Source organism: Bufo bufo, chromosome 3, assembly GCF_905171765.1.
Source record: "Bufo bufo chromosome 3, aBufBuf1.1, whole genome shotgun sequence".
Lineage (NCBI taxonomy): Eukaryota > Metazoa > Chordata > Amphibia > Anura > Bufonidae > Bufo > Bufo bufo.
Window position 1 is genome coordinate 664810225 of NC_053391.1, and position 72089 is coordinate 664882313.

The window sequence follows — 72089 nt, forward strand, 5'->3', positions numbered from 1 at the left end:
AAAACAAAGATTGCCAGAAGTCTCACTAAAGCTGTCTACATTACAGGTAGGAAAGGTGGTTTAAATGTTTGATAACTCAATTGCAGTAATACTGTCGTGTGCACACATGTCGTGTGCACACACAAACTGTAAATGTATAGCTTGTGGCTCCTGGCAGTCATACGTTATTTTTTTTGGGCTCTTTGTGTCTGTAAGGTTGGCCACCCCTGCTTTATACTGTGTGGTTATATCGATGATTGGTCTTACAGATAAACATTTCTTACAAGGCAGAAAACTTCTTGGTTTGTTTGTTTCTTTTGCTAGCAGAAGACAAAAATACAAGGTGGAACATTATGACACAGAATAAGTCATCCAAGTACGGAGGTTTTCGAAGGTCGAATGAGAAAATTAGATGTGCTCATTAACATGTATTAATTATTATAAGACAAGTTTCTTAATCAGTACATGCGGCATCAGCGAACAAATCTAATCATCTCGGAATATTAAACTGATGTGACAGCAGATCATCCTGTCATAATCCAAGAGGTCACATCGTTTTTGAACAATACAGACAAGGACACTAAGAGCTAAGCCATGTTCACGTCTCTGGCAAGGTGATCCATCTGCCTTATCTGGCACAACTAAAAACCGTTGCATTCATCGTTTTTGTCCTGCCGAAACCCAGCATTAAGCGTCCATGATCACCTCCGGATCCCTTTATAATCAATAGGGATCCGGTGGTGATCTGGAGAATCTGGCAATGCCAGGTCTGGTGAGCTCCGCTAGGCTATTCTCTGCCAGGACAGCCTGTTGGAAACATTTACCAGTGATGTGAACGTGGCCTAAATCACATCCATTGTTTCTTCCAGGTAACATTAGATTTCAGGAATTTTGAGAAATTGAGAAAATAAATTCTTATAAAATATAATACAATCTAACATGCCAGACAGATTCATTGATTGGATTGACATATTGTTGAAAAATGTGGTTGAGCATTTATTTGTTGACCCAATAAGTGATGGCTGGTTTAACCACCTCCGGACCGCCTAACGCAGGATCGCGTTCCGGAGGTGGCAGCCCTGCGCAGAGTCACGCATATATGCGTCATCTCGCGATGGGCGAGATTTCCTGTGAACGCGCGCACACAGGCGCGCGCGCTCACAGGAACGGAAGGTAAGAGAGTTGATCTCCAGCCTGCCAGCGGCGATCGTTCGCTGGCAGGCTGGAGATGTGTTTTTTTTAACCCCTAACAGGTATATTAGACGCTGTTTTGATAACAGCGTCTAATATACCTGCTACCTGGTCCTCTGGTGGTCCCCTTTGTTTGGATCGACCACCAGAGGACACAGGTAGCTCAGTAAAGTCCCACCAAGCACCACTACACTACACTACACCCCCCCCCCGTCACTTATTAACCCCTTATTAGCCCCTGATCACCCCTGATCACCCCATATAGACTCCCTGATCACCCCCCTGTCATTGATCACCCCCCTGTCATTGATTACCCCCCTGTAAAGCTCCATTCAGATGTCCGCATGATTTTTACGGATCCACTGATAGATGGATCGGATCCGCAAAACGCATCCGGACGTCTGAATGAAGCCTTACAGGGGCGTGATCAATGACTGTGGTTATCACCCCATATAGACTCCCTGATCACCCCCCCTGTCATTGATTACACCCCTGTCATTGATCAACCCCCTGTAAAGCTCCATTCAGATGTCCGCATGATTTTTACGGATGCACTGATAGATGGATCCGATCCGCAAAACGCATCCGGACGTCTGAATGAAGCCTTACAGGGGCGTGATCAATGACTGTGGTGATCACCCCATATAGACTCCCTGATCACCCCCCTGTAAAGCTCCATTCAGATGTCCGCATGATTTTTACGGATGCACTGATAGATGGATCCGATCCGCAAAACGCATCCGGACGTCTGAATGAAGCCTTACAGGGGCGTGATCAATGACTGTGGTGATCACCCCATATAGACTCCCTGATCACCCCCCTGTCATTGATCACCCCCCTGTAAAGCTCCATTCAGATGTCCGCATGATTTTTACGGATGCACTGATAGATGGATCCGATCCGCAAAACGCATCCGGACGTCTGAATGAAGCCTTACAGGGGCATGATCAATGACTGTGGTGATCACCCCATATAGACTCCCTGATCACCCCCCTGTCATTGATCACCCCCCTGTAAAGCTCCATTCAGATGTCCGCATGATTTTTACGGATCCACTGATAGATGGATCGGATCCGCAAAACGCATCCGGACGTCTGAATGAAGCCTTACAGGGGAGTGATCAATGACTGTGGTGATCACCCCATATAGACTCCCTGATCACCCCCCTGTCATTGATTACCCCCCTGTAAAGCTCCATTCAGATGTCCGCATGATTTTTACGGATGCACTGATAGATGGATCGGATCCGCAAAACGCATCCGGACGTCTGAATGAAGCCTTACAGGGGCGTGATCAATGACTGTGGTGATCACCCCATATAGACTCCCTGATCACCCCCCTGTCATTGATCAACCCCCCTGTCATTGATCACCCCCCCTGTCATTGATCACCCCCCTGTCATTGATCACCCCTCTGTAAGGCTCCATTCAGATATTTTTTTGGCCCAAGTTAGCAGAATTTTTTTTTTTTTTCTTACAAAGTCTCATATTCCACTAACTTGTGTCAAAAAATAAAATCTCACATGAACTCACCATACCCCTCACGGAATCCAAATGCGTAAAATTTTTTAGACATTTATATTCCAGACTTCTTCTCACGCTTTAGGGCCCCTAGAATGCCAGGGCAGTATAAATACCCCACATGTGACCCCATTTCGGAAAGAAGACACCCCCAGGTATTCCGTGAGGGGCATATTGAGTCCATGAAAGATTGAAATTTTTGTCCCAAGTTAGCGGAACGGGAGACTTTGTGAGAAAAAAATTAAAAATATCAATTTCCGCTAACTTGTGCCAAAAAAAAAAAATTTCTATGAACTCGCCATGCCCCTCATTGAATACCTTGGGGTGTCTTCTTTCCAAAATGGGGTCACATGTGGGGTATTTATACTGCTCTGGCATTCTAGGGGCCCCAAAGCGTGAGAAGAAGTCTGGTATCCAAATGTCTAAAAATGCCCTCCTAAAAGGAATTTGGGCACCTTTGCGCATCTAGGCTGCAAAAAAGTGTCACACATCTGGTATCGCCGTACTCAGGAGAAGTTGGGGAATGTGTTTTGGGGTGTCATTTTACATATACCCATGCTGGGTGAGAGAAATATCTTGGTCAAATGCCAACTTTGTATAAAAAAATGGGAAAAGTTGTCTTTTGCCAAGATATTTCTCTCACCCAGCATGGGTATATGTAAAATGACACCCCAAAACACATTCCCCAACTTCTCCTGAATACGGCGATACCACATGTGTGACACTTTTTTGCAGCCTAGGTGGGCAAAGGGGCCCATATTCCAAAGAGCACCTTTAGGATTTCACAGGTCATTTACCTACTTACCACACATTAGGGCCCCTGGAAAATGCCAGGGCAGTATAACTACCCCACAAGTGACCCCATTTTGGAAAGAAGACACCCCAAGGTATTCCGTGAGGGGCATGGCGAGTTCCTAGAATTTTTTATTTTTTGTCACAAGTTAGTGGAAAATGATGATTTTTTTTTTTTTTTTTTCATACAAAGTCTCATATTCCACTAACTTGTGACAAAAAATAAAAAGTTCCATGAACTCACTATGCCCATCAGCGAATACCTTGGGGTCTCTTCTTTCCAAAATGGGGTCACTTATGGGGTAGTTATACTGCCCTGGCATTCTAGGGGCCCAAATGTGTGGTAAGGAGTTTGAAATCAAATTCTGTAAAAAATGACCTGTGAAATCCGAAAGGTGCTCTTTTGAATATGGGCCCCTTTGCCCACCTAGGCTGCAAAAAAGTGTCACACATCTGGTATCTCCGTAATCGGGAGAAGTTGGGGAATGTGTTTTGGGGTGTCATTTTACATATACCCATGCTGGGTGAGAGAAATATCTTGGCAAAAGACAACTTTTCCCATTTTTTTATACAAAGTTGGCATTTGACCAAGATATTTATCTCACCCAGCATGGGTATATGTAAAAAGACACCCCAAAACACATTCCTCAACTTCTCCTGAATACAGAGATACCAGATGTGTGACACTTTTTTGCAGCCTAGGTGGGCAAAGGGGCCCACATTCCAAAGAGCACCTTTCGGATTTCACAGGTCATTTACCTACTTACCACACATTTGGGCCCCTAGAATGCCAGGGCAGTATAACTACCCCACAAGTGACCCCATTTTGGAAAGAAGAGACCCCAAGGTATTCGCTGATGGGCATAGTGAGTTCATGGAAGTTTTTATTTTTTGTCACAAGTTTGTGGAATATGAGACTTTGTATGAAAAAAAAAAAAAAAAAAAAAAATCATAATTTTCCGCTAACTTGTGACAAAAAATAAAAAGTTCTATGAACTCACTATGCCCATCAGTGAATACCTTAGTGTGTGTACTTTCAGAAATGGGGTCATTTGTGGGGTGTTTGTACTGTCTGGGCATTATAGAACCTCAGGAAACATGACAGGTGCTCAGAAAATCAGAGCTGCTTCAAAAAGCGGAAATTCACATTTTTGTACCATAGTTTGTAAACGCTATAACTTTTACCCAAACCATTTTTTTTTTACCCAAACATTTTTTTTTTATCAAAGACATGTAGAACTATAAATTTAGAGCAAAATTTCTATATGGATGTCGTTTTTTTTGCAAAATTTTACAACTGAAAGTGAAAAATGTCATTTTTTTGCAAAAAAATCGTTAAATTTCGATTAATAACAAAAAAAGTAAAAATGTCAGCAGCAATGAAATACCACCAAATGAAAGCTCTATTAGTGAGAAGAAAAGGAGGTAAAATTCATTTGGGTGGTAAGTTGCATGACCGAGCAATAAATGGTGAAAGTAGTGTAGGTCAGAAGTGTAAAAAGTGGCCTGGTCTTTCAGGGTGTTTAAGCACTGGGGGCTGAGGTGGTTAAGATCATCATATCCCCAGGAAGTGATGGGGGCTACATGCTGTTCTATTCTTCCTGTCATATTGTCATGTTCTAGAGTCACTAGAACCCCTGAACATTTCATAAGCGGGTAATCTCCAGTGTTCTCAGAACATACAAACAACAAAGAAAGCCAAAACTAATACTTTATTAAACAAGTACCATCAAAAAGCAACCAGCATAATCCTGGAGAAACAGGTAGAAAGCAGTGGCAGATGTAGAACCACTGTGCCAAGTGACCGGTGACCGGTTTGACTTAGGTCCAAACCCTAAGGCAATATTCCGGTGCTCCCAACCAGCAGTCCAGGCAAGAAACAAAACCAGTAGCACAGGCAAACAAACAGGAACACAAGCAAACATGCAACATACTGTAGAACACTGTTCAGACACACCAAGTAACCATAACACAGATGAGCCACATCATCAGGAACCCATGCGGAACTGGATACAAGGAGCATGGCGCTCACTGACAGACAGGACAAACTCAGAGACATACAGACATAGCCAGGACCCCGTGTGGATACGGATAGAGATGAGTGAATCGAATGCCATGAAGTGGCATTCGATCTGAATTTCAAGATAAATTCGATTCGCCTCGAAGTTGAATTTCCTCGTGCTTCGTGTCAGCGAATCGATTTAACCTGAAATAGTGTAAAAAACAAAAAAATTCAAACTTACCTCCTCCATTTGCTCGCGACAGGCCGCCAGCCTCCATCTTGATAGAAGATCTCGGCCTTAATCCTGTGCGTTGTGATGTAATCCCATGCGGCCGGCGTGATGATGTAAATTCGGGCCGTGCGAGATTTTGCTTCAGATCTTCAAGCCAGCCTGTCACGAGCAAATGGAGGCGGTAAGTTTGATTCAATTTTATTTAATTGTTAATTTTACACAGTTTTTACACTTAGATGCCGGGATCATGTATGAACGCGGCATCTGAGGGGTACAATGACGGGTGCAGCACTATAGCTGCTCCCTGTCATTGCACCTGTTACTTACAAAAAAATGCGCTTCATGACGAAGTAATTCGTCACGAAGCGAATTTTTTTGTAAAATTTGGCGAATCAGCCGAATCAAACTTTTCAATTATTCGCTCATTTCTAGATACGGATACAGGGAGCATGGCATAGACAGGCAGACCAGTGCGTACAGACAACATAGAAACATGTCTAGACCCCATGTGGAACTATGTGCATTGCGATCACAGACGGACATACAAAATACTGAGACAAAGAAACAAATTAGAAACTTCCAGACAGATTAAGATATGGTGACATTAATGAAATATCAGGCTGACAACACAAGTCAGGCTAGGATCACAAACACACTGGCATACCCCCCAACTGTCCCAGATCCTGCGGGACAGACCCGGATTTCAGTGGCTGTCCCGGTACAGGGAGGTATGTCCGGCTTTCTGGCAACTGTCCCTGCTTCCATAGGAAGCAGAGATATCTGCCTGTGATGATTAAGCAGAGAGTTGTCCGTCCGCTCTCTGCTCCATCATTCCTCCCCCTGTCTGCGCTCCACACTGCAGGTAACAGAAGTCACCTGATTAGTAAATAGAGTCCACCTGTGTGTAATTTACTCTCAGTACAAGTTCTGAGAAGGCCTCAGAGGTTTGTTAGTGACAATTAGTGATCAAACAGCATCATGAAAACCAAGAAACATGCCAGACAGGTCAGGGATAAAGTTGTGGAAACATGCAAAGCACTGCACATCACCCTGAACACACCATCCCCTCCGTGAAACATGGCAGCATCACGCTGTGGGATGCTTTTCTTCAGTAAGGACAGGAAAGCTGGTCAGAGTTAAAACGAAGATGGATGGAGCTAATTACAGGGCTATCCTGGAGGAAGACCTGGTAGATCAAACAGCATCATGAAAACCAAGGAGCATGCCAAACAGGTCAGGGATAAAGTTGTGGAGAAGTGTAAAGCATGATTAGGTTATACAAAAATATCTCAAGCTCTGAACATTTCATGGAGCACTGTTTAATCCATTATCTGAAAATGGATTGATTATGGCACAACTGCAAACCTATCATGACATGGCCGTCCACCTAAACTGATAGCCCAGGCAAGAAGAGCACTAATTAGAGAAGCAGCCAAGAGGCCCATGGTCACTCTGGAGCAGATACATAAATCCAGAACTCAGGTGGGAGAATCTGTCCACAGGACAACTATTAGTCGTGTATAGTGTTGAGCGCGAATATTCGAATATCGAATTTTTTTCGCGAATATCGGCACTTCGCTAATTCGCGAATATTTCGAATATAGTGATATAAATTCGATATTTCGAATATTTTTTTTTTTTTATTGTTATATTTTTTTCTTTCCCACTTCCCTAAAGTTGTTCTTACCTGTCCTTTGGATTCCTGGCTTCCTGGCTGCTCCAGTCAGTGCCCGTTGCCGCTTCTGCCGACTTCCGTGCTCATGGAGCGTCCCCATCACCATGGGAACGTCTCCATATACTAGAATGTGCTGTCGGATTTGAGAATTACGTGAAAAATCGCAATTCGATTATTTCAAGTTATAATAATCGAATTTCGATTTTAACTTAGCACTGCTATATTTAATTCTAGCTTAATATGGAATATAGCAGTGCTAAGTTAAAATCGAAATTCGATTATTATAACTTGAATTTTTTTTTATTTTTATTGTTATATTTTTTTCTTTCCCACTTCCCTAAAGTTGTTCTTACCTGTCCTTTGGATTCCTGGCTTCCTGGCTGCTCCAGTTAGTGCCCGTTGCCGCTTCTGCCGACTTCCGTGCTCATGGAACGTCCCCATCACCATGGGAACGTCTCCATATACTAGAATGTACTGTCGGATTTGAGAATTATTTCGATTATTTCAAGTTAAGGCTACTTTCACACTAGCGTTCGGAGCGGATCCGTCTGATGTTTCATCAGACGGATCCGCTCCTATAATGCAGACGTTCGCGTCCGTTCAGAACGGATGCGTCTGCATTAAAACTTAGAAAATTTTCTAAGTGTGAAAGTAGCCTGAGCGGATCCGTTCAGACTTTACATTGTAAGTCAATGGGGAACGGATCCGCTTGAAGATTGAGCCATATGGTGTCATCTTCAAGCGGATCCGCCCCCATTGACTTACATTGTAAGTCTGGACGGATCCTCTCGCCTCCGCACGGCCAGGCGGACACCCGAACGCTGCAAGCAGCGTTCAGGTGTCCGCTCACTGAGCGGAGCGGAGGCTGAACGCTGGCAGGCGGATGCATTCTCAGTGGATCCGCCTCCACTGAGAATGCATTGGGGCCAGACGGATGCGTTCGGGGCCGCTCGTGAGCCCCTTCAAACGGTGCGCACGAGCGGACACCCGAACGCTAGTGTGAAAGCAGCCTTACATTGTAAGTCTGGACGGATCCGTTTGCCTCCGCACGGCCAGGCGGACACCCGAACGCTGCAAGCTGCGTTCAGGTGTCGCCTGCGGAGCGGAGCGGAGGACAAACGGTGCCAGACTGATGCATTCTGAGCGGATCCGCCTCCACTCAGAATGCATTAGGGCTGGACGGATCCGTTCGGGGCCGCTTGTGAGAGCCTTCAAACGGAGCTCACAAGCGGAGCCCCGAACGCTAGTGTGAAAGTAGCCTTATAATAATCGAATTTAGATTTTAACTTAGCATTGCTATATTTAATTCTAGCCTAATATGGAATATAGCAGTGCTAAGTTAAAATCGAAATTCGATTATTATAACTTGAATTAATCGAATTGCGATTTCAACTTAGACCTGGTTTACTATGGTTGGCCTGGTAGAATTAGCGAATATGACGAATGTATTCGTCATATTCCACAAAACGAAGATAACGAAGTATTCTGCATCTTCGTTTTAGCTACCTATTCATCAACTTCGCTAAGTCTAGCAATCATATAGGAAAGTTTACTATAGAGACAGCTAAGTTTAATTCGCTATGCGATTATATGACTGCTTTTTAAAAAAAAAAAATAGAATAATTATAATACCTGATAATTATTATAATTATTCTATTTATAAAAAAGAAGCAAAGTAATATAATCGCATAGCGAATTAAACTTAGCTGTCTCTATAGTAAACTTTCCTATATGATTGCTAGAATTAGCGAAGTTGATGAATAGGTAGCTAAAACGAAGATGCAGAATACTTCGTTATCTTCGTTTTGTGGAATATGACGAATACATTCGTTATATTCGTTTTGTGGAATATGACGAATATATTCGTCATATTCGCTAATTCTACCAAGCCAACCATAGTAAACCAGGTCCAAGTTGAAATCGCAATTCGATTAATTCAAGTTATAATAATCGAATTTCGATTTTAACTTAGCACTGCTATATTCCATATTAGGCTAGAATTAAATATAGCAATGCTAAGTTAAAATCGAAATTCGATTATTATAACTTGAAATAATCGAATTGCGATTTTTCACGTAATTCTCAAATCCGACAGTACATTCTAGTATATGGAGATGTTCCCATGGTCGAATTTCGATTTTAACTTAGCACTGCTATATTTCATATTAAGCTAGAATTAACGAATATGGAATATAGCAGTGCTAAGTTAAAATCGAAATTCGATTATTATAACTTGAATTAATCGCATTGCTATTTCAATAGGAGAGTAGCCTTTAAGTTAAAATAGCAATATGCGATTATTTAAATCGCATATTAATCGCGATAACAAGAATAATGACGAATATTCGATTTCGACGAATTTTAAACGAATATTCTATCGAATATTCGCGAATTTCGTTGAAATCGAATATGGCACCTGCCGCTCATCACTAGTCGTGTACTCCACTAATTTGGCTTTTATGGAAGAGTGGCAAGAAAAAAGCCATTTTTGAATGCAAGCCATAAAAAGTTCCATTTGCTGTTTGCCACAAGCCATGTAGGGGAGACAGCAAACATGTGCAAGAAGGTGCTCTAGTCAGATGAGAACAGAGTTGAACTTTTTGGCCTAACTGCAAACCGCTATGTGTGGTGGAAAACTAACACTGCACATCACCCTGAACATTACATTCCCACCATGAAACGTGGTGGTGGCAGCATAACACTGTGGGATGCTTTTCTTCAGCAGGGACAGAGAAGCTAGTCAGAGTTGATGGGAAGAAGAATGGGGCTAAATACAGGGCAATCCTGGCGGAAAACCTGGAAGAGGATTCAAAAGACTTGAGACTGCGTCGGAGGTTCACCTGCTAGCAGGACAACGACCCTAAACATACAGCTAGAGCTACAATGGAATGATTTAGATCAAACCATAGTCATGTGTTATAATGGCCCAGCTGTAATTGCAGCGAAAGGTGATCCTACAAAGTATTGACTAAGGGGGACTGAATACAAATGTACAGCACAATTTCCAGATTTTTATTCATTAAAAACCCAAAACTATATATTGCTTTCTTTTCACTTTACACATACTTGCTACTTTGTGTTGGTCTATCACATAAAATTCCAATAAAATGCATTTAAGATTTAAGTTTGTAGGTGTAACGTGAACATTTTTTGAAAAGTTCAATGGGTATGAATACCTTTCAAAGCACTGCAAGTACTTATCTTCCTTAAAGGGCTTCTGTCACCCCCAAAACACAATAAATTTTTTTTGGGCTTGTTAAAATCCTTATTTAACGACTATTCCCAATATAGGGCTCTTACCTTTGTCTGTGGCTTTGTTTCCTTTCCTTGTCTTCTCTTTCGGTGACGTAATCGGCGCAGGTGCACTGAGGGAGTGCTGAGTAGGCGAGCCTCCTTCTCTCAGTGCGCCTGTGCGGATTTGAAATGCTGACAGGGCCAGCCGGAGGAGGAGAGCGCTCGCTGGCCCTGTCAATCAACAGGAGGAAGGGGCGTTTTTTTTCGGCGGCTACCAGCAAGTAGACGCCCTACTTGCTGGTAGTGAAGTGATTTGCATATTTTAAAAGATCGATTTTTAAGGAAACGAAGCCACAGACAAAGGTAAGAGCCCTATGTAGGGAATAGTCGTTCAATAAGGATTTTAACAAGCCCAAAATATTGTGTTTTGGGGGTGACAGAAGCCCTTTAACACGGATGTCATGGTTTCTATTCATGGTGTTGCGCAAGACCTGTTGTATGATACATCTAGATAGTGCATGATGGACCCGAATGCTATATTTTGAGGTCTATTCAGGTTACTTCAAGACTTTCATTGTCTTGATATTAACCGCCTCCGGACCGCCTAACGCAGGATTGCGTTCCGGCGGCGGTCGATTTATTCTTCCTTCACGCTTCGGCGCGTCATTTCGCGAGACGTGAGATTACGCGCATAGCCGGCCCTTGCATGCGCAGTGCGGGCCGGCAAAAGTTAAAGGAGGAGTTCGTCACCAGCCTGCCAGCCAATGATCATCGCTGGCAGGCTGGTGATTTTCAAAAAATCTAATCACAAGCCATTTAACACATTATATTTATAAATATAATGTGTTAAATGGCTTCTGTGCTCCTCTGCTGGTCCTTTTCGTCGGTTGGTTCCAGCAGAGAAGCAGACTGAACTGTAAGTACACAAAACACAACACATTTAGCCCCAGATCACCCCCATCACCCCAATTAACCCCTTGATCACCCCTGTCAATCACTAGTGAAAGGGAAAAAAGTGATCAGTGTAAACCTGTCACTTTTTTTTCCCACCAGTATTGACTGTTAGGTTTAGGATAGTTTAGGTACCTTTGGTAGGTAGTTAGCGTCGGTTAGCGGCCAGCCCACCGCACCGCAATCACTGATTCGCTGATTAGCGTATAGCTAATCAGCATTGGTACTTTTATAGTATCTGTAAGTGATCAGAACTGATCACAGTCAGATCTATAATAGTGTTAGTGTCACCTTAGCTCGCCCTCCACCCAAAACGCAGTGTTTGCCCGATTAGGCCTGATCGGTCGCTCACACGTGCGTTCACCCACGCCCGCCCCGCCGCAGTGACAAATTTTATTATATTTTTTTATCACTGCACAATCACTTCACAAGCGCTGCGGCGATAAAAAAATCAGTTTTGATATTTTTTATCAATCGCAGCGGCTTCCTGTACTTCGCTAGCCTCCCATTTGTAAGACAGGCTTGCTTTTTTTCTTGGGTAGTTTCAGGGAATACCCCTAAATTTAGTTGACCAAATGGCAAGGAAGGGGTATTCTTCTGAAGAGGCCTACAGGCTTCTGACCCAGTCGGATGAGGAAAGGGAACCCTCATCTGACGAATCCAGCGGGTCAGAATACGAACCTGTAGAAAGCAGTGGCAGTCTGACCCAAAGTTCGGACGATGAGGTTGAGGTCCCTGATACCACCAGGCGTACCCGGCCCCGTGTTGCTAGACCACAGGTTGCGCAGAATCCGCTTCAAGGGCAGCAGAGTGGGGCTGGCGCTGTCGGATTTCGTGGTGAGGCATACACCAGCAGCGCAGCCCATCCTGGACCTAGTACCAGCACTGCCGTAGAACATGGTGAAGTGGAGAGCACCAGAAGGGCAGTTGAAGCTGGTACGGTAGTTTCCCCGTCGCAGCCACCGCACAGACAGGCCCGTAGAGCCCCTAGAGTCCCTGAGGTGCTGGCAAACCCTGATTGGCAGCCCTCAACTTCAGCCGCACCAGTAATTCCCCCTTTCACCGCCCAGTCTGGAGTTCGGGTTGAGACAGCTCAGATCGGATTGGCACTGGGGTTTTTTGAGCTGTTCTTCACTGCGGAGCTCTTGGACTTAGACGTGGCAGAAACAAAACCGGTATGCCACTCAATTTATAGCCGCCAACCCGGGAAGCTTTTATGCCCAGTCTTTCCGGTGGAAACCAGTCCAAGTTTCCGAATTTAAAACTTTTCTGGGCCTTCTCCTCAACATGGGCCTGACAAAAAAGCATGAATTGCGGTCATATTGGTCCATGAACCCAATTCATCACATGCCCATGTTCTCTGCTGCCATGTCCAGGACACGATTTGAGACCATCCTGCGTTTCCTGCACTTTAGTGACAATAGCACCTCTCGTCCCAGAGGCCACCCAGCTTTTGACCGGCTCCACAAAATTCGGCCCCTCATAGACCACCTTAACACCAAATTTGCAGATTTGTATACCCATGAGCAAAACATCTGCATAGACGAGTCCCTAATACATTTGACCGGTATGGGGTCAAATTGTATAAGCTCTGTAAACGGGCCACAGGCTATACGCACAAATTTTGTGTCTATGAGGGTAAAGATCAGACCCTGGAGCCGGTCGGTTGCCCTGACTACCTGGGGAGCAGTGGGAAGTCAGTCTGGGACTTGGTGTCACCCTTATTTGGCAAGGGGTACCACCTTTATGTGGACAATTTCTACACAAGTGTGCCACTCTTCAGGCATTTGTTTCTAGAACAAATTGGCTGCTGTGGCACCGCGCGACCTAGTCGCCGGGGCTTCCCCCAATGGCTCGTTACCACCCGTCCTGCAAGGGGGGAGAGGGCTGCCTTGTGTAACGAAGAACTGCTCGCAGTGAAATGGAGAGACAAGCGTGACGTTTACATGCTCTCCTCCATTCACGCAGACACGACAATCTAAATTGAACGAGCAACCAATGTCATTGAAAAGCCCCTCTCGGTCCACGACTATAATTTGCTCATGGGAGGGGTGGACTTCAATGACCAGATGTTGGCTCCTTATTTAGTGTCCCGCCGCACCAGACGCTGGTATAAGAAGGTGTCTGTATATTTAATTAAATTGGCTATGTACTTCTCTAAAGTAAGGCTGGGAGAACAGGATCCTTCCTCAAATTTCTGGAAGAGATCATCGAGAACCTCATGTATCCAGGAGGTTCCGTGGCCCCAACCACCAGTGTAGTGAGCCGTCTACACGAGCGACATTTCCCCAGTGTCGTTGCTGGTACCTCAATCCAAGCGCCACCCCGAAAAAGATGTTGTGTCTGTAGCAGGAGTGGAATAAGGCGTGACACCCGCTATTTCTGTCCTGACTGCCCTGACCACCCTGCCCTATGCTTAGGGGAGTGTTTCCGGAAGTACCACACACAGGTACACTATTAGCATAGGGATTGCGTGACACAGGACAGGCACACAGGGGTCTTAGGGCCCTTTCACTCACAGCTGCTGCAAACCTCTCCTTTCATCTGGGACAAAGTGCATAATGTACTTCGCCACATCTCTGGGCGATTTGCGCTTTGCACATTGTCCCGTGGGGAAGTAGAGGTTTGTCCTAAAAAAATCACAGGTAAGCAAAAAAGTTAATGTTCCAAAAGTTCAATAAAGTTTATAAAAGTTAATGTTCTGTTTCAAATGTTATATAAAGTTAATGTTAATAAATTGATTGCGTTGCGGCCTGTTTTTTTTGTTTTGTTTTGTTTTTTTACCTGCTAGGTGGACCAACCGATGAACCAGCTGCAGCACTGATGTGCATTCTGACAGAAGCATTGCGCTGCTGTCAGATTACACAAAAGTCGGTGTATGCGGCGCTGCCGAGATTTCTCCTCTGCAGTAAAAAAGATACGTTTGCCGAGGCTTATGAGCTGAGGGGCGGTGTTCATATGCATTGGCAAACACTTTGTATATAAAAAAAATATATAAAAAAATTCCGGCAATGATTTATTCATCCACATCGATTGATGTGAATGGAGAAATCGGGTTTGCCAGGGCATACGGGCTGAGTGGGTTTGGATGTTGGGCGGAGCTCCTATGTCCTGGCAGACGCCTTTCCCCTCCTTTTTTTTTTTTTGACTGAGATTTTTTCATCCACATTGATTGATGCGAATGAAGAAATCTGTGCCGTTCATTTTTTCTTTCAGTCCAGAGGCTGAACGGAAAAAAAAAATCTCATTACCCGTATGCTCAATATAAGGAGAATAGCAGAAACTCCTAATGCTGGCCATACATGTAATGATTGCGGAGACCCTCAAATGCCAGGGCAGTACAAACACCCCACAAATGACCCCATTTTGGAAAGAAGACACCCCAAGGTATTCGCTGAGGGGCATATTGAGTCCATGAAAGATTGAACTTTTTGTCCCAAGTTAGCGGAAAGGGAGACTTTGTGAGAAAAAAACAAAAAAAAATCAATGTCCGCTAACTTGTGCCAAAAAAAAAAAATCTTCTATGAACTCGCCATGCCCCTCACGGAATACCTTGGGGTGTCTTCTTTCCAAAATGGGGTCACATGTGGGGTATTTATACTGCCCTGGCATTTTAGGGGCCCTAAAGCGTGAGAAGAAGTCTGGAATCCAAATGTCTAAAAATGCCCTCCTAAAAGGTACTCCTTGGAATCTGGGCCCCTTTGCGCACCTAGGCTGCAAAAAAGTGTCACACATGTGGTATCGCCGTACTCAGGAGAAGTTGGGCAATGTGTTTTGGGGTGTCTTTTTACATCTACCCATGCTGGGTGAGAGAAATATCTCTGTAAATTGACAACTTTGTATAAAAAAAATGGGAAAAGTTGTCTTTTACAGAGATATTTCTCTCACCCAGTATGGGTATATGTAAAATTGCACCCCAAAGCACATTGCCCTACTTCTTCTGAGTACGGCGATACCACATGTGTGACACTTTTTTGCAGCCTAGGTGCGCAAAGGAGCCCAAATTCTAAAGAGCACATTTAGGATTTTACAGGGCATTTTTTACGCATTTGGATTCCAAACTACTTCTCACGCTTTAGGTCCCCTAAAGTGCCAGGGCAGTATAAATACCCCACAAGTGACCCCATTTTGGAAAGAAGACACCCCAAGGTATTTCAGCAAGACCTGACATAGGTGGTCCCAATGAGTCTTGAAATCAGGAGAAAAAATCTAAATGTCATCTAGATACACCAGTACAAATTTCCCCATTAAATGATAAAAAATGCTGTTCACAAAATGTTGGAAGACGGCCGGAGCATTCATCAAACCAAAGGGCAAAACCAAATTCTCTAAATGACCCTCAGGGGTATTGAAGGCCGTCTTCCATTCGTCCCCTTCACTGACTAGGTTATATGCCCCTCTTAAATCCAACTTAGAAAAAACTTTAGCCCCAACAATCTGGTTAAACAGGTCAGAGATCAGAGGAAGCGGATAAGGGTCACGAATCGTGATACGGTTCAGCTCCCTGAAATCCAGACAAGGTCTTAAAGAAGCATCTTTTTTCTTAACAAAAAAAACAAACAGCGGCAACAGGTGACTTCGAGGGTCGGATGTGTCCCTTTCTCAGACTCTCAGAGATATATTTACGCATAGCGACCCTTTCAGGTTGGGAGAGATTGTATAGTCGTGATTTTGGCAGCTTGGCGCCTGGGATGAGATTAATAGGGCAGCCGTACTCCCGGTGCGGGGGCAACTCCTGGTCACCACTCTCGGAAAACACATCCGAAAATTCAGAGAGAAAAGATGGCACAGTCTTGGTAGAAACCTCTGAAAGAGATGCTGTGAAGCAATTCTCTCTGCAAAACTCACTCCAACCATTTATTTGCCTTGCTTGCCAATCAATGGTGGGGTTATGTTTAGTGAGCCAGGGTAGCCCCAACACTAGAGGAGTAGGTAATCCGCTTAAGACGAAACATGACATATCCTCAACTTGAGCGTCACCCACAGTCAAACGGATATTGTGAACTATGCCCTTTAACGATCTTTGAGAAAGTGGAGCGGAATCGATAGCAAAAACAGGTCTATCCTTTTCCAAAGTGCATACCTGGAAACCATGCGTTGTTGCAAATTGATTATCAATGAGATTGACAGCTGCTCCACTATCTACAAAAATCTCACAATGTTCTTGCTGTCTAGCGCCACCCTGGCAGGTAGGAGAAAACGGGAACTACAAGCAAACTGCAAACCTTCAATTTCCACATCAACTTTGCCAATAGTAGCAAATGGAAAGGTTTTAGAGTTATTTTTTTGTTTTGTTTTGTTTTGTTTTTATTACCCTCAGAAAACTTCATGAATCTCCTAGAGGTGCAAACATTAACGATTTATACCCCCACAACAGAAACAAACCCTCCTCTGAGAGCTGAATCCTCTACTATCAGAGGCAAGCAAACCCAGCTGCATGGCCTCCTCCTCAGAGGGGATTGAGACAGACTGAGACCCCTGCGCACTGAATGAGACAGCCCCACTGTCCTTGGGCTGAATATGACAGGAAAGAGTAGTCTCCTCTCTCTCTCTAAGACGCCTGTCAATACGAACAGCTAGAGACATGGCTGACTCTAACGACGCTGGTCTCTCATGAAAAGCGAATGCATCTTTCAATCTTTCCAAAAGACCATGGCAAAATTGACTTCGGAATGCAGCATCAGTCCAACCAGTATCAGCTGCCCATCTCCGAAATTCAGAACAATATATCTCTGCGGAGTGTTTACCCTGGCATAAAAAATGCAGTTTAGATTCAGCCAGAACAATACAATCCGGGTCATCATATATCTGCCCCAGGGCTACAAAAAATTCATCCACCGATCGGAGGGGCCGTGCCCCCACCGGAAGCGAAAAGGCCCAAGACTGAGCGTTATCTCTGAGCAGCGAGATGATGATCCCCACCCTCTGCTCCTCATCACCAGAGTAATGGGGAAGTAGGCGAAAATGGACTTTGCAAGCCTCTCTAAAGCAAACAAAATTCTCACTACCCCCGGAGAACATATCCGGAAGCGAGATCTTAGGCTCGGAACAAACTCCATGAACGCAAGCAGAACCGGTCACCTAAAACTGAGACACAGTTTTACGGAGATCTGCTACCTCCAGTTAAAGACCCTGCATGCGGTCAATCAAGGCTGAAACCGGATCCATGCTTAAGACGGTAATGGCGGTTTATAATGTCACGGATGAAGTTGCAGATAGCTGGAAGTTATGAATAAACGTCCGACTGGCAAGATCCCAAACTAAGGAGCATATAGGTGACCACTATAAAACCCTAAGAGCTAACCCTGACTGCTAAGCACATACAAGGGTCTCAAAGGTAGACCATTGTATACCCCAGTACCTAAGACTTTGTGACACCTGAAAACCCTATAATAGTGAGGGGACACGACCACCGGCTCCCTGCACTTCATACGGAGGGAGTCAGGGTCACCTAGAATCAAGCCAGCAAGGAAACACAATACATGAAAGGATTTATCTGAACAAGCAGCAGCAGAAGACTCCAGCAGTGAACACTTCAATCCAGGAAGTAGTATAAACCGCAAAGTGAGGCAGTATGGGAGGGAATATAAAGGAAAGAGGATTAGTCTAAATAGGTGACACCTGGGAGAAGAAAATGAGATGAGAAAGTGAAACCAAAACAAAGAACATCATGCAAGAGGTAGAGAAGGACGTTTGTCAGACCTTCTCACAGAAGTGGCGGTGACAGCTGCTGTCTAGGTGAGTAGGTGAGAATCAGATCAGTATGTACCTGGTCGGCAACTGTGAGGAGGGCTTGGGTAGCCCTTCTAGGCATTGGCCCAGCAGGAAATTTCCCTGTAGGGTCTATGGCCAATCCGCCACTCGAGAGGGCTCCCTCTGCTCTCTGATCAGAGCCCCCATGGCGAAATCACAGGTCTCCAATCAGTAGCTATGACATGAAGGCTCCCAGACCTGTCATAGCAAGCTGTCTGGGATGCAGAGCCCAAGGCATGGCCTGACAGGCAGACTATAAAAAATACTGTAGACTGCAAGCAGTATATGGTATAAGCAATGAAACAATTGCATGTACAATTCTACTATGGGAACTAAAGAGTAAAAATAAATAAATGAAAAAGTATTTTAAAAAATATTTAAAAAAAACACTAATGTAAAAAATTATATTCACCCCCTTGTCCAATTTTGCATACAAAAATAAATATTTAAACAATAAAAAAATAAACATCATTGGTATTGCTGCGTACGAAAATGTCAAAACTTTTAAAGGGAACCTGTCACAATGAATATGGCGTTATAGCCACAGGCAGCATGTTATAGAGCAGGAGGAGCTGAGCAGATTGATGTATAGTTTTATAAAAAAAGATTCATAACTTGTATTTTATACATTTAATTTCCTGCTCATTCTGGGCTCTGAAGTCCAAAGGAGGCGGAGCTATCTGTGATTGACAGCTATCTCTGTATACACAATCATAGGGAGAAGGCTCAATTACAGATAGGACCGCCTCCTGGACTTTAAAGTTCAAAATGAGCAGGAATTTACATGAATAAATTACAACTTATACTAAATCTTCTGCTATAAAACTATATATCAATCTGCTCAGCTCCTCCTGCTCTAGAATATGGTGCCTGTACCTTACATGGCATTTTCATGGTAGCAGGTTCCCTTTAAATTACAACAATATTGATCATGTGTAGTGAACGCCGTGACGGAATAAAAATGAAAATAGCCAAGTTGATAGAAAGTAATCAAAAAGTTGTATGTACCCCATCATGGTACCAATAACAACTATAGCTTGCCCAGCAGAAAAATGAGCCCCCAGAAAGCTCTGTAGACAGAAAAATAAAAAAGTTATAGCTTTCAGAATATATATCAGATTGCAAAGAAGTAGCAAAACACAATGGAAAGTAATCGCTGTAATGGTACCGACCTGCGGAATAAGGTTGTCATGTCATTTTTAGTGCATGGTGACTGCCAAAAACACTTTAGCTAGGATTTTATTATGTAGGAAATTTGGAGCCCTGTAACTGAAAAATGGAGCTCTCACCAGTATAAAGACGTATGAAGATAATAATCATCGCAGAATTTTGAACCAATTTAAGTCACATAAAGATGTTCAAGGACAGTCAGTCACGTAAAGCTTTTTTTTTCTGTGTAAACCCCCAGAAATCCCTTGGATCCATGCACAGAACTCTGGGCCGCAATGTTTCTTCACTTTCGTATTTCAACTAAAGCTTCAAAATGGAATTCAAAGTGGGGACAAGAGCAAATATGGTCAACCTGACCTAACTAAAGAAAGAAAAGAACAAAAAAAACGTAAAATATGCTCAATAATTTTTCCTTTCTCCATCTAGCCTCCTTTCGTGCAAAAATGAGCTGGACAATTGGTTATTGAGGTACATCTAGTCAGATCCCTCTAGCTGAATTTAAAGTGGAGCTAAACTATCATGTTTGGTGGATGAGAAGTATCTACATTCTTCTTTATTACAGCTGTCATTTGGGTCTGCGCCAGTTTCGCATTTTTATGCGGACGCATTCATTTCTATGGAACCACAAAAAATGCGGACTAGGGATGAGCATCCAAAGTCGATTCGCATAAAACTTCATTCCAATACTGTACAGAGCAGGAGCTCTGTACAGTATTAGAATGTATTGGCTCCAATGAGCCGAAGTTATTACTTCGCGAAGTCTCGTGAGACTTTGCGTAATAACTTCATAAATTAATTTGTACTGTAAAAAAACATTTCCTGAACTCGGTTCGGTTCCAAGTGGTACCTTCAGCTCATCGGAGCCAATACATTCTAATACTGTACGGCGCTCCTGCTCTGTACAGCATTGGAGCAAAGTTTTATGCGAATCGACTTCGGATGTTTCATCCGAAGTCGATTCGCTCATCCCTAATGCGGACGGTACACAGATGTCATCCGTGTGCTGCCTGCATCCACATGCCCTTCCTGCAAATTATAGAACATGTCCTATTTTTGTCCGTTTTGTGGACAAGAATGCCCCTTTCTACTATTGGGACCGAGGCAAATTCAGCATGCACACTGCCACTATCCGTATTTTTACAGATACGCAGTTTGAAGACCGCAAAACGCATATGGTTTTGTGAATGAGGCCTTATAGCAAGGCTATATTTTCAAGCAAGCCTCCCTAGGCAGCAAATGTGTACACATAGAATTAACAAGTGGTTTTGCAGGTTATATTCTTTTTATTTTATTATTATTATTAAATATATTATTGTTGGAATAATGCTTATTAACCTTTTCAGTACCAAGCCACTTTACACCTTAAAGGGGTTGTCCGAGTTATGAAAAAAAATATATAGCACTGTAAATCTGATGGGCAGCAATATATAACTAAACTAAGCAAGTTTTAGGCAAAAAAATCAATATTTCCTCATTTCCCTGGTTCTCTTCTGGCCCTTTGGTTACCTGCAATAACAACAATCTCTGACCCTCTCCCTGCTCTGCAAAGGGAGTGAATACAAGTGCTGTCCTGAGTGATTTGTCTGCCTGCTGGGAGACTCAGCAGCATGTTGTGTTTGTAGGACTACAAGTCCCAGCTGTACAATGACACACGATCTTCCCCCTACCTGTTCTTGTGCAATGCTCTGCAGAACTCCTCTAGTCTGTCAGCTCCTGTGCCCAGCATTTGTCTCCTCACTGCCTGCAGCTACTCAGTAAAGCCTTCAGCCCTGAGTCTGTGCAGCTGAAGGGGTTAATGTTTTTTTTTTTTTTCAAGAATCCAGGGAGAGAGCAGACAACAGCAGCCGGCAGTGCAGGGGAACGTGGCCAGCACAAGTGATGTCTCGTGTACAGACACAGATCTGTTTTCTCAGGCTTGTGCACGAAACATCATCAGAGCAGGGAGAGAAGCTGACATCATAGGTCATGTGACCCTTAGTGAAATCTGAGAAAGCAGCAACTGGAGATAAAGTAAGTGAATTGTAAAGTTCTTTCATTTGCCTAGTTAGAAACATAGAAAGAACAAAAAGTAACTCAGACAACCCCTTTAAATCCCAGGTCGATTTTTGCAAATCTGACATGTGTCATTTTATGTGGTAATAACTTTGGAACACTTTTACTTATCCAAGCCATTCTGACACTTCATGACAGTCATAAATTTGAGTCAATATATTTCACCTTTATGAAAAAAATCCCAAATTTCCCAAAAATTTTGAAAAATTCGCAATTCTCAAAATTTAAATTTCTCTGCTTTTAAAACAGAAAGTGATACCTCATAAAACATTTATTACTTAACATTCCCCATATGTCTGCTTTATGTTGGCATCATTTTGTAAATTGCAAGAAAATTTAGACTAGAACCTTCAGAATCACAGGTGCATATCCATGAAGCAAACATAATTACAAAAAACAAAATGGCTGCACACCGTTATATATGTAAACAATAGAGCTAAGAAATGGGGGTCATTCTAGATAAAAGTGGTACAATACCGACTATAGATGAGTAATGGAAGCTCTTAGCGCACATACGTGTCGGGCCCATCTACCAGGCGTCAAGGTGGCTTCAGCAGATGGGTCCCTATCACTAAATATAATATACTGCCTCCCTTTGGACTTACCTAAGCCTACAATATTCAGGGCAGTGTAGGAACCAGCTACAAACGTACTCTGCTCAGAAGTCCCAGGTAGATGGGCGTGTTCAGTCTAAAAGAGGTGCTACCCTCAATATATTGCAAGAAAATTTAGACTAGAACCTTCAGAATCACAGGTGCATATCCATGAAGCAAACATAATTACAAAAAACAAAATGGCTGCACAGTGTAGGAACCAGCTACAAACGTACCGACACGTATGTGCGCTAAGAGCTTCCATTACTCATTTATAGTCGGTATTGTACCACTTTTATCTAGATTGACCCCCATTTCTTAGCTCTATTGTTTGTATATATAATGGTGTGCAGCCATTTTGTTTGTTTGTAATCATTTTGTAAATGTCATTTAATTTTTTCAGGACATTAGAAGGCTTAGAAGTTTAGAAGCAATTTTTCAACAAAATTTCCAAAACCATTTTTTGAGCACCAATTCAGTTATAAAGTTATTTTGAGGAGCTTATGTAATGGAAACCACCCATAAATTACCCTATTTGAGAAACTACACCCCTAAAATTATTCAAAACTGATGTTACAAACTTCATTAACCCTTGAGGTGTTCCATTAAAGGAAAATGGAGGTAAAATTTCAAAGTTTCACTTTTTTGGTAGATTTTTTTATGTTAATCAATTTTTTCTTGCAACACAGCAAGGGTTAACAGCAAAATAAAACTCAATATATATTACTCTGATTCTGCAGTTTACAGAAATACCCCATATGTGGCAGTAAACTGATCTATGGGCACGTGGCAGTGGTCAGAAGGAAAGGAGCGCCATATGGATTTTGGAGGCAGATTTTGCTAGAATGGTTTTTAAGCACCACTTTGTATTTGAAGAGGTCCTGATGTACCCCTACAGTGGAAACCCTCAAAAAGTGACCACATTTTGGAAACTACACCCCTTAAAGCGAACCTTTCACCTGCGTTTCACTTAATAAACTATCAAAAGTACCTTATAGATCATCCTCATTGTGTTAGCACACGGTCTTGTCCCGCTTTTCTGCCATGTATATGCATGAAAAAATCACCTTATAAAGTACTCTTCTCCAGCTCCACAAGTCACGTTAGAAGTCAAGGGGGTAGCCCTTCCCTCACTCCAGGCTGTAACTCCCCTGCCCTAACCCCACCTCTATGCAGTCTAATTGACACCCGGCTCAGTCGCCGGGACCGCGCTTGTACAGGCGGCGCATGCGCCGTCGGACTCAAGCGTGATCCTGTAACTGAATCGCGCATGCGCCGTCCCCGATGCCTGTCTGTCTTCTCTTCCTCACGCGCGCGCCCCGATCTTCACGCTCCATGCGTCCACGTGATCACTGTTGACTTGCCTCAGATCGCAAGCCAGTGATCATCTGGAGCATTGTTATCATATTCAGCAGGTATTATATGTCAAAAACTCTGCATATTTCATGGGGCTTTCTATCTATACATAGATATACACGTGACAAAGCCAGATTTAATTAGATGGCTATCTTGAAGACAGGCAGGCATCGGGGATGGCGCATGCGCGATTCCGTTACAGGATCGCGCTTGAGTCCGACGGCGCATGCGCCGCCTGTACAACCGCGGTCCCGGCGACTGAGCCGGGTGTCAATTAGACTGCATAGAGGTGGGGTTAGGGCAGGGGAGTTACAGCCTGGAGTGAGGGAAGGGCTACCCCCTTGACTTCTAACGTGACTTGTGGAGCTGGAGAAGAGTACTTTATAAGGCGATTTTTTCATGCATATACATGGTAGAAAAGCGGGACAAGACTGTATGATAACACAATGAGGATGATCTATAAGGTACTTTTGATAGTTTATTAAGTGAAATTCAGGTGAAAGGTTCGCTTTAAAGAATATACTAAGGGGGGTACTGAGCACTTTGTACCCCTAAGTGTTTTACGGAATTTGGAAACACTTGGCTGTGAAAATGAAAAGTTTCATTTTTTCCAATATAATGTTGCTTTAGCCCCACATTTTTCATTTGCACAAGGGGTAACAGTAGAAAAAGCACATCACAATGTCTTATGTGGGGGCTAATTTTTTGCAGGATGAGGTGACATTTTCACTGGTACCATTTTGGGGTACATAAGACTTTTTGATCACTTGGTATTACACTTTTTGTTAGGCAAGGTAAAAAAATATGGCTGTTTTGGCATAGTTTTCTTTTTCTTTTATTTTTGCAGCATTCACCTAAGGGGCCATCTCATGTGATATATTTATAGAGCAGGTTGTTACGGACGTAGCGATACCTAATATGTCTATCGTTCTATTTTTGTTAAGTTTTAGGCCTCTATGCACACGACCGTGGCCTCTGCAAAACACGCATCTTTTGCGGACCTATTGAAGTGAATGGGTCCGCATCCAAGCCACAAAAACTGCGGCTCGGATGCGGACCAAAACAACAGTCGTGTGCATGAGGCCTTCCACAGTGAAAGCCTTTTTGAACAGAATAAAATCTTGTTTTTGTGTTGCCATTTTCTGAGAGCTATATTTTTTTTTATATTTTTGGCGATTGTCTTAGGTAGGGTCTCATTTTTTGCAGGATGAGATAACAGTTTGATTAGTACCATTTTGGGGTACATAAGACTTTTTGATCGCTTGGTTTTACACTTTTTGTGAGGCAAGGTGACAAAAAAATGGCTGTTTTGGCACTGTTGTTTTTTTTTATAGAGTTCACCTAGCTGGGTGGTTCATGTAACATTTTTATAGAGCCAGGTAATACAGACGCGGAGATACCCAATATGTCTACTTTTCTCTTTTTCCCTATTTTTTAACTTTATTTTGGAAAAAATACGCTTTTTTTTTACTTGAAATGTTAAATTGTTTTGTAAAACTTTATTTTTTTACATATTTTTTTACTTAATTTTTTTGTCCCACTCTGGGAATTTAACTTTTGGGGGTCTGATCCCCTTTACAATGCATTACAATAATTCTGTATTGTAATGCATTGGCTGCAAGTGTATTGCCAGTGTACACTAACAGCTTCCTGTCTGTGAGATCCAGGGGGCTGTGCAACGGGCGCCTCCCCCTAGGGCCCTCCATATATAAAGTGCGAGTCCCAGGTGTAGGAATGCTGAGTGGTATAGTGCGGCCTAAAATGTCCCTTTTAGAGATTAGAGAATTTTTCAAAAATTTGATTCGCCAGTTTGCCAAATTTTTGGGGGAAAAATAAATTTTCGGCGAATTATGTAAAAAAAAAACTGTTATTTCCTGGCTGCAGACAGCCTTTATAGTGGTGTAGAACACTGTGCCTTGCAGTAACACGCATAGGGAGTCTGCTGTGGTAGTGAAATAATACTGTGAGTCAGTATGACATGCAGATGACGTCGCTCTTAGAATCACTGCACACTTCACTTATTAGGGCAGTCACGGGGCCAAAACTGACCAAATAACTCCAGTGTGAACTCAGCCTTACAGGTCGATATTAGCGCCAAGAAGAAGCGCACTCCTTTTACACCGTCGTCAGCGGATTCCACATAGATGTCTACAGAACCTGTTCTATTAAACGCTTATACAAGTAGAGCCCCCCGACAGAGTGGAGAGGATGTCAGCAGTAAGTGTGTGTTGACGTCACTGATTATTTTGCCCTTCCTCTGATCGTAAGACCAATAACCAAATGAACCGAATTGCATTATTCTTTCATTGTTGAAGTTTTTTTATGTGAAGCAGGCTTTTTTTCTGGAAAATTTATGGGTGATTGTAGACCTCCTTTTGCTATATGGACCGAATTACGTCATCGTGGATCCAGCAGCAAACATAATGAAGACGCTGATGACAACACACCAGCAGACTTTGCCTTTACCATCTATTCACAATAAAATCAAGCAGCTTCAGTAAGTTTAAAATATTCATGTTATCAGTGACTCCCGGACCCCTGTGCTGATCGGGCGGGCGCAGCTCCTGCAACATGTACGCTGGTCCTTAAAGGGTTAAATCAAGCAGCTTCGGTAAGTTGAAAATATTCATGTGTTTTTATGTGCTCCGTCTGCATTAGATCTCCACAGCACACAAGACATGACAGGAGAGCCTCTGCTTTGGAGTCCAAGTCCAGTTTCTTAAGATCAAGGGTTCCATCAGAATTGTGCAGAACAATCCTGCTCCCTGTGCAAAGCCATAACAAAAGGACTCCGTAGGCATACACATTAGTGGAAGCTGAAGCTGGTTGCCCCAATTTCAATTCAGGAGCAATAAACAGCGGGAAGCAAATAAAGGTGGCTGAACTCCGCTGCTCTGTATCTCTTGTGAAGTCAATGTCTCCAACTATGCCCCTCTTGCGATTAGTGTTGAGCACGAATATTCGAATCGCGAATTTTAATCGCGAATATCGCCACTTCGAGAATTTGCGAATATTTAGAATATAGTGCTATATATTCGTATTCGCGAATAGTGTTGATCATGAATATTCTAATCATGAATCGCAAATTGATCGCGAATATCAGCACTTAGCAACATCCCTAGCAACCAATAGGAAAGTTGCCTACCCCTTAGTGTTGATCGCGAATATTTTAATTGCAAATTTTTATCACAAATATATTACATTGCCGATTTTTGCAATTTGGTAAATAATAACTGGAGGTGGCGAATATTCGGCCAAAATTTTTTGAAATATCGCAAATTTGAATATTGCCTATGCCGCTCATCACTACTCGCGATTTACAGCAAATACATTATTTTCATGTAGAGATCCAAGAATTATGTTGGAGGCATGTAGCCATGTGCGACCCTTCTCATCACGCTCACGCTGTTCTGCACCTTGTTTGCCTGGGCGAAAGGAGTCACACTAACCCTGCTTTCACACCTGAGTGTTTCTCAGACGCGCGTTTTACGCGCGTTTTTGTCGCGCGTTTTTATGCGCGTTTTTTGCAATAGTAAACGCGCGTTTGACGAGCGTTTGTGTAATTGACTGCAGTGTCCTATGGCCACAAACGCGCGTCAAAACGCCCCAAAGAAGCTCAAGAACTTGATTATGCGTCGGGCGTTTTACAGCGCGATTGTACGCGCTGTAAAACGCCCAGGTGAGAACCATTCCCATAGGGAAGCATTGGTTTTCATGTGTTGAGCGTTTTACAGCGCGTTTGAACGCGCTGTAAAACGCTCAGGTGTGAACTTAGGGTCAAGGCTATACTACACTTAAGGCTTTTCAACATATAACATCTGTTCATACAAAACAAGGTCTACAATCACCCATCAATTTTCCAAACTAAATTTTTTCCCACTTTTACACTACACTAAAGGTTTTTCAACATAAAACATCGGTACAAACAGAACAAAGTCTACAATAACCTATCAATTTTCACAACAATTTTTTTTTAAACAATTTTTAACATACAGTAAAACATCGGTTCATACAGAACAAAGTCTACAATCACCCATCAATTTTCCCCAAAAAAGCCTGTTTCACATAAAAATGTCACCACTACATAATTCTGTCCATACCGCAAAAAGGGCTTTAGAATATATGACTGCACCGCTTAATGGCAATTAGGCCCTATTTTTTTTCTACTTTTACATAGAAGGCTTTTCAACAAATAAGTGCAATGATGAACGGCAAATATACTGTATTTTTATTTCGCCAGTAATACACGGCAAACTGGGCTTTAGAGTATATCCCTGCATCGCACAAGGGCAATTAGGCCCTAATTTTTGTCAACTTTTACACAACACAACAGGCTTTTCAACAGATAAGTGCAACGCTGGACGCGAATATATTTTTATTTCACCAGTAATACAGTACACGGCAAACTGGTCTTTAGAATATATCACTGCACCGCTGAGTGGTAAAGATATTTTTCCACTAATACACGCAAAAAAGGGCTTTAAAACAGATAACTGCACCACTGAGCGGCAAATATATTTTACTTTTGCCACTAATACACGCTAAAAAGGGCTGTAATTTTCACAAAATTTACCACACAATTACTAATAAGCCCTTTTTTCCCACTAATACAAGCCAAAAAATTCTTTAGAACAACTGCACCGCATTAGGGCAAATAAAATGTAGAAATATTGTGTTGAAATAACCCCTGTTAATGCATGTGTCAAACAGCACTTCCACCACAATAAGAACGGTTTGCTGGAATTACAGAGCTGTATAATGGCAATTTGGATCCTCAGTCAGTGCTGCAAGGTGTAATAGGAATGTTCCTATTACCCAGGCTGTCACCTCCCGGACTGAACCCTGTTCTACATAAACGCTGTGGAATGATTCCTCCCGATCCTTTCCTTACACCATGAATAATCTTTTCCTGCACTTATAAATCGTTTGTCTCAGCACAATGATGTTTTTTCTATCACTGTCCCTAGCACCTGCTGACGTCTCTCCCTGCACTAAGTACACTGGTAAATGGCAGAATCTAAGATTGTTGAGGCTATTTATAGGGCTGTGACATCACAGGGCTGGCTGGCTGCTGATTGGCTGCATGCATGGCATTATGGGTTATCCCGCCTTCCCAGAGTTTATTTCTCCATGTCCTCACACGTGATTCGTTACCACGAAGCGTGAGGAAATTCTCATTCGGTGCGAATCAAATTTTTCCTGAAATTCGGAATGAAATCCACTTCAGCAGCTTAGATTCTCTCATCTCTAGTCTCTTTATGTGTGTCATGGTGCTCCTACCTGGATATGGCTGGACCCCAGGCTTTGGCTCCAAAGTAATAAATAGGGGGAATAATTGAGGGATTTGAAAGAAAGATTTAGTCCAGACTTTGTATATAGTTGAACAGCAGCTTTACTTTGCATACACGTTCTCCAAAACAGTTTACAGGCTTTGTCTTGGTTCCAGCAGGCTTTAGCATTAAAACTGGCAGGCAAACTCAACTCTGCTACATCTGTTTCTCTCTGGCTCTGCTGTACTGACAGGTTGACTGTATGTCTCAGCTTCTTCTGTATGCTGCACTTCTCTTTGTAGTCTGAATCTAGGTTATGCCAGGGAACTTTCCTCCTGACTCCTGAGGATTCAAACTTTGGCCTCCATGGCCAGCAGAGCTTAAGGTGCTCGTGCCCCTGCACACCTTTCCCCTAGCTGGGGGTAAGCTAGACTGGAACTAACTGGTCCCCACCCTTCCTTCAGGAAATAGGGCTAGCCCACTTCTCCACAGAGGGGGGTTAGAATGGAAATGAAAGCTCTATTGTACCTAAGTACAGCTCTGCCATATTTTCTGCCACCTGCTGGTGAACCAGGTAAATTACATTTAATAAAACAGTTGCATAGAAATATTTTTATTGCACCCAGTGGCGTTGCTATGGCTGGTGTCACCCGGTGCAGTAGAAAATGCTGTTACCCCCCACCCTGAAGCAATAATCTTTTAGCCATATATGGGGGCTATGGGGGTGCTACTGCCGTAGGGGGGTATCCATTAGCTCAGCAGACCCCCCCCCCCCCCGATCGCTGATGGGGGATATGTGCTAGCAGTCAGATCGCTTACTGGGCAGTGGCAGATCCAGATCCTGGTCTCGGGAGGGGCACTTCCAGATTATTTTCTGTCCGCCACCACAAAACAATGGTGCTTAGAGAACAGACTACACAGTGTAGAGGTATACTGTATATTGTGGGGCACAGTGTAGCGGTATACTGTATATTGTGGGGCACAGTGTAGCGGTATACTGTATATTGTGTGGCACAGTGTATGCTATATGTGTATAACATAAACATATTTCACATAAAAACACACAATTACTTGGCTTGGCCCTTGGGGATCTCGGACACCACTTCCACACTTTGGCCGGGGGCTCGGCGGAGCTGATGTTGTGTTTTATCCTAATGAGAAAGATTTCATAATAAGGATTTGGAGAAGGGGCAGAGGGATAGCAGAGCAGGGAGATGCTGGTGCTGCTACTAGGGGGCTCATACCATGGGGGAGTAATAAAGCCCACCACAATGCCCCCCCCCAGTAGAAATAATTCTCCTTATAAAGTGACAGTGCAAAAAATACCCCCTTGTAATGCCCCCAGTTGAACTAATGTCCCCAAAGTGCCCCCATAATGTGCCAGTATAAAATGCCGCTATATAGTGCCCCCAGTAAATGCCCCATAGTGCTCCTCTCCCCCCTTCCTCCTAGTGCCCCCCATAATGTACCAGTATAAAATGCCCCATATATAGTGCCCCAGTAGATGACTCCATAGTACTCCTCTCCCCCTTCCCCATAGTACCCACCATAATGTGTATTAGTATAAAATGCTACTGTACAGAGCCCCCCCATAAAAAATACCCCTTCTTTGTGGCCTCAGTAGATGCCCCTATAGTGCCCACCAATAATGTGCCAGTAATAAGTGCCTTCAATAATGTGCCAGTAATAAGTGCCCCCAATAATGTGCCAGTAATAAGTGCCCCCAATAATATGCCAGTAATAATTGCCCCCATAGATTCCCCCCAATAATGTGCCAGTAAAATTTGCCCCATAGATGCCCCCAATCATGTGCCAGTAACAAGAGCACCCCCCATCTTGTGCCAGTAATAAGAGCACCCCCCATCATGTGCCAGTAACAAGAGCCTCCCATCATGTGCCAGTAACAAGAGCCCCCCCAATCATGTGCCAGTAACAAGAGCTCCCCCAATCATGTGCCAATAATAAGAGCACCCCTCATCTTGTGCCAGTAACAAGAGCACCCCCATCTTGTGCCAGTAACAAGAGCACCCCCCATCATGTGCCAGTAACAAGAGCCCCCCATTATGTGCCAGTAACAAGAGCCCCCCAAATCATGTGCCACTAACAAGAGACCCCCCCAATCATGTGCCAGTAACAAGAGCACCCCCTATCATGTGCCAGTAACAAGAGCACCCCCCATCATGTGCCAGTAATAAGAGCACCCCCCATCATGTGCCAGTAATTAGAGCACCCCCCATCATGTGCCAGTGATAAGAGCCCCCCTAATCATGTGCCAGTAACAAGAGCCCCCCCAATCATGTGCCAGTAATAAGAGCACCCCCATCGTGTGCCAGTAATAAGAGCACCCCCCATCGTGTGCCAGTAATAAGAGCACCCCCCATATAGTGCCCACCAATAATGTGCCAGTAATAAGTGCCTTCAATAATGTGCCAGTAATAAGTGCCCCCAATAATGTGCCAGTAATAAGTGCCCCCAATAATATGCCAGTAATAATTGCCCCCATAGATTCCCCCCAATAATGTGCCAGTAAAATTTGCCCCATAGATGCCCCCAATCATGTGCCAGTAACAAGAGCACCCCCCATCTTGTGCCAGTAATAAGAGCACCCCCCATCATGTGCCAGTAACAAGAGCCTCCCATCATGTGCCAGTAACAAGAGCCCCCCCAATCATGTGCCAGTAACAAGAGCCCCCCAATCATGTGCCAGTAACAAGAGCCCCCCATCATGTTCCAGTAACAAGAGCCCCCAATCATGTGCCAGTAACAAGAGCCCCCCAACCATGTGCCAGGAACAAGAGCACCCCATCATGTGCCAGGAACAAGAGCCCCCCCAATCATGTGCCAGTAACAAGAGCCCCCCAATCATGTGCCAGTAACAAGAGCCCCCCATCATGTGCCAGTAAAAAGAGCCCCCCCAATCATGTGCCAGTAACAAGAGCCCCCCAATCATGTGCCAGTAACAAGAGCCCCCCATCATGTGCCAGTAACAAGAGCCCCCCTTCTTGTGCCAGTAACAAGAGCCCCCCCATCATGTGCCAGTAACAAGAGCACCCCCCATCATGTGCCAGTAACAAGAGCCCCCCTTCTTGTGCCAGTAACAAGAGCCCCCCCATCATGTGCCAGTAACAAGAGCACCCCCCATCATGTGCCAGTAACAAGAGCCCCCCATCATGCGCCAGTAACAAGAGCCCCCCCATCATGTGCCAGTAACAAGAGCACCCCCCATCATGTGCCAGTAACAAGAGCCCCCCATCATGCGCCAGTAACAAGAGCCCCCCCATCATGTGCCAGTAACTAGAGGCCCCCTCATGTGCCAGTAAAACTTTAAAGTATTGTACATTTAAAAAAAAAAAAAACACTTAGGCCTCCTGCACATAAACGTGTGCACCCCGTTGCCATATTGCGGACCGCATTTGCGGATCCGCAATACACGGGTGCCGTTCTGTGGGCATTCCGCATCACGGATGCGGACCCATTCACTTCGATGGGTCCGCAAATCCAGAGATGCGGAATGGTGCGGAACGGAAGCTTGGAACGGAACCCTATGGAAGCACTATGGAGTGCTACCGTAGGGTTTCGTCCCGTACTTCCGTTCCGCAAAAAGATAGAACATGTCCTATCTTTTTGCGGAACAGTCGGATCAAAGACCCATTAAAGTGAATGGGTCCGCGATACGCTGCGGCTGCCCCACGGACTGTGCTTGTGCATTGAGGCCCGCATTTTGTGGGCCACAGCACGACCACGGGGCGCACACGTTTGTGTGCAAGAGGCCTTATACTTACCTCCATGTCAGCGATGCGATGCAGGCCTCTTCCGGCCTGTGTCCCGCGCTGTACGGCTCAGGCGGTGCGATGACGTCATCGCGCCACCTGCACCGGCCTGTGATAGGCTGCCGGCCTAGTGCCGGCAGCTTATCAGAGGAACAGGGAAGGGACACGCCTCTCCCTCCCCTGCCCCGCCGCAGCACAGCCATCAAACGCTCATCTCCCTGTGCCCTGCCGCTGCCACCATCAGAGTCACTGGTGTCACCGGGTGCGGCCCGCACCCCCCTCGCAATGCCACTGATTGCACCATATAAAGGACCTGGAAATAAATGCATAAGATGACATGAGGTTAGACTAATAAAGACAGTAGCAAGGTGCAGAAGTGGTAACAACACTCTGGGGTGTTACAGCTGGATCTCACAGGCTCTCACGGAAGGCAGCCATAATGCATAAGGAAGGCATCGGGCTGCCTTCCCTGCCATTGGGTCCCCGTCACAGCAGCGCACAGCCCCAAGATAAATATTAAGCATATGGCCCATACAGGTTCATGTATTGCTCATAACTAGAGATGAGCAAAGTATTGAAAAACCTGATTCGGCTTCGCTGAATTTCACTAAATACTTTGTTTTGTTATGAATTTCTTCATCACAAAGTGCATTTCTTTGTAAGCAGTGGGTGCAATGACAGGGATCTGTGATTTCGCCGCTCCCCGTCATTGTACCCTTCAGATGCCGCGATCATACATAATCACGCCATCTGATAGTAAAAACACAGTGTAAAAATAACAGAACAATAAATGAAATCATACTTACCGCCTCCATTTGCTCGCGATTGATCAGCCGCCGCCTTGATTGAAGATCTGGTGCGAAAAATCACGCGGCCCGAGATGACGCCATCACGCCGGACGGCTTGGTGACGTCTTACATCACCGCGCACAGGATTTTGTGTGTGATCTTCAATCAAGATAGCGACTGCCATGCCGTCGCGAGCAAATTGAGGAGGAAAGTATGATTTTTTTTACGCTATTTCAGGTAAAATCTATTCGCTACCATGAAGCACGAGGAAAATCAGCTTTGTGGCGAATCAAATTTATCCTGAAATTCGGATCGAATTCCACTTCGTAGGGTTCAATTCGCTCAACACTACTCATAACACAGCTAACCTAATCTGCTAATCTCCACTGACCCCATCCTATTCCTTTACAACTGTTCGTAAAGGCCATCACAATGGAGCACACTCTAGAAGTTCACACATATGGTTGTGATATCATCACATCACTGTGCGCCCTATAAATGCAGAAGAAATTATTTTGTGACATCAATAAAACACAGCCTATAAATATGCACACACTATTCTGACAGAACACTGAATGTAAACCACAATAGAAGATAAATGTGTGCAATTGTAACAGCATCATCTGACAGCTTCACAGCACAACCTAAAACACACACACAAAGGATAAGGCTCCATTCACACATCCATAATAATGGGTCCCATTAATGCGGACCCATTCATTCTCTATGGGGACGGAATGGATGCAGACAGCACACAGTGTGGTGTCCGCATCCGCATTTCCGGAGCGCGCGGCCGATCTTCCGGTCCGCGGCTCCGGAAAAAAATAGAACATGTCCTATTCTTGTCCGCAATTGCGAACAAGAATAGGCATTTCTATGGGGGTGCCGGCCGGGTGTATTGAGGATCCGCAATTTGCGGATCTGCAACGCACTACAGACGTGTGAATGGACCCTAAAGACTATAAATATGCAGTACTGAAACATCATAACAAAATAAAGCTGATAAATACACACTATTATAATATTATCACAAAAGACAACAGCCTTTAAATAAATACACACATAACCACAGCCTGGGGGAGTTTTATTGAGTCAGAAACTGCCATACATGCTTTGTAGCACATTTATTAAAGGGGTTCTGCACTTTGCTCTGATCGGCAGGGGTCCGACACCCGGGACCCCTGCCGATCAGCTGTTTGAGAAGACAGCGGCACTCCAGTAGCGCCGCAGCGTTCTCACTGTTTTCCGCCGGCCCAGTGACGTCACGACTAGTATCAAGTAGCGTGGGCGGGGCTAAAGTCCATTCAAGGGAACGGAGCTTAGACGTTCCCACACTAGTTGATACTAGTCGTGACATCACTGGGCCTGCGGTAAACAGTGAGAAGGCCGCGCTGCTGCTGGACCACCGCTGCCTTCTCAAACAGCTGATCGGCGGGGGGCCCGGGTGTCGGACCTCCACCGATCAGATACTGATGATCTATCCAGAGGATAGCTCATCAGTTAAAACAAAGTGCAGAACCCCTTTAAGTGTTTTAGACACTTTTTTGGCAGGAGGGAGCCAGGGAAGCACCAAGGAGATGAGTATTCTGATTTTTTTTTTCTTGCCGGGGCCTGAAATCTGCAAGCAAATTTGTACCAAAATCGTCATGATTTAGGGCATTTCCCTTTGGTTTCTTTCAGTTTTGCTGCAGCAATTTTGCTACATGTGGACATATCCCTACAGAGCACAGCCTATTACCACTTATTTCATGTCTCCCAAAGGTCTTGTCTCTATAGCTAGCCATCTCAGCTATCTACATCAAATGATCTATAGTATATGTCACAAGGAAGGAAACCCATCAACTATCAAAACATAATAGAAATAAAGAGATTTATCTCCCTGAGTTCCTTTGTTTCATACCTTGAGGCTCCAGCTGTTATAGCATTTACAATGGCTTGTCTGAACTGTACATGACTGCAGATTAAGGGCTCATGCACACGACCGTTGTAGTTTTGCGGTCCGTTTTTCTGAGTTTTTTTTTCTTTATGTTTTGTGGCTGCATCTATTCCGTTATGCCACAAACCATATCAGTATGGTATCGGTATGCGATCCCTTTTTTTCGGATCGCAAAGCGGAAACAGGAACTTTGTTATCATTACTGTAATGTTCTGTAATGTTTGTAAACACTCTTACTCTGGGTTCTCCTGACTGGTGTTGGGTTAGGATGCCCTTGGTGTTGGTGGGTGTTAGGAGTGTAAGGCAGGGCCCCAGTGAAGCTTGCTGAAGGCAGATAAATACTGTGTGGATGCAGGTGTTGGTGCATGCAATGATGAGGCCAGGTTTTCAAACTCAGAACAGAACTAAATTATATTTAATATAACTTTAGCGTTCAAATACAGCAGACATATTCTTTATCATGCATGGACCAACAGATCTTACATAGGTTGCAATTTCCACAATTCTGCAAAAGTGGTAGAGCAAACTTGTGTTTTTAAGTTCAGCGTACAAGCTTTAGGTTCAAGTTATCTAAGAATAAGTTATGGTCCGTTCCGTAGTAGTGGAATCCATAACGGAATTCTTAGAAAACCTGAACCTGAACCTTGGACACCGAACTTGAAACACAAGTTCACTCAACACTAATAGACAGGCCCAATGCTCTCTGAGTCACTTCTCTGAATAAAAAATGCAATTTTCCCAACTGAACCAAGAGGCGACCCTATTTACGATTTGTTCCTCTAACAGTTGCTCTATCTTCAGAAAAAAAAAAAATCTTCATTTGCTTCCTTAGAGGCAGGTGGTATAAGGCTCTGTCTCCCAGGCTGGCAGGATAATCTCCCCAGAGGTGCTTTCCGCTGCTCCCTCTCTCCTCACTGTCTCAGCTCCAACTGACTGCATCAGCCAATATAAGTCACTCCCTATGGAGAGGGTATGGAATACCCACCTAGCAACTATATCTCCCAGGGCCAATTAACCCTTTTTGCATCCTGTAGTTAGGGAACTATAACCAGTTTAACACATTTTTAACCCTTTAAGTGGTGAGGCACTTCTTAGCAGTGGGACACTGCAAACCCCTCTTTTTAAAAAGAAGCCGCCCCGGTGCAATCTTGACACACGGATAGGTCACCTGGAAGACAGAGTAAGCATGCATGCATACATATTACCACATTTCTATTCTTGCATTCTTACCTTCTTCTTTGAGCTGCAAAAGAATCCAGCATAGCCACATAACATAGGGCAGTTATATCATAAAGCACAAGTGACAAGGGCCAGTGGCAAAATTTTTAGATGACAAAGGAGCGACAGTTTCATAAAGACACAGTCTATGACATAGTCCATAAAAATGCAACAGATAAATCCGTGCAATAACCGGGTCTGTAGAAGCATAGTCCTGGTTCTACAGTTCAGCTTGGAATACAGCACTTTTTTTCTTATTGGCCCAAATTGCACATGAAACTGTAATGACTCGGACTGCCATTACTACTTCTTTTGGCACCTTGCTACCATTTCCTATTTGCTAATTTATATCATCTAATGTATGTCCTATAATGTGCATATTTATGCCTGAAACTGTTATGTTCAAGTGTAATAACCTGGTCCACCAGCAGATGGCAGCAGCAACATCGGCAGTATTAGCCTCCCTGGAGAGGAATCTTTTGTTTCCTTCCAGCCCTCTGTAGTTTAGGGAGGAGTTTAGTTAGTTAGTTAGCGAGTAGTTCTAGTCCACACTCTGTAGGGAGACGTTGTGTGCTGGCTTGCAGAGCGCTGCCTGCTCTGCTAGGCCCAGAGTCCCTGCCTCTGAAGTCTACATGGTTGCTTGTCCCCTCCTGGGCTTGCATTGCCTCCTTCCAAGCTGAGTCAAAGCTTGAGGTACTATAAAGCCAGGACAAGAAGTTCCTAGACCTATAAGTAAGAGACAGACTACAGCTAACTTAAGTTCAAGCAGAAGAGGAAGAGTTTCCTATTCCTCCAGCCAAGTATAGCAGAGCTGAGATTGTTGCAGAGAAGTATTTGCCTGGCAAAGTTAAGCCAATACCTGCTGATGACCAAGATATCGTTTGGAAGCTGTTTGGATTACCAATTTATGCTAAGTAAAAGCAACTGTTCAATGTTACTACAAAGTCTGGACTCCATTTATTCTACTCATCCACCATACAAGTTCAACTACCTCTTTTGCACTGCTTTGGACCACATCACGTCTGGGATCCACGGATATCCAGGTAGGAACACCGTGACACGTGTACATAGCATCTACAGAGACTGTAGGCCACCCTGAACCACTCTGGCAATCCTAGCTCTGGGTACCAACATTACCATCTACAAAGGGAGCCTTGAGACTCTGCTGCTTAAACGCAGCTGGCGTCACGTTTACTTACTCTATAAGAAGGACATATTTCGTAGAAAGCTCCTAAGGGGCAAGGGATACCCCAGACATGGCCCTTAGTGGGACGTTGTAAAACAATCACAGGGGGCTTTGAGGTGGAAGTCCATCCCTGGGCACAATACTAGATTTCTTAACTTCACAGAGGGCTTGTTGGTAGAACGTCCAGCACCGGGCACATTTTCTTCAATTTTGCAAAACAAGAGGTGGAGGCCTTGGCTGCAACATGGGTGATGGTGGCAGGTGCAGCCGTAGCGAGGCAGTATGCTTACCCATGAGGTGGTGGTTAGGATAATCCGAGGTTCTGCACAGTTGGGCATCATGTATGGTGTTTCTGTGGCAGTAAGGTGTGTAGCTATGTAAAAATACCCCCTAGCCAGGTACTGCTGATCAAAATGAATATGTATAGAAAAAATGCACATGCAAAGTCTAAAGGGGTTGTCCGAGATTTACATATTTGATTGGTGGAGGTATGACTCCTGGCACGCCTGCAGATCAGCTGTGTGAAGAGGCTGCAGTACTCCGGTAAGCGCTGCAGCCTCTTCTCAGGCCTGTAACGTCATGTTCATCGGCCACATATCCTAGGCGTGTAACTGAGCTGCAATACCACAGCCGTTATCTAATAAATGGCGCACTGCTGGTAATCTGTGAAGAGGCAGCGATACTCACTGGACCGCTGAAGCCTCTTCAAACAGGTGATCAGCTGGGGTCTCGGGAGTCGGACCCCCACCAATTTGATATTGATGACCTATCCTGAGAAGAGGTCATCAATATTTAACACCCCGACAACCGCTTTGAAAGTTCGCTCCACAACTGTCTGAAATTAGATGAACTGCACTAGCAGTCGTACCTTATTAGTGCCGCTACTGTTGGATTCTTCAGAGTCATAAATCTACCGTTGCTTCGTGTATTGCCAGATAGCACTTTCCTGAACTGGTCCCTTCACTTGTCTCTAGCAGTGGAGGAACCCCGGCTGGCAGCTCAACTATTGGGTACAGTACAGAGTCCTGGCTGCTCTGAGTGGCGTCACCGCAGCTAGAGAAAGTAGAGGAGAATAAGTTTTCACCAACGCGTTTCGGAGGCAAACTGTCTTCCTTCATCAGGGATCTGATGACGGTCAGAATAGAATAGAAACATAGAAGACTGACAGCAGAAAAAGACCACTTGGTCCATCTAGTCTGCCCTCATATCATTACTTTTCGCAGGATACACGTGTTTATTCCAGGCAGGTTTAAATTCACTTACTGTTGATTTCCCAGCTACCTCTGATGGGAGTTTGTTCCAAGCCTGAACTACTCTTTCAGTGTAAAAATATTTCCTGACATTGGTTCTGATCCTTTCCACTAAATAATTTTTGATTTTGCCCCTTGTTCTTGTGTTAAGTTTTTTTTTTTATTAAAAACACTTCCCACCTGAACTTTATTTATGCCTTTAACATGTTTAAAGTTTTTGATCACCTCCCCCCTTTCCTCAAGGCTTTACAGATTAAGGCCTCATGCACACGCCCATTCCGTTTTTTGCGGTCCGCAAATTGCAGAACACTTTCCTTCCGCAATTTGCGGAATGGAACAGGCGGCCCATTGTAGAAATGCTTATTCTTGTCTGCAAAATGGACAAGAATAGGACATGTTATATTTTTTTTGCAGGGCCACGGAACGGAGCAACGATTGCGGACAGCACATGGAGTGCTGCCCGCATCTTTTGCGGCCCCATTGAAGTGAATGGGTCCGCACCCGAGCTTGTACTCATGCAAATGTCGCCGATACCACTGCCGATACCTGATGGCTGTGCAGCGGCGGGTCCCGTGTCCCGTGTCCCAGATGATCAGCGTTGGGGACGATGTTCCATGAAATTTCCCTACCCTCGTCACTTCCTGTTGTGACGCGGCCGCACCGGACATGACGTTCCCTGCTTTGGAAGGAGGTGTGCCGCGCCGCACAGGCGCACAACGACGGGGTAGGGAAATTTCACACCAGAGTTGGAGAGAAGGGGTCACCCTTGCGCCTTACCTCTCAGCTGGCTCCAGATGAACAACGGCGGCAGCACTCCCAGCTGATCAGCGTCCGAACGGCTGCGTATCCCAGCTGATCTGTGTGGGGGCGGGGCTTCTGTGTGGCGGCTCCCAAGTCCCATGCGGTTGCCTAGCACTGGGAGGTGGGTATGGTGCATGAAATGGAGGAAAAATTCAGTTAATTTCTCTCCATTTCATGTTCAAACAGTGAATATAAAATAAGGTGTGGGGGGAATGGGCATATAATAGTGATTCCGAACCAGTGTGCCTCCAGCTGCTGCAAAACTACACCTCCCAGCATGCCCGGACAGCCCGGTCAGCCAGAGTCAACAGCTGGAGGCACATTGGTTGGGAAACACTGTTATATGCCCATTTATTGATTTATTAACCCTTGTACAAAGGAAAAGTAAAGCAGTTGTCCATAGCAACCAAATTCCAGCTTTATTTTTTTTCATTGCTATCATCAACTGCGCCGCTGTTCCTTTGTACAAGGTTTGATAAATCTCCCTTATGACTAAATTAAATAGAAATTTGCTGTAAAAACATTACCACACCATAATTGGTATCGGTAATTGGTATCTGTGAGTACTTAAATAAAAGTATCGGTACTCGTACTCGGTCTTAAAAAATGGTATCGGGACATCCCTAGTTGTGACACCTGGGACTCCCACTGTTAGAAGAGGCCTTGAGCGCCACAGTCTCTTCCTACTGTACACCAGTGACATCACTGTACATCGGTCACGTGGCCTAGTTGCAGCTCAGCCTCATTCAAGTCAATGGGGCTGAGCTGCAATACCAAGCATTGCCACTTTACAATGTACGGCGCTGTGCTTGGAAAGCTGCAGGGAGCTTGCATCACTCACCAGAGCATCGGTGAGGGGCAGCGGCTCCATGAAACTGTTGATTGGATGGGATGCCGGGACATGGACTGCCACTGATGTGATAATGAAGACCTATCCTGCAGATAAGTCATCATTATCATTTGCAGGATAACCCCTTTAAGGGGTATGTTTATCAAAACTGGTGAAAAGGGTAAGCCAGTTTTCAATCAAACCATGGAGAACTGCCTTAAATTGCAACTCTAATACATTTAGGCCTCATGCACACGACCGTTGTGTGCATCCATGGCCGTTGTGCCGTTTTACGTTTTTTTCCGCGGACCCATTGACTTTCAATGGGTCCGTGGAAAAATCGGAAAATGCACCGTTTTGCAGCCGCATCCGTGATCCGTGTTTTCTTATCGTCAAAAAAATAGGACCTGTCCTATTTTTTTGACGGACAACGGTTCATGGACCCATTCAAGTCAATGGGTCCGTGAAAGAACACGGATGCACACAAGATTGGCATCCGCGTCCGTGATCCGTGGCCGTAGGTTACTTTCATACAGACGGATCCGAAGATCCGTCTGCATAAAAGCTTTTTCAGAGATGAGTTTTCACTTCGTGAAAACTCATATCCGACAGTATATTCTAACACAGAGGCGTTCCCATAGTGATGGGGACGCTTCTAGTTAGAATATACTACGAACTGTGTACATGACTGCTCCCTGCTGCCTGGCAGCACCCAATCTCTTACAGGGGGCTGTGATCCGCACAATTAACCCCTCAGGTGCTGCACCTGAGGGGTTAATTGTGCATATCATAGCCCCCTATAAGAGATCAGGGGCTGCCAGGCAGCAGGGGGCAGACCCCCCTCCCTCCCCAGTTTTAATTTCATTGGTGGCCAGTGCGGACCCCCCGGCCCCCCCTCCCTCTATTGTAATATCATTGGTGGCCAGTGTGCGGCCTCCCCCGGCCCGCCCTCCCTCCCTTTATTGTATTATCATTGGTGGCCAGTGTGCGGCCCCCCCGGCCCCCCCTCTATTGTATTAATATCATTGGTGGCCAGTGTGCGGCCTCCCCTCTCCCCCTCCCCGATCATTGGTGGCAGCGGAGAGTTCCGATCAGAGTCCCAGTTTAATTGCTCTGGGGCTCCAATCGGTAACCATGGCAACCAGGACGCTACTGCAGGCCTGGTTGCCATGGTTACTTAGCAATATTACAATATTGGAAGCATCATACTTACCTGCTGCGCTGTCTGTGACCGGCCGGGAGCTCCTCCTACTGGTAAGTGACAGATCATTAAGCAATGCGCGGCACAGACCTGTAACTTATCAGTAGGAGGAGATCCCAGCCGGTCACAGACAGCGCAGCAGGTAAGTATGATGCTTCTAATATTGTAATATTGCTAAGTAACCATGGTAACCAGGCCTGCAGTAGCATCCTGGTTGCCATGGTTACCGATCGGAGCCCCAGCGATTAAACTGGGACTCCGATCGGAACTCTCCGCTGCCACCAATGATCGGGGAAGGGGGGAGGCCGCACACTGGCCACTAATGATATTACAATAGAGGGAGGGAGGGGGGGCCGGGGGGGGCCGCACACTGGCCACCAATGATAATACAATAAAGGGAGGGAGGGGGGGCCGGGGGAGGCCGCACACTGGCCACCAATGATATTACAATAGAGGGAGGGAGGGGGGCCGAGGGAGGCCGCACACTGTGCCACCAATGATAATACAATAGAGGGAGGGAGGGGGGCCGGGGGGGGCGCACACTGGCCACCAATGATAATACAATAGAGGGAGGGAGGGGGGGCCGGGGGTGGGGGCCGCACACTGGCCACCAATGATATTCAAACTGGGGAGGGAGGGGGGTTTGCCCCCTGCTGCCTGGCAGCCCCTGATCTCTTACAGGGGGCTATGATATGCACAATTAACCCCTTAGGTGCAGCACCTGAGGGGCTAATTGTGCGGAGCACAGCCCCCTGTAAGAGATCGAGTGCTGCCAGGCAGCAGGGGGCAGTCATGTACACAGTTCGTAGTATATTCTAACTAGAAGCGTCCCCATCACTATGGGAACGCCTTTGTGTTAGAATATACTGTCGGATATGAGTTTCACGATCTAACTCATATCCGACAGTATATTCTAACATAGAGGCGTTCCCATGGTGATGGGGACGCTTCAAGTTAAAATATACCATCGGATTGGAGAAAACTCCGATCCGATGGTATAAAAGGGACTCCTGACTTTACATTGAAAGTCAATGGGGGACAGATCCGTTTGAAATTGCACCATATTGTGTCAACGTCAAACGGATCCGTCCCCATTGACTTGAATTGTAACTCAGGACGGATCCATTTGGCTCTGCACGGCCAGGCGGACACCAAAACGACTTTTTTTTCATGTGCATGGATCCTCCAAAAATCAAGGAAGACCCACGGATGAAAAACGGTCACAGATCACGCACCAACGGTACCCCGTTTTGCGGACCGTGAAAAAATACGGTTGTGTGCATGAGGCCTTAGTATGTCATTTTTATAGTGCATATCATAATATTGCAGAGATTGAATAATAGAGGACACATCTAGCCTGATGCTCCTGATTAGAGATGAGTGAATTTCATATTTTGAAATTTGATCACGTTTCGTTTGGTGGTAAAAGCAGAATTGCGTTATGGATTCCGTTACCACGGACCATAACGCAATTCTATGATGGAATGCATAACGGAATGCCTTTAGAGGCGTTCCGTTATTCATCCCGTCATAATAGAAGTGCAAAACGTATGGGGTGCAAAACGTATCAGTCCAGTTTCCGTTATGCAGGGGAGTCCTCTCCTGCATAACGGAAACGGGACGGATCTGTTATGCAGGCCATAGACTTCTATTATGGCGGAATGAATAACGGAATGCCTCTAAAGGCATTCCGTTATGCATTCTGTCATAGAATTGCGTTAAGGTCCATGGTAACGGAATCCATAACGCAATTCTGCTTTTACCACCAAACGATGCATGAACAAATTTCATAACATGAAATTCGCTCATCTCTACTCCTGATGATCCACCACCCCTGGTGGAGAAACGCATCGAGCCAACGAGCTGACTGCAGGAGATGTTAGGTGGGGGGAATTGAAACTGCGATAGGGAGAATCCAGCTCTGCCTATGTACATTGAGCTGCCCAAGGTAGGCAATCATCGCCGTTTGATATATGTTGAGCATTGCACCAATTTTGCGCTGTAAAGACTTACTGTAGGGGGACATTTACTAAGACCGGTGATTTAGACGCCAGTCTTAGTCCATGTCCGTTGCTGCTTGATGCTCCTGTTATGTACAGGCATCGGCTTCTACATAACTTAAGCGTTTTACCAGCGGCCGTGCGACTTGCTTAAATCTACGCCAGCAAGGGAGCTGGCGTAGATTTAAGTAATTCTCTACACCACAAAAAGGCATAGAGAATGATGAATCAGACAGGCCTGCCCACGCCGCACCCCTTTTTTCCGCCACCTCGGAACAGGGGCATGAGCGGGGAAAAGTCGCAGATTCGGCTGCAAATCTCCTTTCGCAACCAAATCTGCGACAAAAGTACTCCAAAAAGTGGTGTGCTTCCCATAATAAATGACCCTCTTAGATCTTAGATCTCATTTTATAACTTTAAATAGCCTGTCCTAGAATGTGAGCAGGAATGGTTGCCTCCAGTCGCAGAGCTGCATTCTAGGGCCAGTTGCTGGCGGCCATTTTAAATCATTCCCAGAGAAGAAGAACATGGCCTAGTTTGGTAATTAAGGATCTGCGATTCCTACATAGTTTTGAAGGCTTTGGTTTTTACTGTGTTCACTGCACGATACAAATGACAGGTTACGTTTATTCTCATGTCAGTAAGAATATGGTGAGTAATAAGCTTTACATCTTTTTTTATATTCTCAAACCCATGACTTTTTTATTTTTCTGCTGATGGAGCTGTGGGACGGCTTTTTTGTAGGGGTGATCTGTAGTATTCATTGATACCATTTTGGGATACCTGTGAGGGACCATTTGATTATTTTTTTATTCAATTTCTTTGGATGGCAAGGGAGCACAAAAACAGTTCTGCCATTTTTTATAGGGTTTAATGACAAAAAAATAAATAACATGATATTTTAATACTTCATTCATTTTCAGCCCCCTGGAAATTCAATTTTCAACCTTCTCTTAGTTTCAGACTTATCTTGTGTATGTGTCCCTTCAAGTAATAAATACTAGAAGAGAGATCTGTGTGTCCAGGATACTGCTGCCTTACCCCATGCAAACTGCTTGTATGTGCTTTGCTCCTTGTTTATAGTGTGTGTGACCTGTTCTCTTTGGATTCTCTCCCCCTCTGTACTCTTATGTCCCGAACAAGCTCCTGCTACTGTCTCAAACCCTGGGAGAAGGGAGGGGGAGAGCAGAGAGAGTTGTCGGAAACAGAAGCAGCGCTCTGATGGATTTATGTCAAGTTCAGCACCACGACCAACTACGTAAAGGACTTAAACATACTCTGCAGAAGCATTTGTTGTTTCTATTCAAATATCACCCCTTGTAAATACAGCAATCAGGTGATCGCTGTCATCACGAGACAACCCCTTTAATGAATATATTGCCAAGCTTGATGTAAAGAAACTTGGACTAAAACCATGACCTCAGCCTCTGGCAGCTCCTGAATGGAAACTAGGGGGTCATATATTAAGACAAGCGGTTTAGACGTCGGTCTTAATAAGGCCCTGGTGCGGCGGTGGATCTGCCAAAGTTATGTAGAGGCACTGGCCTACACATAATTTCGGCGGATCCAACGCCAACTGGTGGCTGAGACTGCTGGCACTGTGACTGGTGGCACTGACTGATGGCTAAAACGGCTGGCACTGACTGCTGTCTGAGACTGCTGGCACTGACTGGTGGCTGTGACAGCTGGCACTGACTGGTGGTGCTGAAACTGCTGGCAGCGACTGGTGGCTGAGACTGCTGGCAGTGGCTGCTGTCTGGCTGAAAGTGCCGGGACTGTGCAGCTGTATGATGCATGAACAATAATAGCGGCGCTCCGACGTGGAGAGCACACCATAACCTACGAGCGGCGGTGGTGATTGGCTGGCGCGCAGGTGTGGGCGGTGCAGGCGGTGTGCAGAGCGTCGTGTGATTATTGGTCGTTGCGCCATGTGTGCTGGTGTGGGCGGCACAGTTGCGTGTGGGGCGGCGGTGATTGGGCGGCGTGCTGGTGTGGGCGTCGTGTGGAGCACCATGTGTTGATGGGACGGCTCGCCGCGCATTCACAGTTCAATTATCGGCACGCATGCACGGACACGCAGCCCTGAGCATGCACACAGGGCTTTTATTATAGTAGATATACACTCACCTAAAGAATTATTAGTGCCCCCATACTAATACGGTGTTGGACCCCCTTTTGCCTTCAGAACTGCCTTAATTCTACGTGGCATTGATTCAACAAGGTGCTGATAGCATTCTTTAGAAATGTTGGCCCATATTGAGAGGATAGCATCTTGCAGTTGATGGAGATTTGAGGGATGCACATCCAGAGCACGAAGCTCCCGTTCCACCACATCCCAAAGATGCTCTATTGGGTTGAGATCTGGTGACTGTGGGGGCCATTTTAGTACAGTGAACTCATTGTCATGTTCAAGAAACCAATTTGAAATGATTCGAGCTTTGTGACATGGTGCATTATCCTGCTGGAAGTAGCCATCAGAGGATGGGTACATGGTGGTCATGAAGGGATGGACATGGTCAGAAACAATGCTCAGGTAGCCCGTGGCATTTAAACGATGCCCAATTGGCACTAAGAGGCCTAAAGTGTGCACAGAAAACATCCCCCACACCATTACACCACCACCACCAGCCTGCACAGTGGTAACAAGGCATGATGGATACATGTTCTCATTCTGTTTACGCCAAATTCGGACTCTACCATTTGAATGTCTCAACAGAAATCGAGACTCATCAGACCAGGCAACATTTTTCCAGTCTTCAACAGTCCAATTTTGGTGAGCTCGCGCAAATTGTAGCCTCTTTTTCCTATTTGTAGTGGAGATGAGTGGTACCCGCTGCTGTTGTAGCCCATCCGCCTCAAGGTTGTGCGTGTTGTGGCTTCACAAATGCTTTGCTGCATACCTCGGTTGTAACGAGTGGTTATTTCAGTCAACGTTGCTCTTCTATCAGCTTGAATCAGTCGGCCCATTCTCCTCTGAACTCTAGCATCCACAAGGCATTTTTGCCCACAGGACTGCCGCATACTGGATGTTTTTCCCTTTTCACACCATTCTTTGTAAACCCTAGAAATGGTTGTGCGTGAAAATCCCAGTAACTGAGCAGATTGTGAAATACTCAGACCGGCCCGTCTGGCACCAACAACCATGCCACGCTCAAAATTGCTCAAATCACTTTTCTTTCCCATTCTGACATTCAGTTTGGAGTTCAGGAGATTGTCTTGACCAGGACCACATCCCTAAATGCATTGAAGCAACTGCCATGTGATTGGTTGACTAGATAATTGCATTAATGAGAAATAGAACAGGTGTTCCTAATAATTCTTTAGGTGAGTGTATATCCTCTATAATAAATTGCTTGTGTGCGTGCGCGTCCGTGCGTGTGTGCCGATTAGTGAAGTGTGCATGTGCGCTGTGCCCAGCTCCGTCATGCCTCCTCCTCCCCCTCCGGCTTCTTCTGCAGCCGACTCACACCGGGATCCGGGCCCTGCAACCACCGCCTGCCACAGCGTATCCTTTACCGGACACCCTTACGCACCGCCAACACCTGCGCACCGGGCAGAGAGTGGCCCTATACCTGCTGCAGCATCGCATCCTGTAGTTCATATGTAGTGTCCCACTACGTAAAGGTGGGCACTACTCAAGGGTCAATTGGGTCATGTCGTTCTCCACCTCCTGTGGAACATGGTTATGGTATTTTGTATTACATTATAATGTGTATTTTAATGTTATTTCCTGTGTACCAGGCCTGTTAGGGGTGTAGTTTCTCCTCCAAAGCTGTGAAGGGAGCTAGGGAACCCCCTAGTATATATAGTCAGGTCCAGTCCAGGAGAGGGGTGTGTGGAGAAGCCAAGATTGACTTCAGCCAGGCAGGAGCTGAGGTCCAGCTTCTAACATGCAGCTAGATAGCCCAGGATCCTAACCTGCTTTTAGGAGAAGAAGTTTCCTCCTGAATTTATTCTGCATCAAGCAAAGTACAGAGCAGTGCTAATTGTATCCAGCCAAGTAAAAAGCTGTTGGGCAGAAGTTTATTGTACAGCAAGAGGATTTATACCAGAGGAAGGTTTCCCTACCCAAGGATAAAGCCAGCTATTAGGCATTCGGGTCTTGGAGAAAGTCAGACAGGATTCTGCAGAAAGTACAGCCTGATCTGTGAGTTTATTCCCTCTGAGTAATCTTGCTAGGATTATACCTGCCATTTATGTAAAGCCTGCCTGTTACCAAAGCTACTTCATATGGAACTGTCTGAAGCCTGTATATAGTTGAACTGTTCAGAAAAGAGGAGTTCTAGTTCACCTTAAACGTGTGTACCTCCATTATTCCTCCTAACAAATCGGTGTGCCACAGTTACCGGCACTGGCGTCATGAACTGTAAGGGATCTTGCCACCGGCACACTAAACTTCCAACACCCAGGGCACCTCACCTACCACCCGACCTGGTCCCTATATTCAGAGAGTGCCCCAGAGGATCTATGTGCCAGCCTCTCTATCACTGCTGTACGCCTGCCCAGGGTCTTCTACAAAGTGTGAGTACTAAGAGCAACCCTCGTTCTGCCTATTAACCCGTGACCTCACATTCGCTCACCCTGAAGGACTGGCGTACTGCACATAGAACTCCCAAAAAGCCTGGGAGGACAAAGCTGGGAGCACTGGGGACCTCTGATTCTGGACCCCTGGTATCTGGCAGCATAGGTGTAAGGGTCAGCCCCTAGACGTTACATTGCGCTGCATTTCTAGTGATAATGTTTCACACAGACTGTGATGCATTCTTCCAGCCACAAGAGGCCGCTGTGTCTTTGATTAACAAAGAAATGAAGTTGTTTGTTCCAGAGGATGTAGGAGGAGTTCAAGTTCCTGGGCTTTGGGCTGGAGTGGTTGTTCCTGGCTGATGTGAGCAACAGAGACTGTAAAGTGTGTCTGAGAGGAGTGATATCGTCCAATTCAGAGACTAGCGACAGGACGGGTACTCCTGGCAGAGCTGAAGTATGTGGATGCCTGCACCTGCAATCTAGACAGAGAGAGGAAAAGACAACGCACTGGGACAAGCAAGCAACCAAGTTTGCTGTGGTCACCCCAACTCGGGACCAGACGGCTGAGTCACCAGAGCATCGGTGAGGGGCAGCGGCTCCATGAAACTGTTGATTGGATGGGATGCCGGGACATGGATTGCCACTGATGTGATAATGAAGACCTATCCTGCAGATAAGTCATCATTATCATTTTCAGGATAACCCCTTTAAGGGGTATATTTATCAAAACTGGTGTAAAGGAAAACTGGCCCATAGCAAGCAATCAGATTCCACCTTTCATCTTTCACAGCTCCTTTGAAAAATTAAAGGTGGAATCTGATTGCTTGCTATGGGCAACTAAGCCAGTTTTCAATCAAACCATGGAGAACTGCCTTAAATTGCAGATATAATACATTTAGTATGTCATTTTTATGGTGTATATCATAATATTGCAGAGATTGAATAATAGAGGACACATGGTCTTTGTCACATTATTACCCTTCGGACTGACCTTAGAACACAGAAGCTTTTAGAAATATATACATACGGATTTTTTACACCCGTATTACTGCATTGTGATTGAAGATGAAAGCGTGTATTGTAATCACATGACTCCAGTTTAATAGATGGGCTTTATGTCCTCGCTATTATAAGTAATTGATTATTACACATTGCCTTTAGCGTTAATTTGGCTCTTCAGAGGGAATATAAAGCAGTGCTCGAATCGCAATGAATGTGCCATCAATGGTTTAACAGATCTGTAGAATTATTCTAGACTGTGAAAGGGTTGTTGCTGTTGTGGAACACTTTTTCTGAGGCCCGCTACATGGGCAAAGGTACAGTACTTTATGTGGACCCCAGAACATCCATATCTTCATTCTGAAGCCATGGGCATTACTATGAAGCACTTCATAGCAAGGATAAAAACTAGGGGGTTTATTTACTAACAGAAATACGTCCATATTAGGTGTATTTATGGCGCAGATTTCAGCACAAAGGTTCTTTGCGCCGCAATCTGCAACTTTTCCCCACTCACGCCAGGTCTCAAAAAGTGGGCCTGGCGGGGAAGAACTGTTTTTTGCTCCCTTGCCATCCAAAGAAATTGAATGAAAAAATAATTAAATGGTCCCTCACAGGTATCCCAAAATGGTATCAATAAATGCATTATTTTCTACGCCTTTTTTAAATCTACTCCAGCAAGGGAGCTGGCGTAGATTTAGAAGCAGCGTTGGATCCGCCGAAATTATGTGTAGGCCAGTGCCTCTACATAACTTTGGCAGATCCACCGCCGGTGCAGGGCCTTATTAAGACCGACGTCTAAAACGCCAGTCTTAATAAATGACCCCCTAGTTTCCATTCAGGAGCTGCCAGAGGCTGAGGTCATGGTTTTAGTCCAAGTATCTCGACATCAACGTTGGCAATATATTCATTAAAGGGGTTGTCTCATGATGACAACAAATTGTCTGTTACTGTAGCGATCACCTGATTGCTGTATTTACAAGGGGTGATATTTGAATAGAAACAACAAATTTTTCTGCAGAGTATGTTTAAGTCCTTTACCTAGTTGGTAGTGCTGCTGGACTTGACATAAATCCATCAGAGCGCTGCTCCTGTTTCCGACAACTCTCTCTGCTCTCCCCCTCCCTTCTCCCAGGGTTTCAGACAGTAGCAGGAGCTTGTTGGGGACATAAGAGTACAGAGGGGGAGAGAATCCAAAGAGAACAGGTCACACACACTATAAACAAGGAGCAAAGCACATACAAGCAGTTTGCATGGGGAAAGGCAGCAGTATCCTGGACACACAGATCTCTCTTCTAGTATTTATTACTTGAAGGGACACATACACAAGATAAAAGTCTGAAACTAGGAGAAGGTTGAAAATTGAATTTCCAGGGGTCTGAAAATGAATGAAGTATTAAAATATCATGTTATTTATTTTTTTGGCATTAAACCCTATAAAAAATGGCAGAACTGTTTTTGTGCTCCCTTGCCATCCAAAGAAATTGAATAAAAAAATAATCAAATGGTCCCTCACAGGTATCCCAAAATGGTATCAATGAATACTACAGATCACCCCTACAAAAAAGCCGTCCCACAGCTCCATCAGCAGAAAAAGCAAAAAGTCATGGGTTTGAGAATATAAAAAAAGATGTTTGAATTGTTTTGAAGTAGTAAAGCTTATTACTCACCATATTCTTACTGACATGAGAATAAACGTAACCTGTCATTTGTATCGTGCAGTGAACACAGTAAAAACCAAAGCCTTCAAAACTATGTAGGAATCGCAGATCCTTAATTACCGAACTAGGCCATGTTCTTCTTCTCTGGGAATGATTCAAAATGGCCGCCAGCAACTGGTCCTAGAATGCAGCTCTGCGACTGGAGGCAACCATTCCTGCTCACATTCTAGGACAGGCTATTTAAAGTTATAAAATGAGATCTAAGATCTAAGAGGGTCATTTATTATGGGAAGCACACCACTTTTTGGAGTACTTTTGTTGCAGATTTGGTTGCGAAGGAGATTTGCAGCCAAATCTGCGACTTTTCCCCGCTCATGCCACTGTTCCGAGGTGGCGGAAAAAAGGGGTGCGGCGTGGGCAGGCCGGCAGGCCTGTCTGATTCGTCATTTTCTATGCCTTTTTGTGGTGTAGAGAATTACTTAAATCTACGCCAGCTCCCTTGCTGGCGTAGATTTAAGCAAGTCGCACGGCCGCTGGTAAAACGCTTAAGTTATGTAGAAGCCGATGCCTGTACATAACAGGAGCATCAAGCAGCAACGGACATGGAATAAGACTGGCGTCTAGATCATCGGTCTTAGTAAATGTCCCCCTACAGTAAGTCTTTACAGCGCAAAATTGGTGCAATGCTCAACATATATCAAACGGCGATGTTTGCCTACCCTGGGCTGCTCAATGTACTGTACATAGGCAGAGCTGGATTCTCCCTATCGCACTTTCAATTCCCCCCACCTAACATCTCCTGCAGTCAGCTCGTTGGCCCGATGCGTTTCTCCACCAGGGGTGGTGGATCATCAGGAGTAGAGATGAGCGAATTTCATGTTATGAAATTTGTTTTACTTAGTCATCATATTTACAGGTACAAGTCTGGACGGTGTCAGAGCTGCTGCAGTGAGATAGCCCACTCTCAAATAAAATTACATAATTACAGTGAATTTAATAATTATATTAGAAACTAAACATTAAGCCCGTTACCATAACGGGTGCTAGAACATTAGTGCATAAACATTAGTAGAAACAGTATATAATAAATGGCACTGGCACTGACTGGTGGCTGAGACTGCTGGCACTGACTGGTGGCTGAGACTGGTGGCCGAGACTGTTGGCTGTGGCTGAGACTGCTGGCACTGTGACTGGTGGCTGGTGGCACTGACTGATGGCTGAGACGGCTGGCACTGATTGGTGGCACTGACTGGTGTGGTGGTGCTGAGACTGCTTGCAGCGGCTGGTAGCTGAGACTGCTGGCACTGCCTGGTGGCTAAGACTGGTGGCACTGACTGATGGCTGAGACGGCTGGCACTGACTGGTGGTGCTGAGACTGCTGGCAGCGACTGGTGATGCTGAGACTACTGGCAGAGACTGGTGGCTTAGACTTCTGGCACTGACTGGTGGCTGAGACTTCTGGCACTGTGACTGGTGGTTGGTGGCACTGACTAATGACTGAGAGGGATGGCACTGACTAGTGACTGAGACTGCTGGCACTGTGACTGTTTGCTGTGGCTAGTGGCACTGACTGATGGCTGAGACTGCTGGCACTGTGACTGGTGGCTGTGGCTGGTGGCACTGACTTATGGCTGAAACGGCTGGCACTGACTGGTGGCTGAGACTGCTGGCACTGTGACTGGTGGCTGGTGGCACTGACTGATGGCTGAGACGGCTGGCACTGACTGGTGGCTGAGACTGCTAGCACTGTGAATGGTGGCACTGACTGATGGCTGAGACTGCTGGCACTGTGACTGGTGGCTGTGGCTGGTGGCACTGACTGATGGCTGAGACGGCTGGCACTGACTGGTGGCTGAGACTGCTGGCACTGTGACTGGCGCCTGTGGCTGGTGGCTGAGACTGCTGGCACTGTGACTGGTGGCACTGACTGATGGCTGAAACGGCTGGCGCTGAGACTGCTGGCACTGTGACTGGTGGCTGGTGGCACTGACTGATGGCTGAGACGGCTGGCACTGACTGGTGGCTGAGACTGCTAGCACTGTGAATTGTGGCACTGACTGATGGCTGAGACTGCTGGTACTGACTGCTGTCTGAGACTGCTGGCACTGTGACTGGTGGCTGTGGCTGGTGGTACTTACTGGTGGCTGAGACTGCTGGCACTGTGACTGGTGGCTGTGGCTGGTGGTACTTACTGGTGGCTGAGACTGCTGGCACTGTGACTGGTGGATGTGGCTGGTGGAACTGACTGATAGCTGAGACGGCTGGCACTGACTGGTGGCTGAGACTGCTGGCACTGTGACTGGTGGCTGGTGGCACTGACTGATGGCTGAGACGGCTGGCACTGACTGGTGGCTGAGACTGCTAGCACTGTGAATTGTGGCACTGACTGATGGCTGAGACTGCTGGTACTGACTGCTGTCTGAGACTGCTGGCACTGTGACTGGTGGCTGTGGCTGGTGGTACTTACTGGTGGCTGAGACTGCTGGCACTGTGACTGGTGGCTGTGGCTGGTGGAACCGACTGATAGCTGAGACGGCTGGCACTGACTGGTGGCTGAGACTGTTGGCACTGTGACTGGTGGCTGTGGCTGGTGGTACTTACTGGTGGCTGAGACTGCTGGCACTGTGACTGGTGGATGTGGCTGGTGGAACTGACTGATAGCTGAGACGGCTGGCACTGACTGGTGGCTGAGACTGCTGGCACTGTGACTGGTGGCTGGGGCTGGTGGTACTTACTGGTGGCTGAGACTGCTGGCACTGTGACTGGTGGCTGTGGCTGGTGGAACCGACTGATAGCTGAGACGGCTGGCACTGACTGGTGGCTGAGACTGTTGGCACTGTGACTGGTGGCTGTGGCTGGTGGTACTTACTGGTGGCTGAGACTGCTGGCACTGTGACTGGTGGATGTGGCTGGTGGAACTGACTGATAGCTGAGACGGCTGGCACTGACTGGTGGCTGAGACTGCTGGCACTGTGACTGGTGGCTGGTGGCACTGACTGATGGCTGAGATGGCTGGCACTGACTGCTGTCTGAGACTGCTGGCACTGTGACTGGTGGCTGTGGCTGGTGGCACTGACTGGCAGAGATGGCTGACACTGACTGGTAGTGCTGAGACTGCTGGCAGCGACTGGTGGCTGAGACTGCTGGCAGCGGCTGCTTTCTGTGGCTGAGAGTGCTGGGACTGTGCGGCTGTGTGATGCACGAACAGTAATAGCGGTGCTCAGATGTTGAGATCACACCATTTCCTGCGAGCGGCGGTGGTGACTGGCCGGCGCGCAGGTGTTGGCGGTGCGGGCGGCGTGCAGAGCGCCGTGTGATGATTGGTCGTTGCGCCATGTGCGCTGGTGTGGGCGGCGCAATTGCATGTGGTTGCATGTGGTGTGTGCGTCCGTGCATGTGTGCCGATTAGTGAAGTATGCATGCGCGCTGTGCCCAGCTCCGCCGTGCCTCCCCCTCCGGCTTCCTCTGCAGCCGACTTACACACGGGATCCGGGCCCTGCAACCACCGCCTGCCACAGCGTATCTTTCACCGGACACCCTTACCGCCCACATCCATGCACCGGGCAGAGAGTGGCCCCGTACCTGCTGCAGCATTGCATCCTGTAGTTCATAGAACTCCCAAAGATCCTGGGAGGACAAAGCTGGGAGCACTGGGGTCAGCCCCTAGAATTTACATTGCGCTGCATTGCTAGTGATAATGTTTCACACAGACTGTGATACGTTCTTCCAGCCACAAGAGGCCGCTGTGTCTGAGTAAGAAAGAAATGAAGTTGTTTGTTCCAGAGGATGTAGCAGGAGTTCAAGTTCCCGGGCTTTGGGCTGGAGTGGTTGTTCCTGGCTGATGTGAGCAACAGAGACTGTAAAGTGTGTCTGAGAGGAGTGATATCGTCCAATTCAGAGACTAGCGACAGGACGGGTATCCTTGCAGAGCTGAACTATGTGGATTGCCTGCACCTGCAATCTAGACAGAGAGAGGAAAAGACAACGCGCTGGGACAAGCAAGCGACCAGATCAGGAGCCAGACTACACCTGCCCCCATGTACCAGACCAAGACAAGCAGCTACCTTGTGAGATAATATGACATGACTGATCTCTGCCCAGCTACCTACATAACTGAGTGTGCAACGGTGCTAATCTGCGATAGGGCATAGAGAAGGATACTTTAGTCAGAGCATTGTAGAAACGTGCCCTGGTTAGTAGGGATCAGACAGGAAAATAGTAGAGGAGAGTAGCTTGTATTTTTTTGTGTGCTTGCCGGTTGGAGAGCATTTGGTATATCACGTTTCAGTTACCCTTCCTGTAAATTTGTGTAAGCTTGCTAACACTGTTCCTGTCATTTGCCGATTGCGCCCCTGGTGCATCAGTACAATACTGTTAATCTGATTTTCCGGCCGTTATATTTTGTTATTTAATCAAGCCAGTATCTGCTTCAATCTCTTTGTCTGCTGTACTGTATTTAAACCCTGCCCTGCGGTCTTTTCCTCCCTTGACTGCTACAATTGGCGCTGCGAGCAGGGTACGGTCACAGAGATGGAGGAGGCTGAGGGCAATGTGCATGATGCTAATGTGAGTACCTCAGTCAATTGTGGAACCCCTGCAAGGGCCCTCCCTATGGGCACGCTGTTTAACTTGCTGCCCAAATTTGATGGCCAGAACATGTCACTGTCGGACTGGGTGACAAGGTTACAGAGCGCTGCTAGGATTTACACTGTCAGCTCAGAACTACAAGTGGAAATCGCTTTGGCCACCCTAGAGGGTGAGCCCCGAAGAAATATTTTCCTACAACCAGAAGCCACGCACAATACGTTTGTCACAGGGCGCCGGCGGCGTGCTTCTCCTCTCCTGCGCCGCCGGCACCCTGGGAGGACACGGCAGCAGACACGCTCGTCGTGTCTTTCTGTAGCGCCGAGTGGGGAGCCGCTCGTCGTTTTGGTTGCCGGGGTAACGGGGCGGAGCTGGGCACTCGGCGCTCGGCTACAGACAGGGGGGAGGTCATGTGGCGATGGCCACGTCACATGACCTCTGCTCTTCATTATATAAACAGGCAACCTGCTAGCCACAGGTTGCCTGTGATTAATTGTCCGAGGCTGTTTGTTACTGTGAACCCTGTGCTATTTGGATTTTGACCCGTGCCTGTTTTTGACCCGTTACTGCTTGCTCCTTTGTTCCTGACGTGACCTCTTGGCTTGACCTTCGGCTTGTGACCTGACCTGTTCCTGTTCATTCCTGTGGTACTTATTTGCTCTCCTGCTATTTGACCCCACCTTCTCCTGACTATTCGCTGCTTTCTCCATTTGTACTTCGTCGCTCCCTTGGTTTTGACTCGGTCCGTTCACTATCCGTTGTTTGTCTTGTCTGTCCTCCCAGCACGTATTCTAAGCTAGGGACTGCCATCCAGTTGTCCCCTATCATCAGGACTTGCGAGGCAAGTAGGCAGGGGTGAGGGTGGAGCAAAGTGGTCACTATCCTTTCCCCTGTGTGTGCGTGTACGTGACCGTGACAACGTTGAAGGAGATCAAGCGATTTCTGGAAGAAATATACAGTGAAACAGGGCACCTCCGGGCAAAATTATTTTATCTGATTCAGCGGGAAGACGAAGGGGTCACAATATGCAACGGCGCTACAGGAAGTATTGGCCGAGGTGCAGAAAAAAGAGGCAGACGGAGTAACCGGCATGGGACCCATAGACCGGATACTGCGGGAACAATTAATTCTGGGACTCTACAGCACTTCCCTGAGACAGGCCCTGCGGGAACGAGTCAGGGTGGACCCTACCCTAACCTTTCGACAAATATTGGCAGAGGCTGTGGCACTAAGCAAAGAAGAAAGTTATGCCTCCGGAGTGATACGGACCCAGGCCGCCACACCCCTTGGGGTTACAAAGAATGAAGAGGTCCTGGTCAGGGTGGTACAAGACTTAAAGAGCTCCCTGAGTGCTATGCAAGAAAAGTTGACGCATATGGCAAGACGGATGGGGTCGTGCTATACCTCTGAGGCTGCCTATCCAGCCCTACAACAAACCTATCCGGCGACACCGCGGGTTCCTACACCAGAACAACCTCACCCTAATTTACCTTCCCCCCAAATTCCTCAATATCCTCCACTGAGGCCAGCCAGTCAGGTTCTAAGGGCACCTCCCGCACGCAGGCAAATAGAAGGCCGTCAAGATGCATAGTGTTGGCGGTGTGGAAATTATGAACACTTCGCCAGAGGGTGTTGGAGTGATCCGTCTTGAAACCCAGAACGGCCGTTAAACTTCCGGCCCCCGCAGTAGTGGGGCGTACTGTGGGGGAGGTGAAGAGCCAAGTTACCCAGCACGGCTCCGAACACCTGGTCGCAGGGTGTCCCATCAAACGAGCCGAATTTGAAGGTGTTCCTGCTGACTGCTTAGTGGATACCAGATCACAGGTAATGACTATGCCCGAGTCATACTTCAACCATTACTTTCAAGTGCTGGCCAAGCCAGAGCGAGAGACACTGGTCTGGGTTACAGCGGCTAATCAACAACAGATCCCTGTCACGGGAGTCGTGTGGGTGAATGTACGGCTATGTGGACAAGAAGTGGGGAGAAAAGGTATCCTGCTGGTCCCCGAGACATTCAAAGAGGATGTGCCGGTGATAATGGGCATGAATATTCTGCGAGAATTGGGCCAGATTATGTTCACTAAATGGGGACTGAGTTACTAGAAACAAGCCACGCTGCACAAATCCACCCAGAAAGCATTTCAGCGGTTGATACGATTCTGTGGGACATAGAAGAGTGTCCCAGCACATCAGTCTGTGGGGACTATCCAAGTTCCGGGAAGGGCTACCCTCACCATCCCTCCTGGCTGGGAGACTGTACTGACACTGCCCGTGGCCGTGGGAACCTTCCGCAAACTTGAAGGTATGGAGGTGATCATTGAACCGGTGGGCCTAGGGGAGCTAGGCCAGGATGCCTTGGTGGCCCGAATACAGGCAGTGGTACAGAATGGACAAGTACCCATAAGATCTGTGAATGTGGGACATTTAGAAGTCTCCTTTATGCCAGGAGTGGAATTAGCTCGTTTGTACCTACATCGGGGAGAAATACTGAGTCAGAGAGAAGTGACTCTAGCTCCATTAGGTGATGCTGTTTGGACCCTGGCAGTTACTGCCAGCGCAGAAGAGGCGCCGACTCCAGAATGGAATGGGAGAACCATCTTGGACCAAATGGAGATAGATGTGAACGCTCTCAGTTCAGACCACTTGCGAGCAGTTGAAACCATACGGTCGGAGAATCAGACTGTGTTTACTCCTCCAATTCGGGAGAGATATCGGCAGATTCCACCCAAGTTGTTCCAAGAGGTGGAGCAAGGAACGCACCGAGACGTGCACCCTAAACCAGTCAGTACAAGATAGAGTGCCGTGATCAATATATAATTCTTGTACCAGGAAGTGAAGACATTGTTGAAACAGATGATAGATTCCAGAGTGATGCGGGGTAGCCAGAGCCCTTGGGCAGCCCCAGTGGTGCTTGTCAAGAAGAAGGACGGCACTATTAGATTTTGTGTGGATTACCAGCAGTTGAATGAGTGCACTGTGCGAGACTCATACCCTCTGCCTCACATCGAGGAGTCTCTGATGGCTCTAGGATGGGCAAAATACTTCTCCACCCAGGATCTAGCAAGCGGGTACTGGCAAGTACCGGTGGCAGAGCAGGACAGGGCAAAGACAGCATTCATACTCCCCATGGGACTATTTGAATTCAACAGGATGCAATTCGGGCTGTCTAATGCCCCGGGCACCTTCCAGCGGCTGATGGAGAGATGTGTGGGAGACCTGAATTTTGAAGCCACTCTGATATACCTGGAAGATATCATTGTGTACTCTGCTACTTTTCAAGAACACCTGAATCGACTAGGGCAGGTACTCGAGCGACTGCGATCCCATGGCCTGAAGGTAAAGAAGGGAGATCAAGTACTTGGGCCATACGGTGTCCTAAGACGGAGTTCTGCCGTCCCAAGACAAAGTGGCTGCAATACGACTATGGCTAGTGCCCAGAACACTGCAGGAGTTGAAGGCTTTCCTTGGACTGACTGGGTACTACCGGCGGTTCATCAAAGAATACGCAAAGATAGCGGACCCTCTGAATGACTTGTTGAGAGGAACGGCTGGGAGACCCAAGGGGCAAAGTGTTCCCTGGGGACAGAAGCAGGAGGAGACCTTCGAGGCCCTGAAAGAAGCCCTGACATCGACCCCCATCTTGGCTTATGCCGACTTTCACAAACCATTCCTCTTATCTATTAATGGCAGTCTCTTTGGACTCGGGGCAGTACTGTCGCAGGTACAAGATGGACACGAAAGAGTTATCGCCTATACCAGTAGGTCCCTGCGGGATACGGAGCGAAACCCCCACAACTACAGTTCCTTTCGGCTTGGTGTGGGCCATGACTGAGAAGTTTGCGGGATATCTGACAGGGGCTAAGATCTTTGTACGGACTGACAACAACCCCCTGGCCCATCTGGACACTGCCAAGCTGGGAGCCCTGGAGCAACATTGGGCAGCTCACCTTGCAAAGTATGATTTCTCGATTCGCTAGAGAGAACACTAATGCCGATGGTCTTTTGAGGGTTACTTTTGAAACTCCAGTAGGGGATCTCGATGAACAAAAAGAAGAGGATGAAACTCTAGACTTCTGCAAGTTCGCACCTCCAACAGTCGCGGCACAGTCAAGTGGGGAGGCCCATGCTCTACCCAAGACATTAGGGAGAACTTATGAAGAATGGGGCCGAATACAAGATGAAGACTTTGGACTGCGGCAGATGAAAGACTGGGTAACCCAGCAAAGGAAACCCAACAGAGAAGAAAGGACTGACCTTGATGTCGAGATGAAGTCCATTCTACATCAATGGGACAGACTGGAAGTTCACAGAGCTGTTTTGTACCGCAAGTAGCAGCAGCCTGCTGATCTAGAGGAGAGGTGGCAGGTAGTAATACCCAGAAAGAAGCTGTATGGCATTGAAAAATCCAGGACAACCCCATATCATCCCCAAGGGAATGGGGCCTGTGAGCACTTTAACCGGGCACTGCTTCAAATGCTGAGGACACTAGAGGAAGACAAGAAGACGCACTGGCCTGACTATCTGCCTGAATTGGTCTAGGCTTACAATAATCGGGTCCACACCACCACTGGTTACACCCCATACATGTTACTGTTCGGAAGAGCTGGTCGGGAAATTGTTGAATTGAATCTAGAACAACCAGAGGACCTAATAGAATGATCGACCACCTCATGGGTGAAAGAACACAGTCAGCGGCTCCAGACCATACGCAGGTTAGCAGGTCAGCGGTTACAAAAGAGAACTTATACTCTCCGTCCTCCAATCCAGGAGGTTCCATTGCAGCTTGGGGACCGGGTACTGGTGTGAGAGAAACGTCCCAGAGGCAAGTTGAGCGAGTGTTGGGAAGTACAGCCATACAAAGTGATCAAGAGAGTGTACCCCAATGGTTCGGTCTACGAAGTATGGGTTGAAAATGAGGAGTTTGCCTCAAGGATTCTACATAGGAATTTGCTACGGCCATGCCAGTCTGAAGATCCCACACCTGCTTGTAGGACACCTCCTCCTGTCTCGTCCTCAGAACTTATTATCCCCCATAAAACGATAGTGAAGACTGGTGGACCGTTCCTAACACTGATGAAGGCCTCAGGCCGCAAGTGATGAAGCTCCTACCACAGAACCAGTACAGGCTCGCAGTGAAGAGGAACCCTCGACCACATCTGAATCTCCTATTTTAGTGGATGAACCCAGGTTGGCAGCTCCCAGTGGAGAAAGTCAGGACCTCCGGAGATCCAGTAGGCTTACTGCAGGGGTTCCACCAAACAGGTACGCTGCCGATCAGTTCATTTGGTCCACCTGTATGTATTGTGGCCAATGTTGTACTGCCGTTTGGAAGTTTTATTAACCATTCCTTTCTTGTGGACTATATAGCTAGACCGAGGACGGCCACCTTTAAGTGGGGAGGCATGTAAGGGTCAGCCGCTAGAATTACCAAGTTACATTGCGCTGCATTGCTAGTGATAATGTTTCTCACAGACTGTGATGCGTTCTTCCAGCCACAAGAGGGCACTGTGTCTTTGAGTAAGAAAGAAATGAATTAGTTTTTTCCAGAGGATGTAGTAGGAGTTCAAGTTTCTGGGCTTTGGGCTGGAGTGGTTGTTCCTGGCTGATGTAAGCAACAGAGACTGTAAAGTGTGTCTGACAAGAGTGATATCGTCCAATTCGGAGACTAGCGACAGGACGGGTATCCTGGCAGAGCTGAACTATGTGGATACCTGCACCTGCAATCTAGACAGAGAGAGGAAAAGACAACGTGCTTGGACAAGCAAGCGACCAGATCAGGAGCCAGACTACACCTGCCCCCATGTACCAGCCCAAGACAAGCAGCTACCTTGTGAGATAATGTGACATGACTGATCTCTGCCCAGCTACCTTCAGAACTGTGAGTGTGCACCGGTGCTAATCTGTGATAGGGTATAGAGCAGGATACTTTAGTCAGCGCGTTGTAGAAACGTGCCCTGGTTAGCAGGGATCAGACAGGAAAATAGTAGAGGAGAGTAGCCTGTATTTTTATGTGCTTGCCTGTTGGAGAGCATTTGGTATATCACGTTTCAGTTATCTTTCCTGTAAATCTGTGTAAACTTGTTAACACTGTTCCTGTCATTTGTCGATTGCGCCCCTGGTGCATCGGTACAATACTGTTAATCTGATTTTCCGGCTGTTATATTTTGTTATTTAATAAAACCGGTATCTGCTTCAGCCTCTTCGTCTGCTGTACTGTATTTGAACCCTGCTCTGCCATCTCTTCCTCCCCTGACCGCTACACAAAGGGCACATGTTAGTCCCCGCAGTGGCCGCATTCTCCTATTTTGCCCTAACCCCGCCCACTAAAGTCAGGAAATGGCCGCACAGTAGCAAGTGAGGGAAGCTATCACAGGCAGGGAGCATTACACACATATTACACTCCAACCCCCATCATTGTACAGGGAGTGCAGAATTATTAGGCAAATGAGTATTTTGACCACATCATCCTCTTTATTCATGTTGTCTTACTCCAAGCTGTATAGGCTCGAAAGCCTACTACCAATTAAGCATATTAGGTGATGTGCATCTCTGTAATGAGAAGGGGTGTGGTCTAATGACATCAACACCCTATATCAGGTGTGCATAATTATTAGGCAACTTCCTTTCCTTTGGCAAAATGGGTCAAAAGAAGGACTTGACAGGCTCAGAAAAGTCAAAAATAGTAAGATATCTTGCAGAGGGATGCAGCACTCTTAAAATTGCAAAGCTTCTGAAGCGTGATCATCGAACAATCAAGCGTTTCATTCAAAATAGTCAACAGGGACGCAAGAAGCGTGTGGAAAAACCAAGGCGCAAAATAACTGCCCATGAACTGAGAAAAGTCAAGCGTGCAGCTGCCAAGATGCCACTTGCCACCAGTTTGGCCATATTTCAGAGCTGCAACATCACTGGAGTGCCCAAAAGCACAAGGTGTGCAATACTAAGAGACATGGCCAAGGTAAGAAAGGCTGAAAGACGACCACCACTGAACAAGACACACAAGCTGAAACGTCAAGACTGGGCCAAGAAATATCTCAAGACTGATTTTTCTAAGGTTTTATGGACTGATGAAATGAGAGTGAGTCTTGTTGGGCCAGATGGATGGGCCCGTGGCTGGATTGGTAAAGGGCAGAGAGCTCCAGTCCGACTCAGACGCCAGCAAGGTGGAGGTGGAGTACTGGTTGGGGCTGGTATCATCAAAGATGAGCTTGTGGGGCCTTTTCGGGTTGAGGATGGAGTCAAGCTCAACTCCCAGTCCTACTGCCAGTTTCTGGAAGACACCTTCTTCAAGCAGTGGTACAGGAAGAAGTCTGCATCCTTCAAGAAAAACATGATTTTCATGCAGGACAATGCTCCATCACACGCGTCCAAGTACTCCACAGCGTGGCTGGCAAGAAAGGGTATAAAAGAAGAAAATCTAATGACATGGCCTCCTTGTTCACCTGATCTGAACCCCATTGAGAACCTGTGGTCCATCATCAAATGTGAGATTTACAAGGAGGGAAAACAGTACACCTCTCTGAACAGTGTCTGGGAGGCTGTGGTTGCTGCTGCACGCAATGTTGATGGTGAACAGATCAAAACACTGACAGAATCCATGGATGGCAGGCTTTTGAGTGTCCTTGCAAAGAAAGGTGGCTATATTGGTCATTTGTTTTTGTTTTGTTTTTGAATGTCAGAAATGTATATTTGTGAATGTTGAGATGTTATATTGGTTTCACTGGTAAAAATAAATAATTGAAATGGGTATATATTTGTTTTTTGTTAAGTTGCCTAATAATTATGCACAGTAATAGTCACCTGCACACACAGATATCCCCCTAAAATAGCTAAAACTAAAAACAAACTAAAAACTACTTCCAAAAATATTCAGCTTTGATATTAATGAGTTTTTTGGGTTCATTGAGAACATGGTTGTTGTTCAATAATAAAATTAATCCTCAAAAATACAACTTGCCTAATAATTCTGCACTCCCTGTATATATATCACACAGGGATTTTATTATGTAGGATTACACTTCAGCCCCCATCATCCTACATAATAAAAGCCCTGTGTGAGTGCCCTGTGTCCATGTGCCATTTGTCATACTGGGCATGCGCGGCGCGGGAACCTATCAGCACACAGCGCTCCACACGCCGCCCGCACCTGCGCCCTGGCCCGCTGCTGTGCGCAGCTCCGTCGTGCCTCCTTCTCCCCCTCCAGCTACCTCTGCAGCTGCCTCACACCCCGGGATCCCCATCATTATACACATTACGCTTCAACCCCCATCATTATACACATATTACACTCCAACCCCTATCATTACATACATATTACACTCCAATGAGGGCTGTAGTTTAATGATGGGGGTTAGAGTGTAATATGTGTACACTGATGGGGGTTGGAGTGTAATATGATGGAGGTTGGGGTGTAATATGTATACAATGATTGGGGTTGGAGTGTAATACTTGTGTAATGCTCCCTGCCTGGGATAGCTTCCCTCACTTGCTACTGTGCGGCCATTTCCTGACTTTGGTGGGGGAAGGGGGGTTAGGGTGAGATAGGAGCAAGGAGGATGCGGCCACTGCAGGGACTAACATGTGCCCCCTTGTGCTGCCAGATACCCGGGGTAGAATCAGAATCAGAGGTCCCCAGTTCTCCCAGTTTTCTCCTCCCAGGCTCTTTGGGAGTTCTATGAACTCCAGGATGCGGCCACTTTCTGCCGGTGTGCAGGTGTGTAAGGGTGTCCGGTGAAGGATACGCTGTGGCAGGCGGCGATTGCCGGGCCCGGATCCCGGGGTGTGAGTCGGCTGCAGAGGAAGCTGGAGGGGGAGGAGGAGGCACGGCTAAGGCGGCACGCAGCGGGCCGGACCGCAGTTGTGGGCAGTGCGTTCGGAGCACTGTGTGTTGATTGGCCGGCGCGCCACGCATGCGCACTTCACTAATCGGCACACACGCACGGACACCAGCATGCACACAGTGCTTTTATTAGTATAGATATTTATAAATGAATAAATACAGTACCAATCAAAAGTTTGGACACACCTTTTCATTCCATAGCTTTCTTTTTGTTTCTAATTTCCTGTGTTATAGATTCATATTAAAGACATGAAGACAATGAGGGAACATTTGGACTTAAAGGGGTTTTGCCATCACATACAATAGGAGCATATCACTTGGATATGCCCCCATTGTTTGATAGGTGCAGGTCCCACCTCTGGAACCCGCACCTATAACGAGAATGGAGCAGGGAAAGCCGCCCTCCATTCATTTCAATAGGGCCACCGTAAATAGCCACGCGCTCGGCTATTTCCGTCTGCCCCATAGAAATTAATGGGAGCAGGGGCCGCGCGTGCGCTCCCATTCACTTTTATGGGAGTAGTGGGGAGCAGCTCTTGGTGGTGGACGGACGTCCAGCCACAGCCCTCCCTGCTCAGTTCTCCTTGTAGGTGCAGGTCTCAGAGATGGGACCCTTGCCTATCAGGCAATGAGGGCATATCTTAGCAATATGCCCCCATTGTATGTGATGGGAATACCTCTTTAAGCAGTAAACAGAAAAGTTCTTAACATACATGATTAAGGTATTGGTTGATACTCCGGGTCTTCACCAACACTTAGCCCCACCATTCCTATACCCGTCTACCCACCATTATCCCCCCGAAATAACCACACCACTCATCAAATGGATTTAATTGGCCACAGCAGCCATTTATTATTAATATAAATACATAACATATATATAACATAACCACAGACGAAGGAGATCCTGGAAGCCCCAAATTGTCCACTTACAAACCACACGGCAAATCCACCTTGCCTCCAGCCGCAGTATACAAGCTCGGAGACACCCGGTGGTGGACGCCTCGCCAAACCGAACAGGTAAGCCCCACCATGAGAGTCCAGCCCCCACCATAAGGGGCCCTCTCAACCTCAAATCCCGATCCGTAGTCCCAGCTTCCAGTACCTCCTACCGCCAACAACGCGCAACTTGACCCCCCGCACCCCTCAAGCTTGCGCGTTCCGCCACACCCCCAACGCTCTCTCAATGCCATCCTGCAACCCTAGTGACCACAAATCAATGCCCACCGCATTTAAATGCACTCCATCCCTTCGCCAGAACTCCCCCACACCATCTTCCAACTCCCTATGCCTCACAGCCACTGCACCATGCTTCGCCACAAACTTCCCTATCGCTCTATTCACTTTAATCCTCGCCTTATTTATCCTCTCGACCGACCGTGCATCCCGCCATCTCTTACGAGGCACAATGTCAGACCATACAACCACTATCCCTGGAAATAACGACCAAATCCTCAACAAATCAAATTTTACATCCCGAATCAAGTTACGCACCGGCGTAACCCCCAAATCATTCCCCCCACAATGCACAACCAACACATCTGGAACACGATCCAAACACGCAAATTTATGCACCTCCCGTAACACCCCCCCCCATAACATGCCCCTAAACCCCAACCACCTCACTACCGCAACTTCCTCCGACAACCCCAACTGCCGACCCTGCTTCCTGACGTCCGCCCTAAGCGCTCCCCACCAAACAAAGGAGTGGCCCAGGATCCAGACGAGAGCCGTCGAGTAACCTGAAACAACAAAAAACACATTAAGCATCAAAAACCCCACCAACCCCACTCAAATCAAACTATCCAGCCTGACATACGACCTGAACCTAACCGATTCCCATCTCCCCAATCTCATAATCTGCTCGTCACTCAACCCCAGCCTAGCTGCCTCAGTAGCAGCCCCAATCCTAAATGAATGACCAGAATACCTTGCAGACTCCAAACCCAAAGCTGACAGGCACTTTTTTAACACTGCCACAAATTGGTACCTCGACAAAAACGAGCCATCCTCATGCCTGAGCAACGGTCCCACCACAAAGTCTGCATACCTTCTAAAATCCCCCAGGGTGGAGACCGGACACAACCCGCACCCAGGAACCGTAAATAAAGTAATCCTACAACCCTTGCCTTCCAAATCCGTCTTGGACCCCCGCAACCTGATCCAGACCCTGTCACCACCCAACTCTACGTCCTCCGCAGACAAACCCCCCGAACACCTCACACTCCTGCCTACCAATTCGCCCACCCTAAACGCACCAAAAAATGCGAACGAGAAGGCCAACTTAAACAAACGCCGTTCCCATGCCGAAGAACACACAACCTCCACCTGCCTCCCAATGCCCAGCAATAACTCGAACGATATTGGCTTCCTGCCGTCCTGGTACCGCCTACCCCGCCTCCAACCCCTCAAAACCCGCTTAACCAAAAAAGTCTTAGTCACATCCGCTAAACCTCGGAACTGGAACCCAAAAGCCAAACCTGCCATACACCTGTTAACCTGCGCAACCGACCACCCTTCCTCCTTCATCTGCCCCAAAAATAACAACAAAGGAACTTCACCCCCGTCGACTCCCAACCTCAAACCTGCACACCAACGCTCCCAACCAGCCCAAGCCCTCCCATAAGCCGCCCATGTTCCATCACTAAGAGATGCCCTAAACAGTCCCGCTACAGTACCTCCAAGATCTCCCACATTGACGCCGGACAAACCAAACCTTCCCGATCCGCCTCCGGTGCCAACTGCCGAAACCGCTCCCACTGCAAACGAGAAAGAGCATCAGCAATGGAATTAGACACCCCCGGGACATGACACGCAACCACCCAAACATTCCTAGACAAACATTGTAACACCATGTGCTGCAACAAACGCACTACAGGAGGGGATGAGGCGGTCAGGGAATTGATCGCCTGCACCACCCCCAAATTGTCACAATGAAAACGAATTTTCTTATCCCGAAAACCCTCACCCCACAACACCACTGCTAACACTATCGGGAAAAGCTCCAATAACGCCAAATTCCACACCCAGCCCCTGCTTATCCATGACTCAGGCCACCTACCCGCACACATACTCCCCTGACAATACACCCCGAAACCCACCCCCCCAGCGGCATCCGAAAAAAGCTCAAAATCAAACGTATCAATCACCTCCTGCATGACTAGCGTCCTCCCATTAAAATGCTGCAAAAACCCATCCCACACCTCTAAATCCGTCTTCAGCTCTCTCCCTAACCTAATAAAATGATGCGGAGCCGTCACCCCCGCCGTCGCCGCTGCCAACCGTCTACAAAATATTCTGCCCATCGGCATAATGCGACACGCAAAATTCAACTTCCCCAACAGCGATTGAAGGTCCCTCAACCTTATCTTCTTAGCCCTCCCCGCCCTAGCCACCGTCTCCCGCAAATCCTGAACTTTTTCCACAGGGAGTCTACACTCCATCCTAACCGTATCGATGATGATCCCCAAAAAAACTCAGTTCGGTCGTCGGACCAACCGTCTTCTCCTCCGCTAACGGAACCCCAAACGATGCAAAAACTGCCTGCAACGAACCTAACAACAACGCACACACCCGTGAGTTCGCCGGACCCAAACATAAAAAATCATCCAAATAGTGAATGATGGACGAACAACCCGCCACGTCCATCACTACCCATTCCAAAAATGAGCTAAACCTCTCAAAAAACGCGCAAGAAACCGAACACCCCATAGGTAAACACCGGTCCACGAAAAACTTCCCTTCCCAACAGCATCCCAACAAATGCAAGCTATCTGGATTAACCGGCATCAGGCGAAACGCAGCCTCAATGTCCGTTTTTGCCAATAGCGTCCCGGGCCCCAACTTCCTCACCCAACCCACAGCCGCATCAAATGACGTATATACCACCGAACAAATATCGGGGTCAATACCATCATTGACCGACGCCCCTTTCGGAAAGGAAAGATGGTGTATCAACCGAAATTTATTCGGCTCTTTTTTAGGCACCACCCCCAAGGGCGAAATTCTCAAATTCGCCAACGGGGGTGTATCAAACGGCCCATCCATCCTCCCCAACCGAACCTCACCTGCCAATTTCTCCGCCACCACCCGACTATGCTCCAATGCCGATCGCAAATTCCTACCCCCCCCCAAACCGCCGGCATAGGATCTGACGGAATCACAAACCCAACAGTAAAACCCTCCTTCAACCATTCCGCCACCTCCCTATAAGGATATCTATCTAGGAACGGGCCCATCTTTTCCACCCGCACCGGCGTCCGACCCTTTTCCAGCCCCATCTGCACCCCCCCTGTGCTTTGACCCCTTAAAACATCTGTTCGCCCCGTGATTCCCCCCGCAACTGGCACATTCATGTTTGAATCTGCACTTCGCGCCAAACTTACATCCCCCCTCATTAAACAAAAAACACTGTCCCTTTGCGGATGCGGACGCCAAGGTAAACTGCCCAGCTCCCCCTGCCTCACTCCGAAAGGGCTGCCCCTGTCTCCCTGGCGCCGTCACCCTCATCCATAAACCTATATCCTTATGGTCCCACCGCATATTAGGGCGGACCGCTTTTCTCTGCCTAAACTGTTCATCATACCTTAACCAACCGACACCCCCGTACACACGGTAAGCTTCCCCTATCGCATCCATGTAACAGAATAACGGCGAGCAACACTCCGGATTCTTCTCCCCTATAACACTCGCCAAGATTGCAAACGCCTGCAACCAATTCCCGAACGTACGCGGTATCAATCTGTACCGCCGTTTTTCATCCTCATCTTTCCTCTTCTCATCCTTCCTCTCCCTATCCAGATTAAAACGCTCCAGCGGGAGAAGCGAAAAAATCTCCACGTATTCACCTTTCCAAATCCTATCCCGCACCTCCTGCCTCAAGTGCGCCCCCAACGGCCCTTCAAAACAAACGTATACCTCCCCTTGAGCCGCATCACCCACCTTATCCCCTACCGCTTCCCCCCCTGCCTGCGTCTGCACAGAAACCGACCCGCCATCCTGCGTCACCGCCTCACCATTCCCCCCGACGTTCCCCGCCCGGACTCCCCCAGCCTGCACCGGAACCCTGCCCGCACTCCCCAACCCCGCTACCAATCCCGCCAAACTACTCAACAACTGGCCTAAACCCCCGGCTAACTCCCCCTGACCACCCCCCAGCCCGCTCCCCCCTTGGGCACTCAACATAGAATTAAGGGATCCCCACGGGTTCTCACCTTGCTGCCAGGGGGCTGTGAACCCTGCAGCGGAAAATCCTGCATCCTGACGAACATCCTCCCTCTGGACCACCACGCTCCTTCTTGGGACTTCATTGCTGCAACTCTGCACCCCAGCAGAATCCATGCTGGGTGCGCTTCTCTCAGAGGCCACCAGAGGGCGCTGAAGCGACACCGATCTTCCCGGCACATCTTCTTCCTGAGGCCTGCGCTCCCCACCATCTTGCAGCTGCGCAGCCTCGTGTGCCTCATTGCTCCTGCCGTTCCCACGCTGAGCAGGCCTCCCAACCAGCGTACCAGTAAGGGATCCCGCCGCACCTGTTCCCGCTCCACCGCCGCTTGCAGGAGAGGGCAGAGGGAGGGACCTCCTGCCCTGTGCTGGGTTCCGCCTTGTTCTCGGATTCCTCCCACGCCGGGAGGACACAGAAGCAGGCTGCCCTGATGACTCCCGGGGTGAAGGGTCCCTGGAGGGGCTCCTAACGCGGCGCCGAACCCGGGGGGTCTCTGTGGGACTCAGGCGCGCCGGCGGCCGTACCCGCCGCGTCCGTCTGCCTTCCGGCGGTGAGCTGACAGTACTCACCGCCTCCCCCCTCAACATGCCAGCCATCTGCTCGCTCAGACATTCGTGTCCCCGTTCTGCCGCCGCCTCCCGCAGCCTGGACAGCATGTCTTCCACGGTAAGTGTCTGTGACATCTTCAGTTTTCTTTTTCCACAAAATGGCACCCCTCACCTCAGTACACCCCCATAAATAGCCCCCCAAACTCCTCCCACTATAGCAACGCCCCCCACCCCACCATTTAATTCAAATAACTTAACCCCTTAACCCACCAGACCCTACAACCAAACCTAATCATGCTGGCCTACCCTTAGCTGCGCCCTAGTCCGGCCAAACTGAATATCTTATAAATTTTTAGATTCTTCACAGTCGCCCCCTTTTGCTTTGATGACAGCTTTGCACACTCTTGGCATTCTTCCAATCAGCTTCATGAGGTAGCCGCCTGGAATGGGTTTTCTAACAGTGGTGCTAAGCATTGTTGCCTGCTTTTCCTTCACTTTTTAGTCCAACTAATCCCAAACCACCTTAATTAGGTTAAGGTTGGGTGATTGTGTAGGCCTGTGATGGCTAACCTCCGGCACTCCAGCTGTGGTAAAACTACAACTCCCAAGATGTAGACTTGCTTGGCTGTTCTCAGAACTCCATAGAAATGAATGGAGCATGCTGGGAGTCGTAGTTTAACCACAGCTGGAGTGTCAGAAGTTAGCCATCACTGGTGTAGGCCATGTCATGTGATGCAGCACTTCATCACTCTTGGTCCATTAGCCCTTACATAGCCTGGAGGTGTGTTTGGTGTCCCACTAAGCACAAACCAGATGGAATGACATGTCTCTGCAGAATGCTGTGTTAGCCATGCTGGTTAAGTGTGCCTTGAATTTTGAATAAATCACTAATAGTACTAGTAGTACTAGTAGTAGTAGCAGCAGCAGACCACAGTTCCCCGCTAGCTTTAGATAATATTGAGGACAAAAAGGATGAGATTGTGGCCTAAATTGCTCACTCCGCTTCTCTCCTCTCTCTCACTCACAGCAGAATAATGTGGAGGCCACTTCTGAGTCTGACACCGTGCCTTGCAACTTTGGAACTAGGGGTCACAGCATTCCTACAGATCCTCCTCCTTGTGGTTCCAGAAAAGCCTTCTAATTGCATCAACTCTGTTGAAGCCATAAAACCTTACGAGCTGGTAAATACACTCTAAAGTGTCTCCCTGTTGATGAGTTTGATAAGAACAGTCAGCATTTGGACTGCCATGAGAAAGAGATTCAGGGGGAGTTAGGGGACCACATGCATAGCTGTAGCCACTAGGTGGTTGGGGCAGTGGTAGCCCCGGCAACAGTGGCACTTGGGGCAAATACAGAGCATGGAATCAGGACAACAGCCAAGGAGCCCTCGATGACATATCACAGTCTGATGAGGATTGGGGGGATGAGTGCAACAACTGGACACCCTAGGGGAGATGTGTATGAGCGTACTAGTGATAAGGTGCCGAGGATAGTAGTACTCACAGTTAAGTTGTCCCTTGGGCCGTGTGCTGGCGTGCAGTGGATGGGAAGACAGCACAAAATCTTCCGGGGCACTCTGGGTTGCAGAGAACGCCAGCCAGATGGAAATGGAGGTGCGCTTGATGGTGGTGGTGTTTAGGGTGCTTTTGGTGGCTGGGCCCCTGGTTCGTGATGCCAGCTCCGTAAGGTGCAATTAAGAAATGGAGCAGAAGAATGAGGAATGAGGCAGTAGTTAAACCAAACAGGAACTTTACTTGTCAGATGTAGTAAGGCATCCAATATAATCACTTTGTCTTGCTTACAGATGGTAAAAAGGGTAAAGCTGCAAATCCAAATTAGCAGGCTCCTTATGTTGAATTGTAGAGGCTAACTCCAGCTCACTTTAGTAAAGGTTATGTTCTTAATTGTACTTGGTTCCTGATCCTGCTTTTATCTTTCATCCTTTCAGTAGTAGTTCAGAT

General features: G+C 46.8%; 1 long non-coding RNA gene across 1 annotated transcript; it reads right to left on the reverse strand.

The window, feature by feature from the left end:
* Nucleotides 1–15169: 15169 nt before the first annotated feature.
* On the reverse strand, nucleotides 15170–27119 carry LOC120994189. The gene is made up of 3 exons (XR_005777353.1): nucleotides 26946–27119; nucleotides 23224–23227; nucleotides 15170–15181 (listed from the first exon to the last, which is right to left on the reverse strand). It is a non-coding gene; the product is annotated as an uncharacterized LOC120994189 (long non-coding RNA).
* Between the last annotated feature and the right edge of the window lie 44970 nt (nucleotides 27120–72089).